At 35.4% G+C, this 72,089-nt stretch overlaps 1 protein-coding gene and 2 long non-coding RNA genes across 4 annotated transcripts; 2 read left to right on the top strand and 1 right to left on the bottom strand.

The window, feature by feature from the left end:
* Positions 1–23,204: 23,204 nt before the first annotated feature.
* LOC132618821 (uncharacterized) lies at positions 23,205–30,993 on the top strand. Of its 2 annotated transcripts, none has more exons than XR_009574332.1 (3): positions 23,205–23,291; positions 29,325–29,452; positions 29,646–30,993. It is a non-coding gene; the product is annotated as an uncharacterized LOC132618821 (long non-coding RNA). The 2 variants fall into 2 exon arrangements; XR_009574331.1 differs by lacking the exon at positions 23,205–23,291 and having other exon boundaries at positions 26,903–29,452; positions 29,646–29,783; positions 30,705–30,993.
* A 13,315-nt stretch (positions 30,994–44,308) lies between these two features.
* On the bottom strand, positions 44,309–48,247 carry LOC132617981 (2-methylpropanoate--CoA ligase CCL4-like). Its single transcript, XM_060333051.1, has 3 exons — positions 47,159–48,247; positions 45,972–46,341; positions 44,309–45,061 (listed from the first exon to the last, which is right to left on the bottom strand). The coding sequence occupies exons 1-3, from the start codon at positions 48,188–48,190 to the stop codon at positions 44,613–44,615; spliced, it is 1,851 nt and encodes a 616-aa protein (XP_060189034.1). The 5' UTR covers positions 48,191–48,247; the 3' UTR covers positions 44,309–44,612.
* Positions 48,248–55,085: 6,838 nt separating this feature from the next.
* LOC132619243 (uncharacterized) lies at positions 55,086–57,177 on the top strand. Its single transcript, XR_009574629.1, has 2 exons — positions 55,086–55,241; positions 56,737–57,177. It is a non-coding gene; the product is annotated as an uncharacterized LOC132619243 (long non-coding RNA).
* The last annotated feature ends 14,912 nt before the right edge of the window (positions 57,178–72,089 follow it).

The raw sequence follows: 72,089 nt of genomic DNA, 5'->3' as shown, positions 1-72,089 counted from the left end.
AGAAACGCAACCGCATCTCTAACTTTTTGAATAGAATCGTCAAAACGCACAAGACTATCTTTAACAATTAAGTTTAAAATGTGACAACTACATCTAACGTGAAAAATATTTCTTAGCGGAGGGTTTAGTTCTCTTTTTAAAAGACCAATCGCCTTTGTATTATTAGAAACATTATCTAAAGCAATACAAAGTGTTTTCTATAAATGTTAAAAAATCTCATAATAGTAGACATTGAATCTGCTAAAAAATTTTCATCGTGACGACCTTTTCCTCATCATATAAAAAAGCTATAATTCTTTTTTGCATAACCCAATTGTCATCAACCCAATGACATGTAATAGCAAAAAAATCTAACTTGTTAAGACTAAGACCCAAATCAGCGGTAAGAGAAACATTACAATTTAAAGAATTAAATACATGGCACAAATAAAATCTATATTTTTTATACAAATCTATAACATCCGCTCTACAAGTACTTCTAGGAATACCCTCAAATAACGGATTATAACAACGTTGAATGTAAGTAACAAACCCCAAACCCGAAGGAAAGGAAAATGGTAAACAATCATAAGCTACCATTTTAGCTATTTCTACTCGCTCTTTTTTCTTGTCATACTTAAAATTTTTACCGGTTCGTGGGTCTATCGTCATTTGAATACCTCCCACATTTGAACCCGTTTGCTCTCCCCAAACATCCATATGTTTCTTTCTCATATGACCATTTAGTGTACCCGTTCCACCATCCTTACTAGTTTCTTGCTTAAAAGTAAATACTTGTCCACATAGGGTACATTTAGCTGTTTGGCTTTCCCTATCCTTAGTCATAAATTTCCAAATTTTAGCGGTTGGCTTACGAGTTCTAGGCGGTTTGTCTTGTGTATGTGATTGTGCAGGACATGTATCTCCTATGGGATTTTCGGGGGGTTGTGTTTCTGTTACACCCCGCACTTTCAGAGCATGAGCATGCCACGTACATCACCGTAGTAATGGAGTATCGGAGACGTCCCATGATGTTTTGGAAGATACAAGCCATGGGAAGTATGTAACAATGAAGTAAATGATGAATTACGATCTCGTAAGTCGTAATCGGGAAAGACTATTTTGAAACATAAGAACATGACCATTATCAATTATAATAAATGATAAATATCATGTATGTAGAGTTTCGGAAGATTTCGAGATCAAGCAAATTGAAGAAAATAAGTTTGATCAAAATTTGAGAAATGTTGCCAGGATTTTGGGCAGATTTTTAGTCAACTTTGGAGGGGCATATCTCCTAGTATATTAGGAGTTTTAAGGTGTTTCAAAAAGCCTAAAATGAAGTTCGTCGAGTCTAGTTTTCAATGCAATAAACCGCTCATCGATACGACGTCGTAGTAGAGAATTATAGATGTTACAAGTTCGGCTGACAAAGCAGAAACGCGTACTACAGTACTGCTACAGTACCGACTTGCTACAGTACTGCTACAGTACCGACTTGCTACAGTACTGCAAAGAGAGTTTAGCCCCGGAGATCGAGTGTTGTTGTTCAATTCAAGGCTCCGGTTGTTTCCGGATAAATTAAAGTCCAAGTGGTCCGGGCCTTTTGAGGTAGCACAAGTGTTCCCATATGGAGCTATTGAGCTTATTGCCCCCGATGGAGAGCATTTCAAAGTGAATGGGCAAAGGTCAAGCATTAATTTGGCTTACCCAATGAAGCAAAGAAAATTAAGGTCACCTACCTCAATGAACCATGAAAAAGGGTAAAGTCATCATGCCGCGATGTTAACTCAAGCGCTTCTTGGAAGGCAACCCAAGTCTTTTGTTTAATGTTTGTTTACGTGTGTAGGATGCAAGGAAATGAAAGGGGAACCAGCTGCAAAAATGAACTCTGGGAAAAATTGGAAAAAGGAAACAAGAATCAAAGGCAGGGGTGAATTTGCAGCCATGATGTGGTACCGCATCTCTAAATGCGGTGAAAAGTTGCGGCCGCATCTTCAACCCACAAAAAGGAAGTGACAAAAAAAAAAAAGTTTGCGAGCAAGTTGCGGCTCCGCAACTTGAGTTTGCGGCCGCAACTTTGCTCGACCCTATCAGCCAGTGCCACGTCAGGTAAGTGGAGTTTGCGGAGAGAATGCGAGGTCGCAAACTAGATATGCGACCTCATTCCCTATGCAAACTCCAAAGGTATATAACGCGGGTTTGAAACTCTTCTTTCAATTTTCCCCCCTTTTATCTTAAAGCACGACTCTTCTTCCCATTTTTACCCCTAATCACAATTTCAAGCATACATCCCTCAAATCCGACCCAATCCCACCCCCATCTGCGTGTTTGGCACTTTAATTGGCTCGTAATCAACAATTTCATACTTGCCACTCTTTACTTTTGATCTATAAGGTATGTTATATGGCTTATGACTTTAACTCTTTCAAATCTTGCAATCTAAGTATGGTATTAGCCTATAACATTACCTCGTAGCATTAGTGTGATGCGCGAACCATTATCCCCATTTGTTTAACTTGATTTGCAATGGTTTTGTGGGATTTGAATGTTTATGTGTGGAATTTGTTAGATTAGGGGTAGGGAATGCTTGTTGGTAGCTTAATAGTGTTGGTCTTGCTTATTGTGATTGTGGGGTGGGAGATAATAGCCTGAAAATGGTTACAAATTGCAAGTGTGGCTTAGGTTTTAACTTTGGGGATGACGATGGAATTTACGACCTCAAACTGAGTTTACGACCGCAAATTTAGTTTGCGGGAGTCGCACCTCCATCTCATCTGTACTGAACTGACAGTGGCCTAGCCAAAATCACTGAGTTTGAGACTAAGATGCGGCTCCGCATCTTGAGTTTGCGGTCGCAACTTAGTAGTTGCGGCGCCGCTTTTACGACCGCTTACTCCTATTTTAAAGGTGTAATTTGGGCGCTTTCTTAAGGGGACTAAGCCTTGTAGGGTCAGGATGTGCGCATGACTTGTTTGGTATCATTACAGTTAGAATGTTACATGATATTGCATACCCCTCCAAAAATTTTGAGCTTTAATGAGAATTAATGATCATGACACACTTAGGCTTCACCTTGTTACTCTTGACTATTCAATTGGGTAAAGCATGAATTAATCTTGTCTTAAAAGCTATTGACTCATTTTGAACAATGTATGTGCCATGAGTGGTGACGTCTTGTACTAACTTATGTGATTGCTTGTGTCAACTAGAACTTGCTCGGTTTTTCTTTCTAAGCTAATCTTAAATGATCGGTTGAAGAAAGGATCTTAGACAATCTTTGAATTTCCAGGTGAAACACCTTGTAGATATATGTATCACTAGTCACCCCTTTTGAGCCTTTAGCCTTTTTCTTGTTGCCATATTACAAGCCGTACCACTTCATGTATCTCTTTTGAACCCATCCTTCCTTGAACTCTAAAATCTCAACATAGGTTGTTGGCCTAAGTTGGGGTGAGAGGTTATGTGAGTAAGGTTGACGAAAATAGAAAGTGGAATGGCGGTTGTTAGAAATGAAGAGGTTGCCCTTGCATGAAAAAAAAATGAAAGAAAAAAAAGAAGTTTTTTGTGTTTGCTAGAAAGGATTCTAATAAGTGCAAAAGGGGTAGTTAATAAAAAGGCAATAGAAAGATGTGACTAAGGAGAGAAAAGGTGGAAAGAAAATGAAATCGGGGTGAATCAAAGAAAAGGCCTCAACCAAGTCAAATGTAGTGCTCAAGGAAGAGATAGTCAATTTTGTATCCAAATTTGTATCCTACCCAACCCAAAGCCGTCATTACAACCCGAAAAGATCTTTGTGATCTACAATTGATTGTTTTTGGAACTAGTATGGAAAGAAAGTACGGGAAAGCATATGGTTTGATACTTGTGACACGTGAGATTATGTTTTAGTGCGAGTGTTCTCCTTTTATCCCTCTATATTGATTGATAGTTGTGTGAAAGGGACTTTCTTTCTTGTGAGGATACATGTATTGTAATAATAGATAAGCAATAAGACCATGCAAGCGAGTCAATAAAATGTGATTGCGAATTGAGTAATCTCTAGAAACTATGTGAAGCTTTGGAGTGTCATGAGGTCATTATTAGTGCATTTTTGAAATAACAAGAAGGGGCAGATATAGTAGAATGATTATACGTGTTTTCTAATTATTGATACCAACCGATAGTCATGTGCATCTCATGTAGGCCAGTTAGCAAGTCGTGAGTCGTGAGTCGTGAGTATCGAGTCGTTTGCTTGAGGACAAGCAAAAGGTTAAGTTGGGGGTGTTGATAAGTCGTGGATTTTAAGGCATTTTACATCCACTACTTATACTTTTTGAGTAGTATTTTCAAGTGTTTGTTTGTGTTTTCGTGTGTTTTCAGATTTTGTGAGTCGAGGACAAAATGGAACAAAAAGAGCAAAAGAGCATAAAGTTGCAGCAAATATGCGGCACACAAGTTGGACTTGCGGCCGCATCTATTGCCCAAAGAAATGACAGTAAGATGAGCAAAGTACCTCAACTTGTGATGAGAATGCGGTACCGCAACTTCGGAGATGCGGCCGCATTTTGGAGTCCCGAACATCCAGTGAGCCAAGCAACATGCATGAATATGCGAAGCATATGCAGCACCACAAACTCAATTTGCAGCCGCATCTTCAGAAGGACCGGGAAGGAATGTTGAGTGACTTGTGGTCGCAAACTCATTTTGAGACCGCAAACTTGGGCCGTAAGTCGTCAATTTGTCTGAAATTTGACCTTTTGTCCTCCCTCTATAAATACTTTTACCTAGTGCTCTGTGTACATTATTGAATATTCCTTACTTTTCAGTTTCAGTTGTCTTGTAGCACTAAAGAGAGCATTGATTACTATTGTTGTTGTGAAGCTTTTAGAGAAGATTATTCACCTTTTGTCATTTTCTCCTTTAACATTATTGTAAGCTTCCATGAATATTCTCTTTGCTACTACTTTTTTCTTAATGAGTATGAGTAGAAAATCATCTAGCTAAGGTTGTGAGACCAAATGCATTAGTTATGTGATTGGGTTTTTGTATTCAACTTCCATTTATGTGTTAAGATGTTTTTCTATTTACTCTTTGTTCTTTAATGCCATTTAATGGTGTACAACATTATTTGTGCCTATTGACTTTTCCTTTGCTTGAGAACGAAAGAAGAAGTTAGGAAAAGAGTAAATAGCAAGAATTTGAGGCTTCTAAACCTCATCTAATAACTTGAGTTAGAGATAGGAAAGTTACTAGAAATGAAATGGGTGTTCATTTATATTCTACATCCTAAGGCTTGAGAAAGAATACTCAGTTGCATTACTTTTCATTAGAACCACAACCTTATTGGCTTTAGTAATTGTTAATCAAAAATCAATCATTCTCTTACCAATGATCATGACAAACATTAAAACCAAACTTTATATACATTTCCATCTCTAGAAATATAGACTATTAGTCAAGCGTTACACTTAACGAGTATATTTTTTCATTGTATTCTCTGTGGGATTCGACCCAACCTCGTTGGGTTCTATATTTGACAATGACCACTTACTCCTATTTTAAAGGTGTAATTTGGGCGTATCAGTGGTCATGAACAACCTCATTATTTGTTAGCTATAAGAAGTAATCTTTTCTATTATCCAAATATTAAAAAAGATGTACAAATTCTTTTTAGCCTTTCAAATCTGAATAGATTGGATATCAAGTATGATTTGAACAGAAAGAGCAGAATTTCAAAAAAAAAAAAATTGTCTCTTTAATTATGTGCATTAGCGTAATAAAATCTTAAAACATGGTTTGTCATCTATAATATTACCGATTCCATAATTTTCCATCAAAGTTCTCCTCAAGTTTTTAATAAAACATGAGTAGGAAATACTATCACACACGGAAGAGAATGCAAAGATATCCTTTCTCTTGGATCAATGTGTCCTTACTCGTAGGTACAAGTCTACACGTGAAGCATCTACCACGCAAAAATAAAAGACAAAATGTCCATAGAATTGTTTGTGACATCTATTGTTATCTCTACCAAATTATAATAACTTTTTCAGTCTAGTATAAATAATTCACAAAGCGCAATTAGTGAATATATAGGAGAATTGGTCATTCTGAAATAAATTTATGCATCATTAGAATGGATTCGTCTTCCCTTAAAGCTCATCGTTTGGAAAACATGACGACCATATGTTGCTAAGAGAGAGAGCATATATCATCTTCTTTCCTTTTTTAGTGTTGCCATACTCATAATTAGCAAAACACTTTGTGCCTCCATCTTATTTAAGAATTTGATACACCTATGTTAGACTCTCCTTGTGGATGCAAACTTGTGTTCACTTTGAATAATTGTTGAACTGTTACAGGCATCTAACGTTGAGAGAAATCAATAACGAAGTGAATTATGTGTCAAAAGATGTAGATGAAAACACGTGAAGATGAAGCTGAACAAATAAGGAAGGAAAAAGTACTTCCACTCAACAGATAAATTACAAATTAGAGTATAATTTAACAGACATGAAAAGTAAATTATCACTTGACAGGTAAGACGGACATGCACAACGTAACATTAGCCTTACCAATTATGGTCTACTATTCCAACCAAAAGGAAAGTGTAGATTCTTTTTTTCTTCTCTTTGAACAAATTCATGAGATCACCCGCCACTGAATATCAGAGGGGAAATTGAGAAGCATCTGGAAGACACTGAATATCAGTGTTGCTTCTTGAAACGGAGCATCACGAAACGTGGTGGAATGTGTGGGAAAAAATAATTACCAGCATTAAATTAAGAGAGGTAAAAACAGAAAATTAAAGAGAAGGGAATGTGTAACAACCAATTAAAGGTGGTGATTTCCAAAATGTAAGAGAACGTATACAACCAATTAAATAAGGATAGAGGAAAAAAGGGTTCTGTTAAATTAAGAGAGGGAAAAAAAAGGGTTAGAGAGTTAAAGCTATATTTATGGGCCTTAAATACATAATTGATTGAAAAGAATGATCGTGGGCTTTATTGCAAACGTTATCTGCTCTTGACTACAATATTTGTGTGAAGCTTTTATTAATCCAAAGGGTGGCAGAAATAAACCAAAAATTGTAATAAAAAAATAACAAAACAATGTCAAAAAAGGAGAAAAAAGATAAATGCAAATGCTGGCTATAGAGAGGTGCCACATCACCTTGTCTATGCCTAGCTTTTTATTATATGTAGATTTTTGCTTGGAGTGAAATAAATATCCCTCTATCACGAGACAACCAAATTCAGTATTTATAGATGCAAGCACCATATTTTGTTACTTACTAGCTTTGGCCTTCTTCATCTTTCTTTCTCTGTTCGTTCATCAAAACTAGAAAGTATTTGTCTGCCGGGGAAGCAACTGATTACAAAATCACAACTCAAAACATCGTGTTGTATTTGAAAACGTAACTAAGTTTTTTCTCCTTCTCTACTTGACAATCTATATATAATATAAAGCTAGACATAGACAAGGTGATGTGGCACCTTTCTATGACCACCATTCCTATTTATCTTTTTTCTCATTTTTTTGACTTTTTATTCTATTTAACATATCTATTTAATTTCCTCTTTCCCAACATAAATAATACAACCGTTGTAACAATTGAACTAATGAAATTAAACATACGGTTACAGCCATTTAATTGACATGTGGCCATTACAGTTGCAAGGATTGAATTGAAATAATGGGCATTAAGCTGCAAGCGTGCCTTTTCGGTTGCAAACATTAAGCTGCAAATGTATTTCCTTATGCAAAAGACATTTAGAAAATGAAAGATCACAAAACTTCAGTCCTCTTCATCCTCTTTCCTAAAATTGTAACGATACAAAGTTATTATTTATCATGATTAGTTCTCAAAATTTATCTGATCAAATCAAATGACTTGATGGAGCAATTGATCTAGGGGGCTTAAGGCATGAGTAAAAGGTGAGATCTAAGGTAGTTCTTGAAAACCTTAAGAAGGCATTGAAGCGCCTTATTCTTACAACAACATCTTTCTGCTTACTTTGGTTTGCATTATCTTAGTGTCAAAGGTTGTGAAGTGAAAAAGAGATGGCTAAAAGTCTATTTTTCTTTGTTTTTTTTGACAAGATAAATACACAAAGATCCTTTCTACTTTTAGATAGTTCAATGGTTTGACGTCATGTTATAGGCTTTTGTCTAGAATTAAATTTATCAATGAGTAACTCTCTCTTACAAACATAAAAGTATTTTGTTAAGATCGTAGACAACGGAAAGGCCGGAGGTTTTTTACAATGTACTCTCTATCTATTCCTTTTTTGGGGTTCCTTTATGCTATTACTAATTTAATAGTTGGTCTACGTCGAAGGTTTGTTTGAGAGTAAAAGATTAATGTTTTTGGTGTGTAATTGGTGCAAAGAATGTGTTTTGTAATTTAACCATTTTATCTTATAAATTATTAATTCTCAATTTTCTTCGTTTTGCACAGGAAGTGACAAGGAAAGAAGAGGCTTTCGCAGGAGATTTTTTGCCACTACCAATGGTACGTTTTGTGAGGATTAATAAAGTCTATATCTTTATTTTACTTATCTACATCAATGTTTTTTTTTTTTGTATTCATTTTTCTTCCATTAAATTTATGGTTTTGTATTTATAAGGGAATTCTTTTTGGACCGCGCGAAGCGCGGATAAATATACTAGTGATGCATAAAGATAGAAACTTAACAACGATGTCGTTTATATTTTTTCAAAAAACCCTCAAGGTGTATGTTGTTCGCTTTCAACAAATAACCCACCCAATTAAATTGTACATCTACTTGGATGTTGAAATGTGTTATAGGATGTGGATAAAATTAAATGCTGATGGTGCGAGCATTAACTTGTCATTATTAGATGGTGATTTTAGCAAATAGCAATAACGTATTTGAATTTGCTTCTACAACATCCAAGTTTGCTACTTGACGTGAAAGAAAAGAAGTTTGTTTTAGCAAATAGCAATAACGTATTTGAATTTGCTTCTACAACATCCAAGTTTGCTACTTAACATGAAAGAAAAGAAGTTTGTTTTAGCAAATAGTTAACGCATTTGAATTTGCTTCTGCTTGTAATTTGTGTAGACTTTTAATCTTTTATGTATGAAGGCAGTATATATATGAACAAATGAAAACAAGAGAAAGCAAAAGAAAATTAGAGGAGCATTTTCTTATCGGTTAAATCGAAAACCGAACCATAAGGATCAAAAACTGATAAATCGAAACCAATAATGAATATCATATTGATTTGGTTATCGGTTTAGCATATTTAAAAATCGAAAATCAATAAACCGAACCGATAATACACAAAATCGAACCGACCGACCGATAAGCACCCCTAGTTATAATCTCACTCAAAGAAATGGTTTTGTTATACGTTTGGTGTTGTCGAATGATGATCAACTCTCTTTGCTCCAAGACGCTGCAATAGAAATTATTTTGTAACCATATATTAAAGTGTTTCAAAAGACTCATTATCAGAGGCGCATGGCATTAGAATTTCAACTTTACACATTATATTGTTGATATTACAATATTATTGTCAACTGATATAAAGAAACTAGCTCCATTGGTTTTGAATCACATGTGAAGTAGTTAAGCTGTGATGGGCCCAACATGAATAAATTATGTTTTTTTCATTTTGTATTAATATTACTGAAATTGCATTTATTTTTCCTTTTTTGAGGAATAAATTGCAGTTATTTGCTAGCAAAACATGTTGCATTGTCTTTTTTTCTTTCTTTCTAATTGAGTTTATTGTCGCTTTTTAAAAATATATCTTCACGAAAGGAAAACCCGATGATTGGCAAAAATAATTATGTTCCGTTAATACTTTGTTTGGAGTGCTTAATCGTGATTCTTTTTTTTTTTTTTTTTTTTTAAAGAAGAGTACTAAACTTGCTCTCTAAAAAAGGTTCAACTAAAGCTAAAAGAAAATTAAAGAGTTCCATATTGGAAATCATAATAAGAATGTGGGATTATCAAGTTTTATTGCTCCAATTTATCTGTCAAAGCTTCTCTTTTAAAATTAAAGATACAAATAAGAGTGTGAGAATTGAAAATTGGAAGTCAATGAAAAACTTTCAGATAATTGTCAAGAGTATACTAAAAAATAGTGATTGTGTTTTTTAGAAAAATAACAAATATTTTTGAAAAGTATTTTTCACAATGGATTTTATTCATATTAAAGGGTTGAAGTGGCACTTCTTAGACCAAAAGACATATTTATTATTTTCTATCTTTTTATTCTTTTGCCCATTAAAGCTCATCTAAATATGAATAATGATTAATGATAGACTCACATTTTTATGATAATTAATTTTATTCATGAAGAACTTTTTAACAAGACGTGAATAGGAACATCTTACTCATTTTTATCTCTATGCAAGAGTCCAAATATAATTACTAAAAAAAATTATAATTTAAAATAAGTAATATTTTTTTATGATCTTTATTTAAATAGTATGAGGACTTGGAAGTTGACATGACATGCATAAGCCCCAAATATCTATGTACAATTACTTAAAATACTATTGTACAAAAGTCTCTAAATATAATTAATAATAAATATTAATATTTACTATAACTGATAATATTGTTTCCAAAAACAACATATAAATACTAATAATTTTTTTCGCTGTACCGAATTTTTAATACAACTAATATCTTTTAACAATATTTATTTCTAAGACTGCGCGAAGTGCGGATACATTCACTATAATTCATATCACACGATCTAAATGATGAGGGTCAGTGTCGTCACTATCATTGGTTTAATAGTTTAGTAAATACTAAATACGTATCCATATCGATCAAGTATATATATATATATCAAATTATATCGAATTTACTAAGATTAAATTTAATAAGATGAGAATATAAAAATATTATCATTAATTATTCATAATTAAATGAATAATAATTTATTAGCAACATATATCATGCATCTATATGCTGTAATTAAAATACCATCGGATAAGAATATATTTTTACCTAATAGTTACAGGTACAAGGTCTCCATCGGTGTTACATGGAGCGTATATGTTCACTATCAGGTACGAAGGATACATTTATATAAGTTTCCCTAATTACATGTAGGTCTGCTAGCTATGCAAACAATAACAAAACAATATAGAAGAAGAGAATATTACTTTAGTGTAATTGATTATGTTTATATAGAGATCTGCACGATTGTACTAATAAAGAAATATATCTTGTAATTATTGACTGCAATTATTGTATTAGGAAGGAATACTATATTATATTACTCCAATTTTAGAATATTTCTTACCATATAATCGTTCTCATGATTATATATTTTTCTAGCAGAAAATGGCAACCTTCCTGATTTCTCCCAGCCTAGTGATCAAGCTGCTTCTATGCTTATTAGCTGATTTACTAAAATATTTCCTTTTTAGGCCATTACTTAGATTTTACTCTATTTTTAAAAGTTGTGTAAATATAGCTCATGAAGAAATTACTTTTTCATGGTCTACTATCTGCTCATATATTGTTCAATCTTATAAAAAAAATATTAGATTTCGTCTTCTAATATTCGCAATAACTTACAAAAATTTTGACCTTGATCTAAATGTTTTCGTAAGATTGTCAACTTGTCGAAACAGATTTCTAGACAATGGTGTCAAAGGTCCATCAATTATGCCATAAATAATTGAAACTTTACCTGGTCTATCAACTAGGGGTGCGCAAAAATCAGTTTAACCAATAAACCGAACCAATAAAAATGCTATTGATTCATTATTATGTTAACGATTTTTATGTTTTTTTATCAGGTTATCGGTTCGGTTTCAGTTTTAAGGATTTAATTAATGGTTAAACGGATAACCCAATAAGCTTATATTAAAATTATTTTTTTATCCCTAATTATATAATTGTGACTTTAAAATCTAATTATTTAAAACAAGTTTGTTTTAGCAAATAGCAATAATATATTTGAATTTTCATCTGCAACATCCAAGTTTGCTACTTAATGTGTAAGAAAAGAAGTTCGTTTTAGCAAATAGCAATAACATATTTGAATTTTCTTCTATAACATCCAAGTTTGCTACTGAACGGGAAAAGAAGTTTATTTTAGCAAATAACAATAAGGTATTTGAATTTGCTTCTGCTTGTAATTTGTGTAGACTTTTAATCTTTTATGTATGAAAGCAATGTATATATGAACAAATGAAAACAAGAGAAAGCAAAAAATATTAGAGGAGCATTTTCTTATCGATTATACCGAAACTGAACAGTTGAGGACCAAAAACCGATAAACCGAAACAATAATGTATATCTTATTGCTTTGGTTATCGGTTTAACATATTTAAAAATCGAAAATTAATTAACTGAACCGATAATACCCCAAACCGAACCGCATCAACCGATAAGCACCCCTACCAACATGTGTTTGAGTAGATTTCACCAATGGTCATTCAAGATAAAAAAAAAATTATGGAACAAAGTTACTTTACTTTCATTTTTATTAATTAAGGCACAAAATTTGTCTATTATATCTTAAAAAATCACTATAGCCGAATTATAAACTCGATTCGCTGAAAATTTCTATCGACATTTTAGATTCTGATTTATATTTCATGTGGGACCCAACTAGTAGCCTAGTAATAAAATTTACTAAAAATATTTACTTGGGGATCATTTTCAGTTCATCAAAATTAGAAAGTATTTGTCTGACGGGGAAGCAACTAATTAGAAAATCACAACTCAAAACATCGTGTTGTATTTGAAAAAGTAACTAAGTTTCTTCTCCTTCTCTACTTGACAATGATGTATAAAGATAGAAACTTAACGATGATGCCGCTGATATTTTTTCAAAAACCCCTCAAGGTGTATGTTGTTCGCTTTCAACAAATAACCCACCCAATTAAATTGTACATTTACTTGGATGTTGAAATGTGTTATAGGATGTGGATAAAATTAAATGCTGAAGGTACGAGCATTAACTTGTCATTATTAGATGGTGATTTTAGCAAATAGCAATAACATATTTGAATTTGCTTCTACAACATCCAAGTTTGCTACTTGACGTGAAAGAAAAGAAGTTTGTTTTAGTAAATAGCAATAACGTATTTGAATTTGCTTCTACAACATCCAAGTTTGCTACTTAACATGAAAGAAAAGAAGTTTGTATTAGCAAATAGCAATAACGTTTTTGAATTTGCTTTTGCTTGTAATTTGTGTAGACTTTTAATCTTTTATATATGAAGGCAGTGTATATATAAACAAATGAAAACAAGAGAAAGCAAAAAAAAATTAGAGGAGCATTTCTTATCGGTTAAATCGAAAACCGAACCGTAAGGATCGAAAACTGATAAACCGATACCAATAATGAATATCTTATTGATTTGGTTTTCAGTTTAGCATATTTAAAAATTGAAAATCAATAAACCGAACCGATAATACACAAAATCGAATCATATCGAACTGACCAATAATCACCCCTAGTTATAATCTCACTCAAAGAAATGGTTTTGTTATACATTTGGTGTTGTCGAATGATGATCAACTCTCTTTACTCCAAGACGCTGCAATAGAAATTATTTTGTAACCAGAGGCGCATGGCATTAGAATTTCTACTTTACACATTATATTGTTGATATTACAATATTATTGTCAACTGATATAAAGAAACTAGCTGCATTGGTTTTGAATCACATGTGAAGTAGTTAAGCTGTGATGGGCCCAACATGAATAAATTATGCTTTTTCATTTTTGTATTAATATTACTGAAATTGCATTTATTTTTCCTTTTTTGAGGAATAAACTGCAGTTATTTGCTAGCAAAACATGTTGCATTGTTTTTTTTTCTTTCTAATTGAGTTTATTATCACTTTTAAAAAAATATCTTGACGAAGGGAAAACCCAATGATTGGCAAAAATAATTACGTTCCGTTAATACTTTTTTTGGAGTGCTTAATCGTGATTCTTTTTTTTTTTTTTTTTTTAAAAAGAAGAGTACTAATCCTGCTCTCTAAAAAAGGTTCAACTAAAGCTAAATGCAAATTAAAGAGTCCCATATTGGAAATCATAATAAGAATGTGGGATCATCAAGTTTTATTGCTCCAATTTTCTCTGTCAAAGTTTCTCGTTTAAAATTAAAGATACAAACAAGGTTGTGAGAATTGAAAATTGGATGTCAATGAAAAACTTTCAGATAATTGTCAAGAGTATATTAAAAAATAGTGATTGTTTTTTTAGAAAAATAACAAATATTTTTTGAAAAGTATTTTTCACAATGGATTTTATTCATATTGAAGGGTTGAAGTGGCACTTCTTAGACCAAAAGACATATTCATTATTTTCTATCTTTTTATTCTTTTTCCCATTAAAGCTCATCTAAATATGAATAATGACTAATGATAGACTCACATTTTTAAAATATTTAATTTTATTCATGAAGAACTTTTTAACAAGAACTGAATAGGAACGTCTTACTCATTTTTATCTCTATGCAAAAGTCCAAATACAATTACTAAAAAAAAACTATAATTTAAAATAAGTAATATTTTTTGATGATCTTTATTTAAACAGTACGAGAACTGGGAAGTTGACACGGCGTGCATAAGCCCCAAATATTTATGTACAATTACTTAAAATACTATTGTACAAAATAATTAAAATCAGTAAATTTTTCATTATTAAATGTCAAAAGTGTGAAAATTGACACTGCTAGGATGGAGCTGAAAATTGTGCAGGAAACATTGGCAACCAATTGTACTGCTTCCATAGTCTCCAAGGAGAGAACTTTACTGTAGAATCTGGAGAAATGGGATATGATAGAAAAAAGTATTCGGAAACAAAAATCAAGGGCAAATTGGATTAAACTAGGGGACAGCAGCACTAAATATTTTTCAGCAGTAATGAAGGAGAGAACCCAGAGAAAACTTATTAATGAACTCAAGTCTTTGGCTGGACAGAGATTGTAGGACCCTAAGGACATTGAGATGGAGATCATTGCTTTCTACAAAAGCTTAATGGGATCATCAGAGTCCAACCTGACTGCTGTGGATAAGAGAATAATGCAACAAGGGTCTACCTTGTCTCTCCCTCAACAAGTGGCACTATGTGAAGATGTGACTTATCAGGAGCTGTGGGATGGACTAAATAGCATTGCAGATGATAAAGCTCCGGGTATAGATGGATATAATGCTCTATTCTTCAAAAGAGCTTGGGAGATAATTAAAGAGGATGTCTGTCAAGCTGTTAAGGAGTACTTCACCACTGGGAAAATGTACAAAGCTATTAACTGTACCACAATTACCTTAATTCCCAAGATACATAATCCAGAGACAATCAAGGACTTTAGGCCAATAGCATGTTGCAAAATCCTCTAAAAGATTATCTCCAAGATAATAATCTCTAGAAAGCAAAAGATTATGCCTTGTATTATCAGTGAGGCTCAGTCGGGCGTCATACCAGGGAGGAGGATATCTGATAACATCATTTTAGAACATGAAATAGTCAAAGCTTATACTCGGAAGCATACCTCAACCAGGTGTATGATAAAAAACGACCTTCAAAAAGCCTATGATTCTGTTGAATGGGTGTATCTGGAGCAACTGCTGGAGGAGCTGGGATTCCCTACCAAATTCAGAGGGTGGTTAATGCAATGTGTTACTACTGTTAACTATATTGTACTAGTTAATCGTACCACTACTGCACCATTTGATGCTGCTAAAGGTTGTAGATAGGGAGACCCAATCTCTCCTTTCTTATTTGCTATAGTTATGGAGTATCTTAGTAGGAGCCTCAACTGCTGAAAAACATACAAAGACTTTAAATTTCACCCTAGATGCTCAAAGCTAGGGATCACACACCTTTTCTTTGTTGATGATCTGTTACTATTCTCAAGGAGTGATATGCCATCAGTAGTTGCTATGCATAAGGCCTTTCTACTACTTTCACAAGCATCAGGATTACAAGAAAATTTGAACAAGAGCTCAATATACTTTGGGGGAGTACCACAAGTTGACCAAGACAAAATCCTCCAACACTTGGGCTACACTACTGGGGAATTACCTTTTAAGTTTTTAGGTATTCCCCTGTCTACCAAGAAACTAACCCTGATGAAATGGCAACCATTGATAGAAAAGATCACTAAGAGAGTTTCTTCTTGGACTGCCAAAAACTGCCATATGCAGGAAGGGTCCAATTGGTGCAAAGTGTTCTATTTGGTATTCAAGCCTACTGGGCTCAGCTGTTTGTGTTGCCTGTCAAGGTGGTTAAAGCTATTGAAGCATATTGCAGAAGTTATGTATGGTCTGGGGTTAACACTATCACAAAAAAAGCACTGGTATCACGAGACAAAGTCCGCACTCCCAAGGCATCTGGTGGACTGAACCTCACAAATTTACAAGTCTGGAATCAGGCTGCTATAACCAAACTGGGATGGGATTTAGCAAGCAAACAAGACAAGTTCTGGATAAAATGGGTACATACATACTATGTTAAAAGGCAAAAGGTCTTAAGTATGAATGTTTCTGGTCAAGCTAGCTGGATGGTGAGACAAATTATTGCTTCTAGAAGACACTTAGCACTAGTACAAAACAATATGCAGCCTTCAAAACCTTCATCAGAACTGTCTACTTACAGTTGCTAGGAGAACTGGAGAGGGTCAACTGGAAGTGCATGGTATTCAGCAATGATGCAAGACCAAAGGCAATGTTTACAATATGGTTGGGATTACATGGTAGGTTACTTACTGCTGATCGACTTATTCATTGGGGATTGAATATTGAACTGATTTGTGTGTTGTGACAGAGGTGGGATGAGAACAAGGACCACCTATTTGTCAGGTGCCCTTGTGCCATTCAAGTGTGGCATAGGTAATTGGCTTGGGTCTAACAACAGTTCATAGATGCTCAAACTTGGACGGGGCATTTGTCATGGGTACTTAAGTGTGGCAAAGGGAAAACGCAAAGGGCCAGAATATCCAGAATGTTATATGCTGAAGGAATCCATGCCATCTGGATAGAAAGAAACTAGAGGATATTTGAAAAGAGAATCCGAGATGGCAATAGCATAACGCGAGAAACTGCCTATGTTTGCAATGTTCGAGCTGGTCCAGCCGTAAAAGCATTACTGCAGAGATTCAAGTTTTAAGCTAGATATGTAGTGTCCCTTTCCTTGTAACTAAGCTAGAGTAAATTTGATGTGTTTTCTTATTAGATAGCTAGCTAAGTTGGCCAAACTATGGAGATGTAAAGTTTTCGCTGATGATTAATGGAAAATTGTTAGTTACCAAAAAAAAAAAAAAAGTCAAAAGTCTCTAGATATAATTAATAATAAATATTAATATTTATTATAACTAATAATATTTTTTCCGAACAACATATAAATACTAATAATTTTTTTCTTTGTCCCAAATTTTTAATACAACTAATATCTTTTAACAATATTTATTTCTAGGACCGCACGAAGCGTGTATACTGTCACGACCCAACCCCGTGGGCTGCGACTGGTATCCTAACTGGATACCCATACGTACCTACTTAACAGAATTTCGTACCATGCAGATTTTTTTTTTTTTTTTTTTTAAAATAGATGTTTACAGAATTAGGCCGATACAGATACGGCACGCGCGCGAACATATACATACCTGAACATACAGAAATTTACAGACAAGCCGATGAGGCTAACATACAGACGGAGTCACAAAATCGTTCGTACCTACCAAACAGATGAAACCCGTAACCCACACATCTATCTACAGGCCTCTAACAGACATACAGAATCATATGACGGGACAGGGCCCCGCCGTACCCAAAGTTTCCATACATACAGAGTATACAGCAGACAGAAGATATATACCAAAAGTATACGCTCCGGATCAAGGGAGCTCTCCAAAACAGCAGAATCAGAACCCTACACTGGCGGCGTATCACCTGGTGCGTCTGTACCTGCGGGCATGTAGCGCAGCCCCCGAAGAACCGGGGGTCAGTACGTAAAATGTACCGAGTATGCAAAGCAGAAACATAAAAAACATGATCATAGTATGAACCGGAAGCATATATATATATATATATATATATATATATATATATAGCGAACAGAACCATAAATCGAACGGACGGACGGAATCATAATCCCGACAGACGGACAGAATCATGGTTCAGACAGACCGATAGAATCGTATACCATACGGACATACGGAATCAGAATCCATACGGACATACAGAATCAGAATCCATACGGACATACAGAATCAGAATCCATACGGACATACAGAATCAGAATCCATACGGACATACAGACAAAATCGTAATCCAGACGGACGGACAGAAGTATGCCGGACAGAATTATGCATGCAGAGTCATACAGAGTCATACAGAGTCATACAGAATCATACAGAGGCATGTGCTTGTATAAATGCTGATGGCACATGCATACATACATACAGATCCCGGCCTTGTCTGGGGGCGCGGTAACAGAACCCGGCCCTCTTAGTACGGGACGCGGTGGACAGACAGAATCAGATCAGATCATATGTCATCCTGGCCGCCATCCCCATACACAGATCATAATATCATAATCATACAGATATAACAGATCCCGGCCCGCACGCCGAGGGACGCGGTGAACAATGCAGAGAAACATGCACGATAACAGAACCTGGCCCGGGACGCAGTGAAGGAATGCATTGAGACAGCCACAAACAGATTAATGAGAAACCACTTACATATAGACTCACATACAGACTCAATCAGACTGAAGGGTGCCAACGGCGAGCCAAATCAGAGTATCCACATAGTATGCATAGTACGCGCCTATATCCTACTTGGGAAGGCATGACAGATTATTATCAGAATCAGATTCTCAGATGTTCAGAAGTCATTTTGTAAGAATTGCATAAAAATAGTCATATCATAACCAAAATAATAATCCAGATGTTTTCTGAGAAAATCGGACAAAACGGAAGTATTTAAAGTTATACAGAAGATATCGGGCCTTGTGGGCCCGCCTCGGACCAACTCGAGGCAACATATGTAAATTACTGATAATAGACCTTATGAGGTCATCCATAATCGTTTGGAAGTGTTCCGACTTCGTTTTAGGGAAGTTTCGTACAAAAATTCACTTTAAAGGCAATTTGTAAGAAAATGGTTTCAATTGTACTGAAGGAATTGGAGCGGTTTTCCGTCTCGAATTCCGAGGAACGGAGTCGTACTTAAGGCTCGCGGCCGAGCCTATCACATCCAGAACATGCCTAAGAATAAAGGGAAATGCTTCACATACCTCGATAGCGCCTTACGCTCGCTTGGCGTCGACTCCAATTTCGTCCAAAATCTAGAAATGGTCAAGTTTACCATTTGTTAGTTTCAAACTCTTCGATAGTCCAACTTAACACATACTTGCCTACCGAAATTTCGGCAGCATTTCCTCTGTATATAAGACATCCCCGAGACTTAGCTCGGCTCGATTCATTAACACAACAACCCAGAAACAACATCAAAACAACAACAGACATTAAAACACACACTATGGCATCACTAGCCATCGTTTCGGCATAGCGAAACATCTTTCGTTTCAATCTTACGTTTCCAAACCAAACTTGTTATTTTGATATTCATCACCCATCAAAGTCGTTACAACATACGTCGGAGGCATATCATACCATTTTCACAAGATATATATAAGATATGCAAAACATACAAACTTTCCATCAAAGCCACTACTTATTCAATTCTCTTAACCTTCAACATACAAGTTCATTATACATTTCCATCTTCCAAATTCATCAACATTAATCATAATTTGCCTCTTGATACTTTCATTTCCATTTTTACATAAACCATAACAAAGTTGCATATTTTCCTACAACAACTTAATAACCACTTTTCCATGACAATAAAGATTGTTATCTTTCCATTCACTTCACCATAACACACTTAACACACTAACAAGAGTAAATTCATATTCCACCACCAATACAATACCACACGGCCACATACAATATTCTCCAACTTCCATTAATTCATTCCACTTTCATTTCTAATACAATTTCCACCATACTACAACTAAATTACAACATGAATTCAAATCATCAAAGACATGTAATATAAGCATACTCACGGCCCAAACACAAGCACTTCCAACACACAAAATTTTCATACTTTTCATTCATTTCCACACACCACAACATATATACATATATTTCATGGCATGAAAATGGTAAAATCCTTACCTTTTCTTCAAGTTTTCCACTTGCTACAAAGTTGTCCTCTTGCCAAACTAATTGTACCAAGTTGTAGAGGACTTTGCACTTAGTAATATTCCCACAAGAATTTGATTTTTAAACCAAGGATTAGGCTCCAAAATTTTTCTTTCTTTTCTTTCTTTTCTCCTCTCTTACCCGAACTCCCCTCTTTCTTTTTCTTTGTTCTTGCTTTGTGTTTTTCTTGAATGTTCTTTGGATATGGATCATTATATAATATTACTTAATTAACTTATGGACTTGGGCCATTTTTCATGACATGGCCGGTTGGGCTCCCTTATTGGGCCTCATTTTATCATCATTTTTTGAGTCCAAATTGTTGGCTACATATTGTAATCCATAAGGCAAATTTTCAAAATTTCAATTTTGCCCTTGGCCTCCTTTCGTAATTCCACACCATCATATTCATAGCCTACACATTCATACCAAGTAAGGTCCAATTGTGACCTTATTCATCACAAGTCAATTTATCTTGAATTTTCGAATAAGCAAAAACGTCGGATGTAACATATACATTCACCAGTTTAATTCATATCACACGATCTAAATGATGAGGGTCAGTGTCGTCACTATTATTGGTTTAATAGTTTAGTAAATACTAAATACTTATCCGTATCGATCAAGTATATATATATATATCAAATTATATCGAATTTACTAAGATTAAATTTAATAAGATGAGAATATATAAATATTATCGTTAATTATTCATAATTAAATGAATAATAATTTATTAGCAACATATATCATGCATCTATATGCTGTAATTAAAATACTATCGGATAAGAAAATATTTTTACCTAATAGTTACAGGTACGAGGTCTCCATCGGTGTTATATGGAGCGTATATGTTCACTATCATGTACGAAGGATACATTTATATAAGTTTCCCTAATTACATGTAGGTCTGCTAGCTATGCAAACAATAACAAAACAATATAGAAGAAGAGAATATTACTTTAGTGTAATTGATTATGTTTATATAGAGATCTGCACGATTGTACTAATAAAGAAATATATCTTGTAATTATTGACTGCAATTATTGTATTAGGAAGGAATACTATATTATATTACTCCAATTTTAGAATATTTCTTACCAATAATCGTTCTCATGATTATATATTTTTCCAGCTGAAAATGGCAACCTTCCTGATTTCTCCCAGCCCAGTGATCAAGTTGCTTCTTTGCTTAGCTGATTTACAAAAATATTTCCTTTTTAGGCCATTACTTAGATTTTCCTCTATTTTTAAAAGTTCTGTAAATATAGCTCATGAAGAAATTACTTTTTCATGGTCTACTATCTGCTCATGTATTGCTCAATCTTATAAAAAAATATATTAGATTTCGTCTTCTAATAATCTCAATAACTTACAAAATTTTAGACTTTGATCTAAATTTTTTCGTAAGATTTTCAATTTGTCGAAATAGATTTCTAGACAATGGTCTAAAAGATCCATCAATTATGCCATAAATAATTGAAACTTTACCTGGTCTATCAACTAGGGGTGTGCAAAAATCGGTTTAACCGATAAACCGAACCAATAAAAACGCTATTGATTTATCATTATGTTAACGGTTTGTAAAAAAAATTATCGGGTTATTAGTTCGGTTTCCGATTTTAAGGATTTAGTTAATGGTTAAACCGATAACCCAATAAGCTTTTATTAAAATTATTTTTTATCCCTAATTATATAATAGGGACTTTAAATTCTAATTATTTTAAACAATGTTTTTTAGCAAATAGCAATAACGTATTTGAATTTACATCTACAACATCCAAGTTTGCTACTTAATGTGAAAGAAAAGAAGTTTGTTTTAGCAAATAGCAATAACATATTTGAATTTGCTTCTACAACATCCAAGTTTGCTACTTAACGCGAAAGAAAAGAAGTTTGTTTTAGTAAATAGCAATAACGTATTTAAATTTGCTTCTGCTTGTATTGTGTAGACTTTTAATCTTTTATTTATGAAGGCAGTGTATATATGAACAAATGAAAACAAGAGAAAGCATAAAATATTAGAGGAGCATTTTCTTATCGATTATACCGAAACCTAACCGTTAAGGACCAAAAACCGATAAACTGAAACCAATAACGTATATCTTATTGATTTGGTTATCGGTTTAGCATATTTAAAAATCTAAAATCAATAAACTGAACCGATAATATACAAAACCGAACCGAACAGACCGATAAGCACCCCTACCAACATGTAAACGAGTAGATTTCACAAGTGGTCATTCAAGATAAAAAAAAATATGGAACAAAGTTACTTTACTTTCATTTTTATTAATTAAGGCACACAATTTGTGTATTATATCTTAAAAAATCACTATAGCCGAATTATAAACTCGATTCGCCGAAAATTTCTATTGACATTTTAGATTCTAATTTATATTTCATGTGGGACCCAACTAGTAGCCTAGTAATAAAATTTACTGAAAATATTAACTTGGGGATCATGTTCAGTTCATCAAAACTAGAAGTATTTGTCTGCCGGGGAAGCAACAAATTAGAAATCACAACTCAAAACATTATGTTGTATTTGAAGACGTACGTAACAAAGTTTTTTCTCTTTCTCTACTTGACAATGACGTATAAAGATAGAAACTTTATGACGATGTTGCTTATATTTTTTCAACTTTAATTAGTCAAACTTTTTGGATAGCAAACAGAGTAAAATAACTATTCAGTAAAAACAAAAATACTTCTTAAAATATCTTTTGATGATATTTCGCCATTTTCTATTAAAATATTCTAATATTTATTATGTATATTCTACGGGTAACTTTAAGTATAAATTAAATCAATTTTATCAATTCGAAAACCAATTTGCATAAAAACAAGGGCTTTAATTAAATACACTTTATAATTGTTAATTTAAAGTCATTTTCACTATGTTACATCAACATCAAGAAACTTAGCTAATTAATTGGATTGTTAATTCATCTTAATTTGGTTTATATTTAAAGATTGATTTTGATTTAAAAAGAATTGATCTCAATTTAAAGCCGAGTTCTCGAAGCATCGGAATAAGTTTAAATATTTTTACTTTCTCAATAGTCGTAGTTGTGGTCGTTGGTGAAAGAAAGGTTCTTTAAGCTCTCGTCGCCCCCGTTGCTGCTCGGCAAAAAGATAATTTTTTTTCTTGTCTTAGTATTTCTTCAGTTTCTCGGTTTTATTTAGTTTTTCGTGTAGACAAGTAATCATTTTCCTTATCTTAGTTTTATTGTTCCTTCTATGTTGTTTTATTAGCTTATGTTAGCTATCTGCTCTCTGTGTAAGATTTATGAAAGCATGATTATATCCTGATAGACATTTGAACCACCTCTTTGTGTTTCAAAATAAAAAATAAAAAATCATAGTAGGTTGTACTCAACAAAGGTTTTATTCCTTTTTCTTAAAAGAAAAAAAAAAAAAAACAGAAAGATGATATATGCTGAAATTCAACATGTTCTTTTATATTTTGAAGTTTATGGAATATGAGATGAGCAAAGTAAATGAGAGCTGCGTTTGGATCTTTAGGAGAATATTAATGTGATCAAAGGGCATCTGGGAAACTAGTATAAATGCATGTCATGCTCTTCAACTTGGGTTCTATGAATAAAATCAATGTCTACGGAATTTGCTCTCACTTTGATTTCTTTAGATGGCATATTTCCTTGTTTAAATGGATGTTCTTGATGGGTAAAAAAACAAAAAAGTACTTTGGTGTAGGCTGCTTGTTCATTTCATCCCTGGTCATTTATAAAGTATTACCTTACTTAACCTAGTCATTGCGTAAAGAGGGAAATCTCAAAAATACCGTCTCCAGCCATTTTTACGGCAGTGTACTTCTAATACATTGTTCTTAGAGAAGCATGCTTTTAAGTTCTATTTTCCTGTCAATAGTCTAGTGGTAGCGTTATGTGTATGTGTTGGGCTAAAACAGTCCAAAGATACTCTTAACATGATGTAATATTATCCGTTTTGGGCCAAGGCCGCACAGTTTTCCCCAAAAGGTCTCACATCATTAAGAGTATCCAACTCAGTAACTCCTTTTTCTTTTCAGCTATCAATGTGTTACTTTGTTCGCACACCCAACAATCTCCCCATCGAATTAAGTTCCACATGGCTCATTTCCTTAACCCATGGGTCAGAGACTCAACATGTCTGTGTGTCACCCACATCGTCAGAGTATTTACAGTCACCGAAGCCCAAGACTGTGTATGCGTCTTCAAAACTATGGGTAAAGGTCCTAAACCGGCCCATAGACGGGCAAAGCGCTAAGGCGGGCCCCTCGCCACATTCCGTCATCTTCATACCCGTCCCCCAAACCATTGGCTCTGATACCAGTTGTTGGGCTGTGCACACCAAAGATTGTCTTAACATGATGTAAAATTGTCCGCTTTGGGCCTAGCCCGCACGGTTTTCCCCAAAAGACCTCACATCATTAAGAGTATCCAATTCCTTATAAGTAACTCTTTTTTCTTTTCAGCTACCAATGTGGTACTTTGTTCGCACACCCAACAGTAAGAATACGCCGCGTTTTTCTTGTTCAGAAACTTGTATTTTTTTGGGTTAAAAATCATGCTCTGTATTTTGAAATTATGTCCATAGCGGAAAAGATAATTGCTTCTTAATTATCTCCATTTCGTGTTAAAAGAGGAGTTTGAAAAAATCTGATTTTTCCAATGCCTTATCTCATTATCTAAAACATTCTGCATTTCAGTTTTAACGCCCCAATTTGTCATGAATTGAAGTTATGATAATACATGTCTCCTATTATAAATTCACTACTGTACATCATGCATCAGTTACTTGTTTCATGGATATATGACAAGTAACTATTAATGTACTTCTCCATATTTCTTATTTAAAGTTTTCTGTGAAGTTTCTTTTGCGAACTATCTCCATATTTTGGTCCCCAAAAGTTTTCTGCTACCGTTACGAGTCAGTTTTTCTTGAAATTAATCACTGTTCAATCTGCTCTTTCAAATGTTTTTTTTTTTTTTTTAAAGATTCGGGGTCCGTCTTCGCAGCTGAATAATAAGTTTGTTTACTCTATGTGTGAGCTCTCGGTGTTTTTTTTTTTTAAAAAAAGAACCACTTCTCCATGTCTTGCTGGTCTTTGATACATTTCGAGTCGTTAGAAAGCTATGTCAAAAAGTGAATACATGAATTTCCTGTTAAGCGTTTGTGCATGCATTTTCATGTCAAGCTTCAAAGGATTTGGAGTTCCTTTACTAGATGTATTAGTTCGAATCATTTTATAGTGTACTGGTTGGTTGTTCATAATAATTATGCTCTTCATTATTTGAGTATTATCTCATCTCGCATGACCCCATACTAATTCTTTCCTCATCCTCTTTTGTGCATGAACCCAACCCCCTTTGCATAATCTCGTTGGGCTCAAGCCCAACATAGGAGTAGATCGAGTCAGCCCCCATTTCCACCAAGACTTGTGAGCAGAAAATGAACTGGGCTTAAGCCCAAAGCAAAAGTCAAGAGCCCATAAGCATCACCAGATTAGAAACATAGGCAGCCACGGATAGAAGGCCCAATCATGTGTGAAAATGGTTAACTAGTGGGCTTGGTACGCCGACCAGTCCTTTACGTCCTTTATTTTGTTCATGTGCTTTATGTATGTTGCTGTAATGAACACTTGTGTAACTATTGAAACCCATTTTGGTTGGAACCTAGATGAAATTAGGCAAACGATGTATATATCGTTTAGAACGGATAGAAACCCAACACATTTTTAAACTCGGACCCAACAAAAGATAAAGATTACTTTTTCTTTCAAAAAATGACAAAGGAATAATTTTTCTCCTTTTTATGGAATAACTAAAGCTGGAGTAATGGAGCATATTATTTGAAAGGGTTAATTCTTCTTAACTTGTAATTTCAGGAAAAAACTGAAAATAGTGGACATTTTTGAAGAAAGAATTCAACTTTCCTTCTTTAAACTTAAGAATTCCTTTATAACAAAAGATAACAAATGATCTCATTTCAGAATGACTATGATTGAAAGGGGCTTCAAATGATTTCAAGCCATCTTTAAGAATTTTTTTTCAAAACGCTTTGGGCCAAGCCCACTTTAATAGAAATAAAACGGGCAAAATACATATATGTACATAGTAAGAGGGTATATTTACAGAATATGACGATATTTTTCAGTGTACAAAATATATCAATAGATTTATTACAAAATCTATACGAATCAGGTAAATTAAAAATAAGTAAATAAAACACATTAAATAAACTATTTTCTTTATTTTATTCACTTTTCTCTCTCCATTCAAAATTAAGAGATATTATTCCCTGATTTTTTCCAACTTTTGCTCTTTTATTTCATCCACTTTTCTTTCCCCATTCAAATTAAGAGATATTGTTCTCTAATTTTCTCCAACTTTTACTCAAAAAGTAAATTCTAATCGGTAATTTTTATGTACAAAGTTCATACACCAGAAAACATATATGTATAATTTTTGTATATAATATGTATAACTGTATAAATTTGTTATAATTTTTATATATGAGACATTATAATTTTTATATATGAAACATGTACAAAAATCATATGTGTATTTTGATTATGATAAAGTACATTTAAATTGTATAAAATATAATCAAAGTATGTATAAATTTTGAGAAATTATGTATAATAAATTTGTAATTGATACAAACCAGATTTCATACAAAGTTCATACAACAGAAAATAAATATGTATAAATTTTTGTATGCAATATGTATAACTGTATAAATTTGTTATAGTTTTTATGTATGAAATATGTGTAAAAGTTGTATGTATATTTTGATTATGATAAAGTACATATAGATTGTATAAAATCTAATCAAAGTATGTATAGATTATGAGAAAGTATATATGTATAATAAGTTTTCTAATTGATACTAACCAGATTCCATACACATTTCATACATTAATTCATATCAAATTTATTCGCATTTCATACTCATTGTACCGCATATATCTAAATGATATATAGCAGATTTCATACACATTTCATACATATATTAGTTTTCAACGTTTTTGAAAACTACTGTTTATGTAATATATAAAGGTTTCAAACACACAATGATCACACATATCTCAAAACGATACAAATCAATTTTTATATACAATTAATACATAGGTCAGTAATAAAAAATATTTTGTAATATTGATTTGAAAATTTATTCTAGGAGAGAAGATGAATTTTAGGTCTGGAAATGGTGTCTATCATAGAAGGAGAGGGAGAGAGAGATAAATCTTTTAAAAAAGAAGAAGAAGTTGATTGGTAACTATCCTAAAATTAAGCCCACATTTAAAATCAGATTTTTTTCCTTAAAAAAAGCCTAAAATCGTGGGATCCCATTAAACTCAAATCTGGTATACTTTGTAATTTCGTTGGTATGTTTTGTAAATAAGGAAAAGTATCCTTATGTTTTGTAATATAGAGTCTTAATTAGTATTATTAAGTCATTTTCCCTAAAACAAAAGGAAATATACTTGGACTTTAGTTTGGGAATGAGATGACTTTGGGGTGAATATGGTTGACCAAATGAGCTAAAAATGAAATAAAATAAGTGAAGTTCTCTTATATATCTATATAAAATAGGAGAGGCAAAAATATTGTGTCATCACTAAAAAATTTCTAATTTAAAAACTCCAAGCCTACAAAAAATAAATTGCCAATTCACAAAATGGGACAGTTATAATTGTCGTAAACACAAAATTCAGTTTCACGGTGGAACTACTATATTTCCACAATTGACAACTCTAATCACAAAAATTCTAATCACAAATGCTCTTGGTTTTGCTCAATTCAACTAATACTCTATATTTCCACAATTGACAACTCTAATCACAAAAATTCTAATCACAAATACTCTTGGTTTTGCTCAATTCAACTAATACTCTATATTTCCACAATTGACAACTCTAATCACAAAAATTCTAATCACAAATACTCTTGGTTTTGCTCAATCCAACTAATACTCTCGCCGGCAAAGCACGTCATCATCGTTTCTCTCAGGAAAAATCGCACAATGGATTTCGATGAGTACGAATATATCGAGAAAACCGTTGAAGAAATATCACAGAAGAGATAGAGATGAAGTCGATGACTACGATGATGACTACAATTGTCATCATCTTTTTTTTTTTTTTTTTTTTTTTTTGTTCTGTTTATTAAAATGTGATATGCTGTGGTGAATTTAGAATAACAAAGCCTATGCTTTTTTAGTTTTGTGCTAGCAAGTAGTATAGATAATTTGTAGAAAACAGAACATTAAAAATGAGGGCAAAATATACATTTAAATAAACGTACTAAAATTTTGTAGCATTGGCTGCTCAAATGAAGTGAACCAAAATATACATCACTGTACTAGATTTTTTTTTTTTTCAAGGAGGTAGAAAAAATATAAGCTCCTTATTGCAATGTCAAGATACATGAATTCTTTCTTCGTTTCTTCAATTTCAGAGAGATAGAGGATGATGTTATAGAGGTTTATGCATAAATAGACAGACTTATTGTTATTGGTTATGAGTATGTGATTATAGTTTTTCATATGCTTATATCTTAATGTATAAAATTTGTGGGAGTTGAAGAACAGGAGATTCAAGAGAATAGTCTGAAAGCCTCGCTTGTTGGGGAGGACTGGGTACAATGGACATAAATTTAGTGTCACGAGTCAAAATTTTAAGTACTAGAACCATTGAGACAAGTTCTAAAATTTGTTTATAGTGCATTTTGTTAATTCGACTAGACTCTAAATTTTACAGGTAATTACGAACAAAGAATATTCATCGGTAGGTTTGAGAGTTCACCTACTACAAGCCAATATCCCTTTTTGCTCAGGGATATGTAGAATACACCGTAACAGATGTTGAAGATTAATATTGGAAGTTTAGGTGATGCGAAGCATGACTTTGATTAATCAACTTCAAATACAGCTCCGCGCATGATAAACAGGCCTTGCCTGCTACTCTTTGTATTTTTTCTCCTATAAATATTTCTTAACTCCTGTTTTGTTAACTTTAGCAAAATACATTATTTTGTGTTAACTATTTTAGAACACGTTACAAAGGATTATCTAAATTGGATTAAAAGCATTCTAAATAGTAAATTGTGTAAACTCAGATCTTTTGGAGTTATTTCATGGAGATAATGATGACCAACAATTTCAAACGAAGTTGGCCTGGAAAGCTCTTCAACATGTCCTTATGGTTCTGCAGTTCCAGAGTGGCTGCCGAAGCAGAGTGTAGGAGGTATTCCCTTCCAAAATTCATACAAAAACTCTCTCTTAAGCTAGGAAATTTAGAACTCTTTCAGTTAAATTGTGTTGGAACCTTTTAGCAAGAGAGAAATCTTTTGCTAATGTCTTGCGCATGTGTTGATTTCTCTGGAGGTATCCTATTTCCTTCAGCTATGCATATAATGGTTCCTGCTGAAAATGTGCAGTTGTTGCATATTGGTTACTACTGAAAAAGCTGTTGATTGATCTACTACAATATTTATTGCGCCATGCACTCTCGGTGTGCCTAAGGAGTGGAATAAAATCTGCGAGAAGCATACCAGCTATGTTAAACTTCAAGTTTTGTAAGTATTTTATAATTTTGATGAATATCAATTTATTGACAGATATGTTTTGCGTTTCCGAAAAGATGAAACATGTTCAACAAATTCATACAATAACAGAAAAGTTCGCATTTCTTAATTTTTGTCTGTTTTTATGAGGAAAAATTAGCTATTTATGCTGTTGTTTACATCCTTTTCTCTCCTCAAGTTATATAAAGATTCTGAAGGTGTATATACCTCAAATGGGTCAAGATTTTCTAGAGCTTCGATTATCAGATCTGCAACAATAACTGGTGACTTGTCATTAAGTAGTCTTTCCAGCCGAGAACCGATTGAATCTGTCCAAGGAAATTGATGTGAACAACTAAAATCATAACTCACAATGCAAACTTTCGCCAATCTAATATTGTGCTAAATAAAAGTTATCTGATTTTGTTTTCTGATACAAGACAGGTTTTGTTTACTCATGTTTATGATTTTTTTAACATATTTTGTTCCTAGGAAATTTCTTATGGTTATAAGAAAATATGCTACTTATAATATCTGGGTTTCAGGTATGGATAACTTTTGGGATAGATCTCTAATTTTATATCTTACCTATACATATTTCATTAAACTGGTGCCTCGATGATATTTTGAAGCATATTATACCTTATTTCTGTTAAACGGATAACATACTATCAACTTGAAACTGAGGATGTTGGCTGAATAGAAGTGAGAAACATGTTGGTCTCTAAAAACAATTATGGAGTAATCAAATTGACAATGGTCTTTATTGAATTGGATATTACCAAACCAATTTGCACGATTACTGTACAGAAAACTTATAATATGGCTGTCTAATTATCGGATTTACAATGATCTAGATTGAACTGGGAATACACATGTAAAATTGCAAGTTCAGTGCCTTCAAATAATTCATTTGTCATATTTTTTGGATAGAGATGAGCAGGATTAACATACATTTTCAGAGAAAAGGTCCCACAACAGCATTGTCCAAATTATCAATCAGAGAAAGCAAAAGAGCTGAATTTGTGAAGATAGAGGACTATAATGAACTTACCATATTCCCATTTTTTTTTATTATTCTATGCATCTTTCTTCTCTTTAGACTTCTTTTACGTTTCTTCTACGGTTCAAGCCTTATTATTTCAATTGGCATGCCCTTCGGCCTTCATAGCATCAGTTGCTTCACTTAGTTTTTCAACAGCTTCATGAAGTTGGAGGTGGAATATTGTGTATTATATATATATATAAATTTATTTATTTTCTAATAATGTGATTTTTGTTTCTGTTGCGGTGCATTCGTTGGCATAATTCATCAACTTTGTGAGAATTGATTTTTCTTTCTATGGCAATACATTGATGTTAAATTGAAAGTTGCGACTAATCCCTGACGTCGTAACGGGTGAGTAATGTAATTGATTATTCTAAGTTGAGAACTGTCCAGCCTAACTTCAGACCTAAATTTCTAGGGACGAATTTTGGGACTGAATTTCTTTTTTTGTTTAGTTAGCTAAGTAAGATCGACAATCATGCATCTTTTTCATAGTAGCTTATGCTTTCTAACTAGAGATTGAGTTAATCAGAACTGGAGTAAACTGTGATTTTACTTGACTTGCAGCATTGTCTTTTGATAGCATAGCTTCCGCTAACACTGTTGAGCAATTACTCCAGAATAATATGAAGATTTATGTTTATTTTTCTTAATATAATATTTTTCTATTATATTTTGATTAATTGAAGTAACATGATATCTCTCTCTTCTTTAAACACGCCTTTAATCCCTGCCCCTAAATATCAATCCTTATATGAATCAAAGTAAGTGATCTTTTCAGTTTCAAATTCTCAAATATTAGTGCTCAAGTCCTAAATATCAGCGGCGGAATCGACCATTTAAGCGTAATTAAACTGAAAAAAGGGTCTTAAAATAAACCTCCTAAACCTAAAAGGAGTAATTGAGAGTCATTTTTCCTTTTTTATTTTTGTTGATCTAAATTATTGGATTCTATAAATGGAATCTCAAATTGACATTAGTTGACTTCAAAATACTAAAAATATTAGTTCATTATGATTTTGTAGTTTTTTTACAGTTCAAAGTTCTAAACATAAGGAGAATATAAATATATTTAAATGACTATTTTGTCTTGTGTGAAATATATTTTTAAAGGGTAAAAGAGACGAAAAGGCATTTAAATATATTTATATTCTCCTAACGTTTAGAACTTTGAACTGTAAAAAAACTACAAAATCATAATGAACTAATATTTTTAGTATTTTGAAGTCAACTAAAATATGTCAATTTGAGATTCCATTTATAGAATCCAATAATTTAGATCAACAAAAATAAAAAGGAAAAATGACTCTCAATTACTCCTTTTAGGTTTAGGAGGTTTATTTTAAACATTAGGAGAATATAAATATATTTAAATGCCTTTTCGTCTTTTTTACCCTTTAAAAATATATTTCACACAAGACAAAATATTAGGAGAATATAAATATATTTAAATGACTATTTTGTCTTGTGTTAAATATATTTTTAAAGGGTAAAAAAGACGAAAAGGCATTTCACTAAGGGATATCGTGCTTTTAAAGTATAAAACAAAATGAAAGTAACAATTTATTAGAATTCAAAATAATAATTTTGTAGTAAATTATTTTGGCCGTCCGAGGATTTACTACATATTAGTTCATTAAAAATTTATAGAGCATAAATCTTACCCCCTGTTTGGATGGTGGTTTCCCGTGGTTCATTAATGTATGGTTTTCTATGAAACCATATTTGTTTCCATTGTTCTTAAAATTATGTGGTATGGTGTTGTAAACCCATGGTTCATTCCATGGTTATATAACCATGAAAAGTCCCAATTTTTGTAACCACGGATTTGATGGTTTTTCCGTGGTTACATATTTCATTTCTCCATTATACCCCACCCCTCCCCCATCCTACCACTCACCCCCACCCCACCCCTGCCCCACCTTCCACTATGGTCCATCCCATCCCACCCCTGCCCTACCCTTCACCATCCATCCCATACCACCCCACCCTACTACTCACCCCCACCCCACCTTTGCCCTACCATCCACCCCCACCCCCAACTACCCCACTTCTCTGCCACCCACCCCAACCACCACCCACTACCCCTCACCACCGCCCAAATCCACCCCACAACAACTCACCCCCACCTTACCACCCATTTACCCCACCCTCATCCTACAACCACCCACCCCTCCACCACCCCCACCTACTACCCATCACCACCACCCAACCCCACCCCCACCCTACCACTCACCCCCACCCTCATCCCACAACCACCCACCCCTCCACCACCCCCACCCAATACCTACTTATTTTTTAAAGTTCCTACTGTATTCTTTACCTGAGTTTTATTAATATATATAAACTAATTTCTAATTAAGAGTTAAGGGTATTTTAGTAAACTTACAAGTTATTATACAATACCATACAATCAAACCAAACAATACAAATGTTATTAAACCATAACAAACGACACAGTCTATCCAAACATGGTGTTCATTAATACAGTACAATACAATACAACACCATACTGTACCATATCATACTGTACATTAATGAACAACGGGAAACAACCATTCAAATAGAGGGTTAATTGGACATACATGTACAATGGGCCAAAAAAAGTCAATGCTAACGGTTTTAAATCTTATGATTAACACATTACTGGGGTTCAAATAATAATAGCATTAAATAAGATAGATGGAACATCAATCTCTTAATAGTTTACATGTCTAATACGTATAATTTTTGGTCTATATATGGTAAAACTTTTTATTTTAATATCTAAATAGTTGTAGTTTAAATAAGTAGGAAAGGATTTTAAAGTCCTGCATACAAGGCAAATAATAAATAATAATTTTGTATATTGTAGAATCTTTTAATGATGATGGACAAAAAATTCAATCAACATTTTTAAGGTTGTTAATGCTTTTATGAATCCAAATCCAAATCTAACATGTAAACCTACATATACCGGAAGTTAAAGTTGGTGGCCTCCAACCTAATAGTATATTAGTATGAGTATCTTCTTTTTTATTGGCTATGAATTATTTTTACTTTGAAGAAATAATTATTTAACTATACCACATATATTTAATCATTAGTTTTTAACTATTTATTCTTTATATGCAACAACTATGACACATATACTGTAATTAGTCTGAGTTTTCCTGAGGCCTCATCTTGATAAAGAATGGGGTGCTCTTTAGCTGTATTCTTTTGGTTGTTATAGTATTATTTCACAGTTATTGTCAATACTATAACACATATTTTTATTATTAGTTTTTAACTATTTGTTCTTGTATGCGGTACATAGTATCACATGATTCTGTATGTTGGTAGTACTAGACATTCATTATTTTCAAGAACTTCCACTTTTTTTCTTTTATATTTATTATATAACTCAAATATATTATTTAATAATATTTATGTAATTTTTAAAAATTGTATTCAATGGTAATACACCGCAATAATTTTTTCTTTTTATATACGTTTTTACCGATGAACGTGATACACAGGTGCAACGCATGTACCCTAAACTAGTAATTTAAAATGTTTAAAAGTCATATAAAAAATTACGGTCAAAGAACAACTCGTTTGACTCACAAGATGTGAAAAGTGTCAAAACAAATTGAGACGGAGGTCGGAGGGAGTATTCAGAATCCTTATCCTTATCGTTAAAGATAATCTATACAATACAATGATAAATTGATAAATTCCAAGTAAACTCCTACTCTTATATCTCTCGTCCCATAAATTCAACATATAGTCCATATAGTTGGGAGTCCTCCATAGTATCCTCCACATAATCATCAAAATGCCTTCATCACTGAGCTCTCTTTCTCTAACCTCAAACCCATATCTCCATACCGTTGAAAAATGAACTTTGTGTTTGGGAAAAGAAACGTATTTTTTTGATACATGAATTATCTTAGTTTATGTATAGGAAATTAATTATGATACATGTATTTTTCTAGTTTGTTCATAAACTAGGGAAGATGAAAGTTGTCCATGGACTAGTGATATCTAGAATTAAATTAGATACATGTACAAGACTAGGTACATGCTATAAGAAAATCTATAAATACCTATATAGTTTATCTATTTTATTTAATTCAAGTTGAGTGGAACAAAGAGGGATCGTTACCTCACTGCCTTCAACCGAGAATTTGAATTATTTGAGTGTCCTATCCTCCCCGATTTTCTAACACATACCATTTTGGAGGCATGCCGTCCTTTCCTTCGTGGAGAACTCGAACCAATCGACAAAGATCTTCCCTCCCTTATCGAAGCCTTGCGCTCTGTCGGCGCTGGCGAGTGCTGACACAGACGGCAGCTTTCTCGACCACCTCATCGATATCTACAAGATACTCAAAATCTGGAAAGCACCAAATTCCGTTTGCCATGTGCGAATAAAAAGTTCCTACATTGATAGTAAAGGAAGTTACATACTATCAGATATAAGCTACTTTTAATAAGGTGCGGTCTTTTAGAACAAATCGTGTAAGTTTTGGCCTAACATGAAAAATATTACACTATATTAAAAAGAGAAATTTACTTAAATAGCCGTCCACTAAAATAATAGCCACCAAATGTATTTTTTTTTAAAATTATGTCTAATATGCAAAATAATATACATTTGTCATATAAAATGGTATATATTTTTTATATATTTGATTAGCTAATGTAATTATTTTTGACCGACTAGTCGAATGTGTAACTTGGCCTACTAAAAATATTTTGGGCTCGTTGTGAGCCCAACAGAGAAAAATGCCAGATAAATTTGGGCTCAAACGATGTTCAATTTAGGGAAAGTCACACAAATACAATTTTTTCAAATGGTAATTAAAAAATTACAACTACTTTTAAAAAATTACATAAGTTAATTTATTCAAAATTTGAACTTCTGAATTACGAAAATAGAACTTCTTACCTTCCTAATATATCTATAATACTTAATTTTAGGAGTTACTATCATTAATACATATCCACTTTTTACTTTCTCTTTCTTTCAAATCACCCCCCCCCCCCCCCCCCCCCCCAAAAAAAAAATCTATGAAAAGGGCATGAGAGATAATGTAATTTTCCATATTCTATCTACCGTGATTAAAAGATTTTTTTTCTCTTTTGTTTCCTCCTCTTTATTTTATTTTTTTATTTTCACTTGATGACTGTTGCAATTTTTTTTTTTTGTGACTAAAAGAAATTATTTGAATATATTAATATTAATATTAAGAAAACTACACGAAAATACATGGTACATTGTATAACAAAAGTACATGAAAATATACCTAAAAGTATATGGTATATTCAAATTGCCAATTTAACTGAAAATATGATAACAAAATATCTGTGAATATAATAGTTGAAATTAGTATAACTAAGTATGTGTATTATATACCTAATATTGAATATATTACTCTACGTGCCAAGCAATTGTACTCTATAATAACATATATGGTAACAATATACGATATATAGATAGAATAATATATATAACAGATACTATACTTGTTCATTAATTAAATTTATTTTTTTAGGTTAAAATTCATGAATTAGCTTGCTAGTAGATTGTGCTGGATCTTTTTTAGGTAAGCATTTATTGTGTTTTTATATGTATTTAATTATGTTATCACTAATATAGGGAATCTTCTTATTTTAGATTTTTATTTATAGCAATAATCTTCTTATTTTTAGCTTTAAGTTGCACAATTTGTAACATCTAAATTAGTTGTAAATTATATAATTAACTCTTATATGTCTTGTATTTATGAAAGTTCCCCTTGAATTTAAACGTGGCTCAGATAAGGAGGGCTTGAAGGCTCAATGAATTTGATAGGGCAATTTGCACGATTGCCCTTCATACGGACTGGTCTTTAATTTTTATCTCTGAATTCGCTGGTCTTTAATTTTTGCCCTTCGCTTAAAAAGGTGGCCGAAAATATCCCGAGGTTCTGTGTTCGAAACCCAGCAGAGTAAAAAATAATAATAATTTCGCAAGGCATAGGTTATTCGAGCGAAGTTACATAGAATCTATGCCGGAGATGACAGACTTTGCCTTAAGGCCTAACTAAAGTCTGCCGGAGACGGCAGACTTTTTACAAAAGCCTAGCTTTGTGATTTTTTATTTTCTTTTTACTGAGGCGGGGTTCGAATTCAAAATCTCAAAATATTTCCGGTCACCTTTTTAAGTGAAGGATAAAAATTAAAGACCAGTAATTTGAGGGACAAAAATTAAAGACCACCACAAAAGAAGGACAATCCGCGCAAAAAATGAATTTGATATGAAGAGACGTACTAAAGACAAGTCATTCCAAGCCAAGAGGAATTCTTTTTTTTTTGGAGTCACAACTATTGCCACAGCTATATTTTAGAGTGACCTATGTGCAAAAGTTAATTTTTTTTATAACTTGTTTGCGACAGATATACCCACTATTTTCTTTGGAGTTTTCATTCACAGAAAGTCAACCACCTAGATAAAAAGTAGGGGTGTTCATGGTTCGGTTTGGGTCGGTTATTGATTAAAATCATAACCAAATCAATTTAGTCGGTTTTTAAATGTCTAAAACCATAATCAAACCAAATAAAATAATAACCACCGGTTTGGTTATTGTCGGTTTGGTTGGATTTTTCGGTTTATGACTAGCAGCCATGAGACTTATCAGTAAAACATTAAAAAGTTGAAAAAGACATGTCTTTTTTTTTGTTCAAACGATAACTTTTATTTATCGTTTAAGGTGGAACATACATCATAGAAATATTTTCACTATTAGTGATAGTGTCATACTCAAGTTACCCAAAGTTGCTAAACTATTACATATAGAGCTAAAAACTAACTAAGTAGTGGCTGCACCATTTTTGTCATCTTAATACACATACCTGGAAATAAAGTAGAGCATAGGAGCTTTTAGTTGTTGTTACAAACATACATAATAATTAAACATAAAGACTACCTAAAATTAAAATGAAAATATATGAAATAAAAAAACTTTGGGGCAATACTTGCATTTTGTCCTCAATTCTCCCATTTTATTAAAAACACTTTGTGTAATGATCCCAAACTTCAGATGTTTTTCTATCATTATCCCCAGGGCTAGGGTCTCTACTACAAAGAGTTGTTCTTTTATGCCTTTTAGGAGGATTACCCACGGAAGAAGTATTAGGGCATTACCATGTGCTTGAGTTGCAGCAAATGCTGATGTTACTGAAGTATCTTCTATAGAAACCTCTAAATCTATAACCTCTGACCTTTTCATATGAAAAATATTAGAAGTTTAGGACTCATTCAGACAAGAAAAAAGAAAGGTATAAATTCGGGAAAAAAAGAAGAAACAACCTAAAATCAAATGGCTGACAAAGAAAGGCTAAAAATTTAAGTTAAAGACATTAGATTCTAACATGAGTTTCTGTTAGTAGGTTTACACTTAACACTTAAAGAATTAAAAGACTTAAAGACATGGGCTTGGACATATTCTTAAAAACATGGGCCTTAAACATTCATGTGAAATAAGTAGACCAAAAATCAAATTAATGATTAAAAGGTATAAAATATTTATAATTATTTATGAAAAACTAATATTATACATATAAATAATTATAAAATTTATGTATATAATTTATCGGTTTGGTTCGGTTATTTATTCGGTTATTTTTTAATATAACCATAACCAAACCAAATGTCGGTTTTTTTATTCGGTTTGGTTAAATTTTCGGTTTGGTTTTGGTTTTAACCAAAACCGTGAACAGCCCTAATAAAAAGTAAGTACTCTGTAGTCTGTTCTAGCTATTCAGCTATACTTTTTCATGGGAAAATTTAGGGCAAGTTGTCGGCCGATAATTACATTCGCCAACTAAATATATAAAAGTATAAATTTTATGTATATTATACATTAATACACAAATAATTTCATTTATTGCCTATTATTTTGATGGGCGGTTATTTATATCAATTTTTCAAAAATTCACATGCACATGATGCTTTTTGTGTCACATTTTTATGTTGTGTTTATCTATTAAACATTTTGTAAATGCTGATTATATTTCAAAAAATAGTCTTAAAAGTGACTTTATTTCAAAATCACCCTCACTAGGATCTGAAGTTTGCTTTCTTATATTATCGGCTTCTCCCACGTTTTGACGACATGAAATTTGCTTAGTATATTACATAATATCAACATTTCTTTTATAAATGCTTGTTATTTCTACCTTCAACTTAAATTAGAAAAATTGAAGTTGAAATATTATTTGAGGGATATTGATTTCAAGTAACATGATGGTTTTCACTCTAAAAAATTATTTTTTTAAAGTAAAATATATATTCAAACACAAATTCTAACTTTTTTTTTTTCAATGTTTACGTTAACTTCAACCAAATATCATTAAAACGGGTAAAACGTTGCAAGCTACAAACACATAAAACAGAAATATGTGGGCCAACTTAATTAAGACAAAAAAATCACGATGATATTAAAGATTAAGGAAAAAAAGATCTTTTTCCTAAATTCCCTTTCCTTCACCTAGCTTAAATAGCTATGTGTGTGTGTGAAGTTGAGAAGATATTCAAGTCAATTCCTACTCAAAAGCGGAAAGAAATAAAAGGAAACCTTTTTCTTTATTGGTTTTCGAGTGTTATTGGGATTTAGATCCTTTCTAGAAAAGCATTAGACCTAGTAGTATAAATACATGCTAGGTAGGATTTATTAAGTAGGACAGAACATAGAACCTAGAGTATTCAATCTTGTAACTTACTTTCTCCCTTGATATTAATAAAAGTGTCGGCCGTTCTCCGTGGACTAGGATCACATCGATCCGAACCACGTTAATTACTGTGTTTTTATCGTTCCCGCACTAACAATTGGTATCAGAGGCTTACAGGCCATGAGATCTAGGAGATGAGGAGACTATGGCATCTATGAAGTTTGAGGTAGCGAATTTTGATGGGCAAAGTAATCACTTCAACATCTGGAAGATCAAGATCATGGTGTTGTTACAGAGAGAAGGATCAGTTTATGCTTTGGACGACTCGTATCCCGAAAATACGAGAGAGGCCGAGAAGTAGAAGATTGAGATGGATGTGTTTAGTGCAATTCAATTATCCTTATCAGACAGCGTGTTATTTGAAGTCAGTACCGAGAAAACAGCTGCAAGTTTATGGAAGAAACTTAAAGATCTCTACCAGAAGAAATCAGTAACAACTAGAATATTGTTAAGGCAGCGTTTACACACCTTCAAGATGAACACAGATACAACTTTACAGGATCATCTTGATGCTTTTAATAAATTGGCTATGGATCTTATTCATGCTGATATTAATGTGGGAGATGAAGAACTGGTGTGCACTCTATTGTTTTCATTATCACCGGCGTACAAAGACGTAGTTAATTCAATGATGTACAGTAAATAGGTGGTCACGTTACATATGGTAAAACATGCATTGAATTCGGATGAATTAAGAAACCATAGCAACAATGGTGAGAAAGAGGACCTTGGTGAGGGTTTGATGGTTAGAGGTCACTCGAGCCAAACAGGGAGAGGCAAATCAGTAGCTAGGTCAAAGTGTAGGAAAAGGGTGAGTAGGAAGGATGCTGAATGTTGGGGTTGTCATCAAAAGGGTCACTTTGAGAGGGATTACCCGAATAAGAAGATTGATAAAACAACAGCCAGTGCATCTACAGTTCAGGTAGCTCAGACATCTGGAGAAGATTATGTGCTAACTGCTTCAACAGATGACATTCAGACACACAAATGGATTTTAGATTCAGCCTGTACCTTTTACATGTGCTTCAGAAAAGATTGATTTCTAGCTACGAGCAGACGAGTGGTACTGTACTTATGGGTAACAATGCAGTATGTGAAATAGCAAGCATTGGTTCAGCCCGTATAGGGTGTCATTACGGCATCATAAGAACATTGTCTAATGTTCAACATGTTCCTGATATGAAGAAGAATCTGAGCTCTTTTGGTACTCTTGATAAGCTTGGATATAAGCATGCGAGTGAAGGTAGATTTGCAAGGTGACCAAGGGTTCTCTGGTCATGTTAAAGGCCAAACTAGAGGGTGGTCTTTATGTACTTATGGGCAGCACTATTCTAGGTACTACGAATGCAGCAACCTCACAGTTATCAGATCATGACAAAGCTAAGAAGTGGCATATGAGATTAGGTCACATGATCGAGAGGGGATTGGCAATTTTGAGCAACCGAAACCTTTTGAAAGGTGAGAAGATTAGTACACTTGATTTTTGTAAGCATGTGTCCTTGGAAAGTAGAAACGGGTCAGCGTTAGCATGGGCAAGCATAAAACCGAAGAGGTACTTGACTACATTCATTCAGATTTATAGGGTCCATCTCAGGTTCCATCCAAGGGTGGAAAGAGGCATCTTTTTACTTTCATTGATGATTTTTCACACAAGATTTGGGTATACTTCTTAAAGGCTAAAAGTGATGTCTTTAAGAACTTGAAACATACTAAAGTATGATTTCGGATATAAGGTGGATCGACTAGTCTCCTAATTGTATAAGGAAAGATTTTGAAGCTGATGGATAATTACCTAAAAAGGATGCTTGGACTCCGTTGCCTTATCTGAAAAAAAAAAAAAAAAAAAAAGAAGGTATGCTTGAACTACTTTGAAAGTCACCTGATATTAATGTCATCCTGTGTAGATATGATGCTGGGATCGGATTTCATGTCATTGGAGCTCATACAGATTAAGAGGAGCTGTTAGACCGAGTAGGGGTTCATATTTATCTCTTCGAAAGGGTTGAGCACTGTGAAGTCCACCGTTTTAGCCTAAAGGAAATTTTAAGAAACTTTGTGATGAATTAACAAATGGCAAGACTGAGTGAGAAACTTCTAAAAGTGGTAGCAATGGTTAAGAAGAGCCGTCAAACTGATCATTTACCCACACTGAAAGCAATTAATAAAATAAAAAGGAGCCTGTTCATTGTTGCCTATATAGAAGCTAGCACGATGTCCATATTCTTCGGTAACTTGGGTTCTTGATTATGTTCGAGGGAAACTCGGAATTGAATATGTCATCCAACAATTGTTGGAAATACAATTTATGAGATATTCTTTGTACTTTTGCAGTAATAGTTCTGGTGCTCTAAGGAGGAGTGCCTTTCTGTGCTTGCATTTACTTCTTTATGAAAATGTAAAAGACTCAGATTTTACCTTTTGAATTTTTTTAGATTTTAAAATAATGTTATATACTATTGATATGCAGGACTTCGTTCATATGGTGATGGATACAATACTGAAGGGGATTGACATTTTCGAAAATCTGAAGATCGATGGGAGAATGTATCACCTGCTAACCGTACAAGATCCATAACAGAGTCTTTTGTTCTAAAACATTGTAGATAATATTTAACCATTAGCATGTGCGAATTTCCTTTTCAATCTACCTCGTGTTTGAGAGAAATGCGCCTGACTCGATTAGTGCCACTATAACTTGAACATGCTATGCAAAATTATGCCTAATAATATGTTAAAGCTGTGTTGTTAGCTGATGTTCCCGACGTACAACTTACTGATGCATTCACAGCGTACAACTTACTGATTAGCACGGGTCATACACCCCTAGTCAGGGGCGGAGCCACATAGGGCCGAGGGGGTTCACCCCCTTCGACGGAAAAAAAGCACTGTTTATACATGGTTAAAATTATTTTTTATGTGTATATAGTAAATATTGAACCCCTTTGGCTTTTTCGTATGTTTACTTTTTTATATTTTGAACCCCTTTAGTGAATATCCTAGCTCCGCCACTGCCCCTAGTATATAGCTAAGATGATGGTATTCTCCCTCCTCCTGTTTTCTTGGATTAAGGATAGCATATTCTAACAGTTTTAAGCTATAGTGCATCATAAGTTTAAGGAATATAGATATGTAAAGATTACAAACATGGCCACTCTTTTCGTTTTAATAATGTGACGTAATATGAAAGGGTACATAATTTTGATTGATTTTTTTTTTTTTTTTTAAGAACTTGTGATCTTCAATATATCATAATAATATATATGTGAATATTATTGGGGGGAGTGCGAACAAGCTCCATACTGCATTGGTAGCTAAAAAGAAAACGAAACTACATTTAAGATGTAGTGACGCTCTTCTGGTGTGGGGCTTCTAGGAAAATCGTGTTGACTTAGCCCAAAGCAGACAATATCACACCATGTTAAGAGTATTTTTAAGCTACTTTAACTCAAGGTATCAAAATCAATGGTTCAACGAGACAAATATGAACATGACGAAGTGATGGCGTATGCCCGCCTTAGTGTCTTTGCCCGTCTATGGGCCGATTTACTATCTTTACCCGTAGCTTTTAAGACATATAGGAAAAAAAAAGTGAGTTTTTTGGTGACCATAAATACTCAGTTGATGTGGGTGATATACAATTAATCTTCATATAAACACATGAGGTGATGGGTGTGAACTTAGTTCGAGGGTAGATCATTGGTGTACGAACAAAGTTTACATTGGTAGCTGAAAAGAATAAAAAAGCTACATATAATGCATATGACACTCGTAATGGTACAAGATCTTTTGTGAAATCCGTGAGGATTTGGTCAAAGCAGACAAGATTATATCATGTTAAGAATATCTCGGAACTGCTTTATCCCACATATACATATAAACATATGTAAAAAAGAAAAAGTAAAATGACAATTGATATTGCAGATTAGACACTCGAGAATATTAACCGGATATGTATAATGAGTATTTATTAAATTATTTTTAAATTATACAAATATCATTCGTTTGTAATGAATTAATAAAGAAAAAATGTCACGAAAAGCTAAAGAAGGAGTAACAAAAACTAAATATTAGAAAACTCCTCCTAGATAGAGTCTTGAGAATATGCGTTGAATGTTTCAAAATCTTTCACATTCTTGTATTTGGACAATTTCCTCTTCAGTATGAGTCACTCCAAATACTGTGACCAACCGCAAAATCTTTATTGCGTGTGATTCAAATTGAATTGAATTAGGTAAAATACTTTTTATGTGTTAAAGCAAGATAATTGATGACATTATCACGATATATATGCAGGGACCATGAATATCACGCTGGAAAGTTACATGCCAAACTTGCACAAACTTGGTCATGTTCGTAGAATTAATGTGGTTGCATTGTTTACCGATTTTTATCCCATCACAACACAGATTCAGAATTTGAAATTAATGAATTTCTGCAGGGACCTCGAATTAATACTACAATAATAACTGAGTTTACAATCAAATATTTATAGATTTCATACAGGATCCGGGCAGAAACTTCTATGTTCACAAAAACTTATAATCGGGCTTCTAAATCCGCGTCTATGTATAATTTTACAATTAAAAATATAGATATTTCAATATGTCAAACTTGCAGATTTGGGAAGAACAAATCAAGTATAGAAAGAAAACAAGACAAAGAAAAAAGTACTTAAAAACACAAGATAGACATGATCTAGAACCCTCAACTTTAGTGTAGAGGTGCACCGACTAACTATTGCGCTGTAGGATTAGTTGACCAAGCACACATATTTATTTCAGTAGTTTTGAAGAGATACAACATTATTATACATGATCTAACGTAGAGAATTAACATGGGTGCATGTAACTCCACCTTCGGATATGCCTCAATCTCCCAGTTTATTTATACATGATACATACAAATATATTGAAACACACATTAATTAACAATATTTATTTTAATATTTAAATTCTTAGCCACGTTTGAACTCGTGGCTAAGAATTGAACGTCGAAACTCTTTCTAACCATCCGTTATTCAAGACCAACTGAACTCGATTAATTTGGATTCCTGCCTACATCAGTGACTTGGCTTTGTCTCTGAGTAAATACTTTTGAATCTTTCCGGTAGCAGTCTTTGGAAGCTCTTCTTCGATAACAACCGTTCTTGGCACCATGTAAAGCGGCAAATTCTCTTTGCAAAACTCCCTCAATTCCTTCTCTGTCACCTTCTGTGCATCAATTTTCAAGCTGACAAACGCACAAGGTGTCTCGCCCCAAAAAGTGTCCGGACGTGCCACTACCGCAGCCTCGTTCACCAGCGGGTGCTTGTACAAAATTGACTCAACTTCCACACTGCTTATGTTCTCCCCACCACAAATTATGACATCTTTCAATCTGTCCTTCACTTCTAAGTATCCATCTGAGTGCATTACTCCAACATCTCCTGTGTAGAACCATCCATCATTCTTCATGCATTTTGAGGTTCCTTCAGGGTCTTTAAGGTACCCTAGCATCACACTACCTGTTGGAAATAAACTTTAGATGAAAATTCACTACTAAAAAATCAGGAATTAGTCGACAGACAAATTCTGTAGCTAAGTAGCAAAATTCGTCGCTAATCCTATTTACTGATAGAATAACAAAAAAGTTTGCTAGTTACGAACAATTTAGCGACAGACTGGCTATGAAGTTCGTACCTAATTCTAGTTTTCTGCAGTGATTATCAAGAAACAGGACCCTGAAGCATATCTGAATTTATGAGATTGAATGAAATTTTCAGTGTTGCTGCTATTGATTTTCCGCTTTATGAAGTGTCTTTAGTCTACTTAATCTTGAACTTTAGTGGACCGCTTCTAATTAATTCGGACCAAACATTTTATGATAACAAATAGTCAAATACTCCATCCCTTTGAATATACGTGACCCTATTTTTGTCCCCTACAAATGTTTTTCTTTTTTGTTAAATTTGGAGACAATTTATATTAAACTTTTTCATTTTACCCTTATTCAATAACAAGCTTTTAATTATAGTCACATAAGCAGGGGCGAAGCTAGACGCTTAGTTATACGTTCAGCAGAACCCATTAATTTTGGCCCAAATTATCCGTATATTTATATATTGAAAATTTACTAAACCCATATATATATATATATATATTATACTAGCACTTGGGGTAACTATCCTAGAATTTAGAAACCATATGATTCAACTCCTAACCCGCCTTTATTGACAAATATTAGTGTATGTTTCAAGTATGCTATTAAATGTTTAATACTATAAGTTTCAAAAGATTTTCTTTCTTAAACTTCATTCTCAATCAAATAAGATCACATAAAATGAAACAGATGTAACAACACTCAATTATCAATATAATTGATTCTGATCTCCACCTTAACGACAAAAAATAAGACTGATCATATTCGTTGCGTACCTCCTCTCAAAACGATTTCTCCAATAGCCATTCCATTTCTCTCCACGCCGATGCCAGTTTCAGGGTCTACTACATCAACTTCAGTGAATCCAACCATCCTAACACCTTGTCTTGACTTGAGTGTTGCTTTTTCTGAATTTGTCAAATGATTCCATTCTTGTTTCCATGCACATGTCACTGCTGGCCCTCCTGTCTCTGTCAATCCATAACCATGACTTACTACAAACCCCAAAGATTCTGTCCGGCCGAGGACGGCGGCTGGTGGCGGTGCTCCGGCGGTTAGTAGGTAGACAGGGGAATCAAGGGGTTTCCTTTTTGGATAGGTTGATAACATGTTGAGCACTACTGGTGCACCACACATGTGAGTTACCTGTTGACAGAATCAATCAAATTACTTAAAAGATAATTACGGATAACCCTATCTAATGTTATTAGTTGATAATTTGGAATAAATGGGAAGTAACTTGATATAACATACTAAATTACACCGATCCTGTAAAAATCATTATAATATATTGCTATATATAACTTAAGTCTAATGTTTAATAACGTATTGAAGAAAGAAATGAAAACTTTTGAAATTTGGGATTTATAATTTTGAAAATAATAGGGATTATTGCTACAACGGGTAAATATGACCCATGATGTAAAAATATGTACAATGTTGATGGATATAACTTAAATATCAAGCCTCTTTCCTATTTTTGCCATATTTTTAAAAAAATTCTGAAGACACTAGTTTCCTTTTAGTCCGTCCTAAAAAGAATAACATTTTTTTTATAATTTCCTTTTTACCCTTAATAAAATGATTTGTAGCCATAAAAATGTTTATATATGTCATGTTTAGACTACATATTTTAAAAGTTTTTCCTTAATTTTTTTTTTTTGAATTTCATGTCCGGTCAAATATTTTCACATAAATTGCATGTAACGGCATTTTTTAAAATGAATTAAGCTGGTAAACCAGATGGTCACATCATTCACCATTATATCATCTCAGACAAATATATTTTATTCGAGTCTCATTCTCACCACCCGCAATATATAAAAAAAGATTCCATACTTGACCCACAAAAGAAGCAAGCACACGAGAAGGAAGGCAGATTGAAGACATAATAAGTGATTAAAACTTAAAAGTGTATTTTGCTCTAACATCTTAAACTTTTATATAAACTGATCAACGTTACCTTGCGTTGGTGAATAGCTTCATATATTGTAGCAGCATCATGACTACGACGAAGACACACATTTGTTCCACCAACAGCAGCCATAGCCCAACAAAATCCCCAACCATTAGCATGAAACATCGGCAACGTCCACAAGTACACCGGTTGCTTCGGCACACACCAATCAATTAACCCCATGATGCTCATAATAAACGCACTTCTGTGACTGTGTAGTACGCCCTTAGGGGCGTACGTAGTCCCAGAAGTGTAGTTCAGTGTCATGGGGTCCCACTCGCTCTCAGGAGCAACCCATTGGAAAAATTCATCTCCTTTTTCAACAACGTTCTCGTAACAATTAATAAACTCATTTTTCATATTCAAAGATATATGACTATTATTTTCTTCTATGAGGATTAATTTCGGACGTTGTATATTAGGTGGAAAGAGAGAAATCGCCTCGAGGACTAACGAACTCGCTTGGTAGTCCACAAATATGAGCTTTGATTCGCCATGCCTGAGCAAAATAGAGAGGGTACGTGGATCGAGGCGAAAATTTATGTTGTTGAGGATGGCGCCCGACATTGGCACGGCGAATTGAAGCTCGTACATTGCTGGAATATTGGGGGCTAAAACGGAAACAACGTCACCTTTTTTTATACCAAGTGATGAAATTGAAGAGGCCAATTTTTTGCACCTAGTGTAAGTTTGTGACCATGTGTAACTTGTCTCATTGTACACAATTGACGTGCAATTTCCATAAACTACGGAAGCTCTTTCCAAAAATTCCAAAGGGGAAAACGGGCACGAATTTGCCGGTCCTTTGGATTTTTTCTTGGTGGTGCTCCCGTTTTCTTTGAAAATTTCTGGAGGAATGACAGGATTCAAGGTTAGCGAAGATCGGATGGTACATTTCTTTAATTTATTTACTTCAAAAGGAGTTCTTGATTTAGAGAGGTGAAATTCTGAAGGGTTGGAATGTATGCTAAGGGATGATAAGTTGCAAAAACGAAGACATGGTTTTTCTACTGTGCAAATTGGTTTTAACATAGCCATAATGTGATGTGGTTTGGTTTTTCTTTCTTTCTTCGTATGGGATATATATCTAACAAGTGATGGAGAAGTTGAGCATATATACTAAAATTAAATGCTGAAGGTACTAGCATTAATTTGTCTTTATTAGACGGTCCAACATGTCTTAAAGTTTTCTACACACTCCTCAGAGAAGTTTTTTTTGTACTAGTTTTATCCTCTATTTTTGCTTGGAGTGAAATAAATATCCCTCTATCAGGAGACAATCAAATTCAGTTTTTGTAGATGTAAGCACCATATTTTATTACTTACTAGCTTTGGCCTTCTTCATCTTTCTTTCTCTGTTCGTTCTTCTCGAGTTAATGGTCAAAATCACACCAGAAGTATCACTTTTTCGTGAGTTTCTTATCCGAACTATCAGAGCTGTGAGTTTTCTACCTGAACTATTACCAACTGTTTGTCAAAATACACCTCAACTATTAGTCGTTCACTTTCCCTACCTATATCGTTCAGGTAAGAAAGGTGAAAAACTAATAGTTTATTACGTATACATAATTAGTGAATTTTTCGTGTATTTACCTTTTAAATTTTTTGAACCCCTAGACGAAAATTCTGGCTCTGTCACTGTCCCAAACCCGTAACTTATTTATGTTACTGAGTTAACAGTTTATTACATATACATAATTAGTGAATTTGTCAACATATATACCGTATACGTAATGTAAGCCAACGTTATTGAATTTTATCGCACTCGTACCATATGCACTGCGTCAGCCCGTGTCTTGACCAAGTACCCTCATATTTACCTTTTCAACAAATATTCACATAACCCAACAAGAAAACAGAACAATGTCCACAAAAATAATTCTACCACCAGACACCTCTTAACTCTTCACTCACTGACAAAAAAAAAAAAAAAAAACTTCTTGTTTCTTATTTTCACTCTTAAATTTGTCCAAGGCAGAATCAAAGAGAGGAAGACTGAACCTTGATATATCTCTGGACAATATATTTTTATTACCACGAGATATATTAGCAGGTGCCGATCATGTGATTGGGCTGAAATTTGGAATGGGTGCAAAATGCATATTGTCGTTTAAAATTTAATCTCTTTGCGTTCAATTTCAAAGGTTCTTAATATTATATTCACTATATTTCTAGAATTATAGATGCCAACCTACTATTTATGAGTACTACTTTATTGACTTTTATTTTTTAATAATTTATGTTCCGTGTTAAAAATATTGAATTATGATGAATTGTATATCGCAATGCAACCCTCATTGCGCGTGAATGGATTAGCTCGAGGAGTTATTAGAAGGATAAAAGTCACGAGACCAATATCAACATGAATTGACTAATCGATCATGCATTTCGTTTTCTTTTACTCCTTTAAATCTTTATTTGTCTTAATTAAATGAACATTGCATATTTAAATGAATTTAATTTATGTGCTCTCATATGAAGGTTGAGAATTTCTTTTCAAGGTTTCATGAACACTCAGATTAGTTTATTGTTTGCGTGCCTTACAGATAGAAAGAGAAGAAATATATAAGACCCTACTTCACTTGTCAACTTTCGAATAGTTCGAAATTTTAAAATAAGAATATTTTTTAAAATATGGTCTAAAATAACCTATGAGTATTTGAGTGATTATAAATTATCCTATTAAAGACAAATTAGGTACTTATTAATAGCAAGATATCAATCTTTTTAGATGGCTAGAAAATAAATAGTGTTACATAATTTTTGTAACTTTTTTGTGTTTCTATTCAACTTTCCATGTGCGGTATGGGTGGATAATAAAATTAAAGTGTGTAAGTAACTTCTCGATATAAATTTAGGAGGCAAAATATGTACTTCCTAATTTAGCGGTTGTATGACATTGAGTTCTAATTTCGCACTCAACTATTTATCACTTCGAAAAAACTTTTCAAATTTGTCCATTCACTATTCGTAATTGCTTAAATTTTCCACCTTTTATACTTTCTTAATTTAATAAACTATCTAATATTTGCCCTAATCATTAAGATAGCTCCAATATGAAATACGTGAATTCCACGTGTTCAAACTTTTCAATTCATATTTATCCTTAACTTTGATTGATATTTAAAATTGTAATAATTTGTTTGGAGTCCTCTTAGGGAGCAAGGGGAAAATCAAGATTTTTGCCTAATGACGAGGGTAAGATTAGATCAAAACCTAAATGGAAGAAATGCTTTTTAATTTCGAATAGTAGATGATAAACAAATTCAATTTTAGTTCTTATAATTTCTTTGCAAGGGTTTAAGTTACATATATATTGACGGCGTAATGGGTTTATTATACTATTAGCATGAACTTGTCTGTCAGATTAGTTATTATTTATTTTAAGTTATCAGTCAACACTAAATTAAATAAACTTATTTGTGTAATATCTTTCACATAACCTGATTGTATATACATGTTTACACTGTACATGCATAAAGCTTAAAATTCTTCAAGTTCATTTGGTTGGTTGGTTAAGGGATTCCCAAGATAAAATTATCGGATTATTTTGTCTCGTATTTTATATAATTTTTTATTTCCGATTTGTTATACTAGCTCCTCCTCCTTCTATTTCTACATCCAAAATTCTGCTTGTATTGCTCATACGGTCATACCAATAGGAATTCAGCCATTATGGCGTAAAAATGTTGATTCATAGGGATAAAAAGAGGCAAAAAATTGAAGAAAAAAAAATCATTGGATTCATCGATCGGCAAAAAAGGAAATAAGAAAGGTTTCGTAGTTACTATAAATGAAAATTTAGGAACTACTGAAGGAGTAAATAACCCAAAACAATACCTACCAATTCACCAACTAAGATATTTTTTAAATAATAAAAGGACACCATAATTTATTTATTTTCATAATTTTAAGAAAAATAAGGTTAAAATAAAAATTAAAAGTTTGTTTATGTCAATTTATTCATTTCCTATTTTACATTATATCCCGTATATTTTATTTTTAATCCAATAAATCATTTCCTATTTTACATTGTAATGTTGCAATTTTTGTCTCTTTTGTATTTTTTTTGTATACAATCATAGGGATCAACAAGGAGGACTGTATATATATATACTATTTCGTGGAAATTTTTTTAAGTTGTAATTAAGATAGAGGAACAAGTAATTGGTCCCACTTCAATTTGTTACTCCAAATATATGTCCATTAAACTCATAAATTTTGTGGAGGCGAAAATTCAATCATTCAGTGATTATTAAAGTGGTCACGGGTTTGGAAATGTAATAATTATCACTTTTTTATATTTTTATTCTCACATTTCTAAAATATCACAAACAATATAATTTTAATAGCATTGACAAATATATTTCTTGATTTACTGTTTTATAAATTACATCAAAAAACGTTAATATTGAATATTGTAACTCCCACTTCACTAATGATAAATTTATACTCATGCTATCCTCATTTTCAGGGGCTCTAATCTTTCCAAAAGAAGAATTCATTTATTCTCTCTGTCTTCTAGTATCCTAATCAATGCAGAGGTGGGTATGGGTATGCTGCCGAATCTATGTCAGATAGCTGGCTGATATAATTAATTTCATTAATTATTATCGAAATAAATTCTACAACTACTTGATGGTCACCAGGTCAATGGTCCTAACTCCAAGTGGGTGGCTTCATTTAATTTACAGTTTGTAGGAGGGTACCCTCCAATTTTTGCAGGCATTAGGATTTTTATACTCTTTTTTCCTTTTTATTATTCATTAGGTGTGCGGTACACGCATTAGTGTCCGACTATATTTGAATTGCGTGTTGCAGTGGTCATTTTAGAGGTAACGCTCCCAGTAGGAGTTTTTTCATTCCCAGAACTCGAACCCGAGAGCTATGATTAAGAGTGGAGGAACCCAACCATCTCATCACCCATGTTGGTATACTCTCATTCATATAGTTCAAGTTTATAATTAAAACAAGTTCTGTTTTTAAGACCTTACCTAAATTGGCCCTATAATATATAATTCGAAAGTTAGGTCACTATCTCGATTTCTCTTCTTCAACTCATCTGCTTCTTGATTGTTAGTTAACAAATTCGATATTTTGTTGTTGTCATATCTGTAGCTTAAATTATGGTTAAAGTACTGATGTTGTTAGATTTTTGTGGGGAAAATCATATCAGGAAGGTAATCCAGCTAGCACTGTGAACAAGCTTGAATAAGTGAGTTTTATTGTTAGTTGGAAAACTCGATTTGTTGTTGTGTTTGGAGCTAAGATTGTGGTTAGAGTACTGATTTTGTGAGATTTGTATGGTGAAAGTCATATTTGAAAGGTAATCCATCATTGCTGAACGAGTTTGAAAAAGTGAGTTTGAACTTCGAATATAATTTTTGTGAGAAGTTTTGAGTGATTGTTGTATAGGCTTGTTGCAAATAGGCTTGTTGAGGTTGTCTACAAAATTTAAAATCCTTTGGTGAAGACTTGAGATGGCTTTGAACAAGAATTGCAACTGAAAATCACAGTAAAAATTCATCTTTATAGCTGGTAACATGTTATACAATTTAATACAATGAAGATATATTTTATACATTTCTCTATAAAGTAGTACACTGTTTATATAGGATAAATATTGCATAATAATGTATAAAGTTTATATTACGATAAACTCATATATACTACCATAATTATTCATTATTTATTCAGTAAGCATACAACAAATGAATTATAAAATTTAATATAATATATGTAATATTAAATTAACTTTATTATTGAACACAAATTCTTCTATGTTGATATTAAAAATATTTATACCTGAAATATGTCATTATTATGCAAAGCTTAAAAAAATATCCGTTTATCTATGGTGTATCTGTAAATGTTTATGCTATAAACTTAATTACAGTAATATATGTTTGACATATACTATTATTAAAAATTTAAATTCTCAAACATTAAAAACATCATAAACCACAAAAATTATTTTTAGGGCATAAATTTGGAAAGATTAGTAGTTAGTGTTAGGCTAGATTTTAGGCGATAAATTTTGGAAAAGATCATTATTTAGTGTTAGGCAAGATTTTAGGCACATAACGGGTTCAGTTTTTATACTCGCATCATTTATTAGGCTTATAGTAGGGTTTTGCTAATATGGTAATTACTACGCTAGCTATAATTGTTATAATCATCTTTATGCTAAAAATCTGCAAAATATATATTTAATATTGCTAAGTTAGGTAATAGTTAGTGTTAGGCAAGACTTTAGGCTAGCTATAATTGTTATAATCATCTTTATGCTAAAAAACTGCAAAATATATATTTAATATTGCTAAGTTAGGTAATTACTACGCTAGCTATAATAGTTAGTGTTAGGCAAGATTTTAGGCACATAACGGGTTCAGTTTTTATACTCGCATCATTTATTAGGCTTATAGTAGGGTTTTGCTAATATGGTAATTACTACGCTAGCTATAATTGTTATAATCATCTTAATGCTAAAAATCTGCAAAATATATATTTAATATAGCTAAGTAGGTTGTATACGGTAAAAATCGGATATATGTTAGACCGGTGAGATCGGTGAGGGAAAAGATCAACACGGGTATGGAGATTTACTTTCTAGATCGGAGGAGTGCTTGAACCGAGGAAAGGGAAGAACATCGATTGGTCCGACTTTCCCATAGCTGAGTTGATCATGGTCGTTCCTCCGTTTGATCGTGGTCGTTAGTCCGTTTGATCGTGGCCGTTGGTCCGGTAAGGTCCGTTGCGCGATTGTCACGCGTCGATAACGTCCTGTCATGTTCAACTGCCAGTCGTACGGGTGTCAGACCGTACGGCCAACCTAACCCAACCTAATCCATTTCAAAGTTCTTTTTTCTTTATTTTTTAGTTTTCTCATGTTGTATGAAGCTCATGGGGCAATGCTATAAATAGGGCTCTTTGCTCTACTTTGAGGGGGTTGGCTCATTCACATCAAGAACATTTTGTACTAGAAAATATATACAAATCTCTCTCTATAACGTATTTTGATCCGAATTCGTGGTGTTCATCTCTTAACTTGTATGATCAAGTGATGCTCGTATATTAGTAGACATATAAGTCTATAGCTAATCTCCGATCCTTATTGCTTCCTTCATATCATATCCATATATATAACTTTGTTCCACCAAATAGATTGAGACTTGACCACATATCTTATACCCTCTCACAAATTCAATTGATTATCCAAATTCGGGGTAAACAGTTTGGCGCCCACCGTGGGGCTAGGATAATAGTGGTCTTTGATCTTGATCTCTATCTTACCCGTCAAATTCAAAAATATCTTCTGTTCGTCTCTGAAAAACGGACCAAATGGCTGACAGTGGACAATTTGGTCACGTCAACAACAAACGAGATCGTGGCCGAAAATGAAGGCAGCGGGCTACGAGGATTACCAAACCCCATTGACCCGAACCCCGTTAATTCGAGAGAGGGCCTCAACCGGCAAAACACCGTGGACCAGGAGAATGCCGCCCAACCGGCCACTGATCCTCTAAATACTCACAATTCTATTATGTTATACCCCGTATTTTTATACGTCGAGTTATTCGCAAAAAGAATCGACTCAAGTTAAAGACGAGATCATTTTTGGACACGAAATAGAAATCTTTAATTTTCTTTTAATTAAAACATAAATTGTTTATAAATTTTATTCAGAGTAAAAAATATTATTATTGGAAATTAGGAATTAATTAATTGTGATTAGATTATTAAGTGGAAATTAGTAATTAATTAATTAATTAAAATTAATTAAATAAGTGGGCCCCACCCGATTTAAAATAAAAAATAAAAAAAAATAACAAATCATCTAATGAGAGGACACCTTAGGGTGCACGTGTAGACACCAAGAGAAACATATATATATGGTGGATGATTCACAAATTCACATTTTGCACAATTGAATCAAGAACAACTAAAAAAAAAAAGGAAAGAAAGGCTCTCGGCCAAATTAATTTGAGCCGAGAATTGAGAAGTTGAAGAAGAAAATTGGAGATTTCAAATTGTTGTATACATTTAAGGGTTCCAACGTGAATTGATTCTCGGAGTCGAGTTGATTAAGGTAAGATTTGACCTCTTTTTATACACATTTTGGAGGCAATTTAAACTTGTATAAATTTGTAGATATGTGATGAATATAAGAAGTTGTAGATGTTGGTGTTGAAAAATAAATTGAGCCGTGTAGGGGGATGTTTTAATTAGGCGTGGTAAATTAATTTTAAGTCGCGTTATAGTCGTTGTTGTTGTCGTGGATTATATGGTGAAGAAATGAAAAGAATTAGGAAGTTAAGGTTGAGGTTGTGTTGATATAAACATGTTGTTATTCTTGTTGAATTGAAAGAATTGAAGATATGATTGTATCCACCTGTTGTTGTTGGTATTTCTGTGTCAACAGGAGAGCAATTGGAAATTTGGGATAGGCGAATATATAGGGGAAGTGCTGCCGGATTTTTGCTAAATTTTTTTAGATAATAGGAAACCCTAAACGAGAATATATAAATTGAAATATAGGTCCTATAAAAGAATAGGCTATAGATTTGTGAACTTAAGTGTAGTTACTAACGATAACGTTACTCTTATATTAAATAGGCTAAAAGAGCGACGAGACGAACGGGTTACGAATAGCTGCTAACAGTTATGTAAAACTGTCCCTTCTTTCTTTTGGCATGTCTTAGACTTAAGTGATGAATGATATGAACTTTGGGGTAATTCTATTCATAAGTCCTGAGTGTGATTCATGATTCTTATTCACTTCTTGATGCTAGAACTCTTAAGTGATTGAGTTTCCCTCGAGTCCTCTATACGTTGGATAGTAGTTGATGTGTAAAAGTTCCTATTCTTAAAGACTATATAATGATTAATGTCCTTGACTTCCAATAGCTATTTCGCATTATCTTGATACATGACATATGATTCCTGAGGCTCTATTTGATATAGTTCTTATTGACATTCAAAGAGTACTTAACATGACTATTGCCTTGATATTCGAGTGTTAGTCAGTCTACTTATTCTGTTGAGTCTCAGATGATGATTTAGTTGCATATGGTTGCTCATGATATTCTACTCGTGCTTACTGTTATTGTATCATTCACCGAGTCCCGGGCCGGGTATGTTATCGTGCACATTTTCACTGCATTGTTCACCGAGTCCCTCACTAGAGGGCCGGGTACGTTATATGATGATATGATGATGTGATGATATGATTATGGCACCGAGTCCCATGATGGGCCGGGTATGGTATACGTGTACACGACTTTATTCACCGAGTCCCTCACTAGAGGGCCGGGTACAGTATATGTATATGATGATATGATGGTATGATGATATGATTTTATTCACCGAGTCCCATAATGGGCCGGGTACGGTATATGATAATGATATGCATGATTTTGTTTCGTAAGGCACAGGTACAGTGATTTCTTGATTATCATACTTGTCTCCTAGAATCTCTACTTCAGTTATGATCTTCCTTATTGTATTTCATGCTTTATATACTCAGTACATATTCCGTACTGACCCCCTTTCTTCGGGGGGGGGGCTGCGTTTCATGCCCGCAGGTACAGATAGTCGGTTTGGCGACCCCTCAGCATAGGACTACTACTCAGCTATTTTGGAGAGCTCCGTTGTTCCGGAGTCTAGACTTTTAGTACAGATCTTATGATATATATATATATATATATATATATATATATATATATATATATATATATATATATGTTATCCAGGGGTACGACGGGGCCCTGTCCCGTCATATTTCGCTATTCGTACTCTTAGAGGTCTGTAGACATATGTGTGAGTTGTGTATGGGTTCTGTTCAGCTATGTCTATACGATTTGCTGTGGTATGATGTTCGTCTATAGTGGCAGCCTTGTTGGCTTGCATATGATATTGATATGTGATGGCAGCCTTGTCGGCTTGCGTATTATTTCATGATATGATCAGTTGTGACTCCTCAGGAGACAGTGTATCTGAATATACATATATGATGACGCTAAGAACCTTCAGAGTTCTTTTGTAAAGTTCCATATTGTTCGTAGTTTCAGCTTGACTATATCTGATAGGTATGTATACGGGTGTCCAGGTCGGGCACCAGTCACGGCCCACGGGGTTGGGTCGTGACAAGTTTGTCCCGAACATAGGGCTGGAAAGAACCGGATACACCGAATGACAATATTGACTTACGTCTTATTTTTGAAATGTTGCAGGAACAGAGAGCAGCGATTGCCGAACAAGGAATCGCAATTGCCCCAGTTGCAAACCAGAAGGGACACAACGACCCCGGAGAAGACGAGCGATGTTGCTGAACCCAGAAGGGATGAGGCACGGGTTGTTGAGAGTAATGGATCCGGAGCTGGTTCCTCCATTGAGGTTCTAAAAATGCTCAAAACTTTGGCAAAGCGGGTAGACTCGGTCGAAAATAGGGTCGAAACGTATAACTCTAGGGTAGGTCAAATCCTGGAGGCCTTGCCTTTGCTGAAAGGGCCGGACTCGAAAAGGTACATCCAAAGGCCTTTTCCTCCGAGTGCAGCTCCGAAATTGATCCCGAAGAGGTTCAAAATGCCGGATATCCAGAAATATGATGGCACAACGGATCCACACGAACACGTGACCTCATACACCTGCGCTATAAAAGGCAATAACATGGAGGAAGACGAAATTGAATCGGTATTGCTGAAAAAGTTCGGGGAAACTCTGTCAAAAGGAGCATTGACGTGGTACGACCATTTGCCCGAGCATTCGATCACTTGTTTCGAAATGCTCGCCGATGCCTTCATAAAAGCTCACGCTGGCGCCAAGAAGGTGCAGGTCCGTAAGGTAGATATTTTCCGTATAGCCCAGAGAGACGATGAATTACTGCGTGAGTTTGTCAACCGATTCCAAAGGGAACGGATGGAGCTCCCCTCGGTTCCGGAGGAGTGGGCTGCCCAAGCTTTCACAAAGGGGCTCAATGTTCGGAGCTCAACGGCTTCGTTCAAATTAAAGGAAATCTTGCTGGAGTACGAGGCTGTCACGTGGGCTGATGTCCATAACCGATACGAGTCGAAGATTCGGGTGGAGGATGACCAACTCGAGCTTCCCCCGGGGCCAATAAATATGAACAAAAGTTTTGAGAGACCACGGAAAAATTATGATCCGGATGCCAGATCGTCGAAGGAAAGGTATCGGCCATATTCTCATTCGAAGAAACCAAGTTTTAGGTCCGAGAAATCCAGGGTTGGCCTGAGCCATTTCTCCGGTCGGGGTGATAAACGGGTCGAGCGCCCATCGAATAGTCGGGGTCTCTCATTCAAGAGCGATGCCGGAAGCTCTTCTGGCAACAAGGATTTTCCTAAAATAACGGAGTACAACTTCAATGTCAGCACCTCGGGCCTCGTCTCTCTATTGGCCGTATATCGGATGTAAGATGGCCAAGACCTCTAAGGTCGGATCCGGGCCAACGGGACCCGAGCATGGTGTGTGAATACCATGGAACCCATGGTCATAGAACCGAGGATTGTCGCCAGCTAAGAGAGGAGGTAGCCCGGATGCTGAAGAATGGTCATCTCCGAGAATTGCTGAGTGAACGAGCCAAAAGTCACTACAAGGAAAGAGAGACTCATAAAAGGGCAGAGCCAGTAGAACCCCAGCATATAATCAACATGATAGTTGGGGGTACCGATGCCCCTCGAGGGCCGGTGATGAAACAGGCTAAGTTTTCTGTTGTTCGCGAAAACGCAGCCGGGATTATTTACCTGGGGGTTCTATCTCTTTCAGCAACCTCATAATGATGCATTGGTAATTTCTATACTCATCTTTAAAATTCAGGTTAACCGTATTTTGATTGACCCAGTTAGCTCGGCCAACATTATCCGGTGGAGGGTGGTCGAACAGCTGGGGCTGCTCGATCAGATCGTGCCGGTAGCCAGGGTACAGATCAGCGAGTTCAACATGGTGAGCGAAACCACAAAGGAGGAGATCTCATTGCCGGTGAACATCGATGGCACTATCCAACAAACAGTGTTCTATGTGATCGAAGGGGACATGAAGTATAACGCACTGCTGGGTAGGCCTTGGATACATAGCATGAGGGCCGTGCCCTCAACATTGCATCAGCTTCTGAAATTCCCAACCCCGGAGGGGATAAAAACCATCCGAGGTGAGCAACCCGCTGCAAGGGAGATATTCGCGGTCGAGGAGGCGATACCTCAACCCAAAAAATCGGATCACAAGGAAGAAGATCCAACCGGAGGACCAGACGCCAAATAGCAATCAAAGCACACGGGTCTAGACCCGGGGTACGAAGAGGATGATTTTGATGTACCCAGGTCGTTCGTTATGCCAGATGACTCGGATGCGACTAAGTCAACAGTAGAGGAGCTGGAGCAGATCATCTTGTTCGAATATCTACCGGACAGAAAGGTATACCTGGGCACGGGGTTAACCCCGGGGCTCAGGAACAAGTTGATTGAATTTCTTTGAGTTAATGCAGATTACTTCGCATGGTCCCATATAGATATGACAGGTATACCACCGGAAGTAGCAACTCACAAGCTCAGCTTAGACGGGAAGTTTCCCCCGGTGAAGCAGAAGAGAAGGCCCATAGCGGAAGCAAAACACGCCTTCGTAAAAGACGAGGTAACAAAGCTTTTGAAAATAGGTTATATCCGGGAGGTAAAGTACCCAGACTGGCTAACTAACGTAGTAGTGGTGCCAAAGAAAGGTACTAAATTTTGAATGTGTGTTGATTACAAGGATTTAAACAAAGCATGCCCGAAGGTCTCATTTCCGTTGCCTCACATCGATAGAATGATCGATGCGAAGGCCGGACATGAGATGTTAAGTTTTCTCGATGCCTACTCCGAGTATAACCAAATTCGGATGCACCCGGAGGATCAAGAGAAAACATCCTTCATTACCCGATATGGGACTTACTGTTATAATGTCATGCCTTTTGGACTAAAAAATGCCGGTGCAACTCACCAACGCCTAGTTAATGGAATGTTCGAAGAACAAATAGGGAAAACAATAGAAGTTTATATTGACGACATGGTTGTTAAGTCCCTGGAAATAGAGGACCATTTAAAGCATTTGCAGGAAACCTACAATGTGCTCCGTAAGTACAACATGAAGCTCAACCCGGAAAAATGCGCCTTCGGCGTCTGGTCCGGTAAATTTTTGGGTTTCATGGTGTCAAACCGGGATATTAAATTCAACCCGGACAAGATCAAGGCCATCGAGGATATCGAGGTAGTGAATAACGTCAAAGGAGTGCAGAGGCTCACCGGAAGAATAGCGGCGCTAAGTCGTTTCATATGGAGGTCCTCGGACAAGAGTCACCGCTTCTTCTCCTTATTGAGGAAGAATAACGACTTCGTTTGGACGCCGGAGTGTCAAAGAGCTTTACAAGAATTAAAAAGATACTTGTCCAGCCCACCGCTGCTGCACACACCAAAAGCGGACGAGCGGCTTTTTCTCTACCTTGCTGTGTCCGAGATAGCGGTAAGTGGCGTTTTGGTCCGGAAAGAATCAGGTACGCAATTCCCTATCTATTATGTAAGTAGAACTTTGGGGGATGCGGAGACCCGTTATCCCCACTTGGAAAAATTGGCATTGGCATTGGTAAGTGCTTCTATAAAACTCAATCCCTACTTTCAATGCCATCCGATATGTGTAGTGACTACTTACCCCCTCAGAAACATCATGCATAAACCGGAATTATCGGGTAGGCTAACCAAATGGGCCGTAGAAATTAGCGGATATGATATCGAATACAAACCTCGAACGGCCATCAAGTCCCAGATCTTGGCCGATTTTGTGGCAGATTTCGCCCCGGCTATGGTCTCCGAGATTGAGAATGAACTTCTGATAACCTCGGGGAAAGCCTCGGGCATTTGGTCGCTACATACGGATGGAGGCTCGAACCTCAAAGGTTCCGGGCTAGGAATCGTCCTTAGAACACTGGCCGGGGAGGCCGTTCGACAATCTATCAGAAATTTTAAATTGACTAACAATGAAGTCGAGTATGAGGCTATGATTGCAGGTTTGGAATTATCCCGGAGTATGGGGGCCAAAATAATCGAGGCAAAGTGCAATTCGCTCTTAGTCGTAAACCAGGTGAACGGCGTCTTCGAGGTCAAGGACGAACGGATGCTAACGTATCTGGAAAGAAATCCAAGTGATATTACACCGGTTTAAAGAATGGACCATGCGGCATATACCGAGGGAGCAGAACAGCAAAGCCGATGCATTGGCGAATTTGGGATCTTTGGTCGAAAGGGAAGAAATCAACCCCGGGACTACGGTGCACTTGTTGAACACGGCGATAGAAAACAGACATGCCGAAATAAACACAATGGGTTTAACTATTGGCGCAACAAGTACATCGACTACTTGCGTGATGGAAAGCTCCCGAATGACCCAAAACAATCACGGTCATTAAGGACCAAAGCTGCGCGTTTCTGCTTGGTAGATGGCCAATTGTATCGGCGGTCTTTCTTCGGACCCTTGGCTTAGTGTTTGGGCCCCGGAGAGACGGAGTATCTGATGAGAGAGGTGCACAAAAGAACCTGAGGCAACCACTCCGGTGCTGAAGCTCTGGTCCGAAAGATCATCAGGGCCGATTATTACTGGAACCGGATGGACGAAGATTCAAAAAATTTTATCCGAAAATGTGACGGGTGCCAGAGACAAGCTCCGATGATTCACCAGCCCGGGGAGTTGTTGCATTCAGTGGTTTCACCTTGGCCTTTCATGAAGCGGGGAATGGACATTGTCGGTCCATTACCACAGGCACCAGGTAAAGCCCATTTTATTCTGTTTATGACTGATTATATCTCTAAGTGGGTTGAAGCGCGAGCCTTTGAAAAAATTAGAGAGAAGGAAGTCATTGACTTCATATGGGACAGCATCATCTGTCACTTCGGCATCCCTGCTGAGATAACTTGTGATAACGGACCCCAGTTCGTGGGTGGCAAAGTCAACGATTTGCTCGAGGGGTTGAAGATCAAGAAAATTGTGTCAACTCCATATCATCTGTGTGCGAACGGACAGGCAGAATCCACGAACAGGACTATAATCCAAAATCTGAGGAAAAGACTTGAAGCGTCAAAACATCACTGGAGGGAAATCTTACCAGAGGTGTTGTCGGCTTACAGAACCACATCGAAATCAAGCACGGGAGAAACTCCTTTCTCGTTGGTCTACGGGGCTGAAGCCCTTATTCCCATAGAAGTTGGTGAACCCACCCTCCGGTTCAGCTATACTACCAAGGAGTCAAACGAGGAGGCCATGGACGTAAAATTCGACCTCGCGGATGAACTTCGCGAAAGCGCCTTAGTTCGTATTGCAGCCCAGAAACAAGGAATAGAAAGGTACTACAATCGAAGAGCATATTTTCAGCATTTCCAAGTTGGGGACTTGGCGCTTCGAAAAGTTACTTTGAACACCAAGAATCCCAACGAAGGAAAACTGGGTCCGAACTGGGAAGGTCCGTATAAGATAATCGGGATAACGGGCAAAGAATCGTACCAGTTGGAATCCGTGGATGGGCAACGGTTGCGCAATAACTGGAACGTGGCTCATCTGAAAATATACTACTGCTAAGGTATGGACTCCCCGTGTTTTTCTATTTTTCCTTTCTCTTTTGCAGGAAATCGAGAGCCGGATAAAGTTAGAGTTTAGGCCTGAAAACACGTGTTGCACTTTTTTCCTTAGTGCGTTTTTGTCCCAAAATGGGTTTTCCGACAAGGTTTTTAATGAGGCAACAAGTACAATGTGTTATTCGATGAAGATAGGGGACAAATGCCCGGAAAATTGGGGTCACACCCTACGAGTGGGGACTTGATAGCACTCACCCGACCTTGCAGCTCGGATAAGCTCTAGGGAACTGTTATGCCCACATCAAACTTTACCCCAATCAAAGGAAAACGGAGAAACTCAATATTTGCTACAACAAAAAGAAGGTCGGACCTTCCGCGTTAGGTTTCAACGTAAGGACCAAACGATCAGAATGAATCGTGTCCCCCCAGTATTTGCTACGGCAAAACCAAGACCGGGCCTTCGGCGATAGGCTTCGATGTAAGGACCAAACGATCAAAACGAATCGTGTCCATTTAGTATTTGCTACGGCAAAAGCAGAATGAAACGGAATTCTCATGTACAAACACTTGCAGTACAAATATTATTGAAAGTTCGGACAACGATACCTCGGATGTCTTCTTGTTAAAACATACAACCACGATGATTATCACCGTATTCCGGCATTGTTTCATCCATATACCCTATTCCGGGTACCACGGTCGAAATTCAACAAAGGCAACGAGGTCACAAAGAACCGAGCCGAACCGAACCGAACCGAACCGAAATTTTTTAACTTCCCCGAATGGGGACTGACATCAAATTTTGCGAAGACTGGCATTCCGATGCCCGGAAAATATCGGCCTAAAAATATAGCCGAAAAATACCAGCCCAAGTATATTACCGAAAAACACCGGCCCTAAGGATATGCCTATCGTGATTCGGGGACGTCTGAATTCACAAAGCATCGAATAAGTCCCACGTGCAGTAAATCCCTCGGATAGTGAAACAATGACTACGAGTCTGCTGGTCCATGAAACGGACCAACAATTCGGGCAAAAATAATAGCGAACATTCAATCACGGAAACAAGAAAAGTGCATTTCCCATTTACACAAAGGTGGTTTTAAATCAAAACCAAAGTCCAAACAAGGAAAATATATATATAAAAAATAATAAAAAGCCAAGTACGGGCCCATTTTATCCAGTATGACTGGATCCGGAGTGTTCGGACACTATGCGCTCTGAGTCGTCGGAATCATCCCCGAGGGCACCCTTAGCCTCTTCCTCGATTCTTTTAGCCTCAAGTATCAGGGCCGGAAGATCCGCAAAACCATGCTCGGCCTGCTCAAGGGTGACCCTCCGAGACTTTCACTTTTCATACTCAGCAGTAATGGCAGTCTGAGCCTCGGCGGCCTCCATGCTCTTTAGAGCTTCTTCCAAATCGGCCTCGGCCTGGCCTAGCCTTGCCGCCAAAACATCCCGAGCCTCTTCGAGGACATGTTGCATTTGAGTGGCCGACTCGAGCTCGGCCTTGAGAGCGTCATTAGCATCGGTCGTCTCCTTAAGCTCGGTTTTCAGATCATCACACATCTAGGCCCTCTTCTACGCCTTCTCCTCGAACACACTCATACGCTCTTTGTACCGGGCACTCTCAGATTAGAGCAGCCGATTCCTCTCGGCCAAGCTCGCAGCATCAGACTTCACCAAATCTAGCTCCCCCCGGAGTTGAGAGAGGGTGGTTTCGAGACGCCGGTTATACTCGACCATGTCGGCCAGCTCACCCTTTAATTGACGATTTTCGGCCTTTGCGGCATCCATCTAGGGCCGGAGGTTGGAAAGAGTAACTGCTTGGTTTAACTCATCCTCCTTCACCCGCAGTAGGAACAGATATTTCTCCGTTTCACGGCTTTGAGCATCTAGTTGGCCCTCGAGATCATCCACCTCTTGCTAAGCACGGACAAAGGCTTCATTGATAAGCACCACGCTCTGCGAAAGAAGTCAAAAACTTGAGCAAATGAGATTAAAATTCTTAAAGAAATTATGCAAAGATGGTTGATAAACTTACCCGATTGCCCGCGTCATATCCTCGTTGATGAGGCACTGCCAAGAAACTCCGTTCATCTTTCGTTTATCCGAGTCCGAGACAAGGGGCCTCAGATAGCTTGCCACACCCACTGGGCGAGAGAGAAAGCTGCAATCCTCGGGAACGGTGATCACAGCCGACCTTGTCCTCCTCGGCTCCACACTTGGGGCCGAAAAGGTGCGGACCAAGCTATCCCTAGCACGGGACTCGACGGTCCGAATGGCTGCTCTCGTGGCTCGAGGGATCGGGAGATGTCCGAAACCTGCAGTTTCGCCGGTTGCGGGAAGAGTGTCCGAGAACATGTCTTCGAATTCATCCGATCTTGAGGGCTGAATTGGGGGACTCGGAAGGGCCTCAGCAGCTTTGGTAAGGGCAGGGGTTCCGAGGTTGCAGCAGGCTCGTGCTCGAGCATCGGATGAATGTCAATGGGGACTTCGGTCTCCGGGATCAGCTCAGTCCTTTGACCGGCTTCGGCAGCGGCTGCCTCCCCGGATCTTCTTGTCCTTTGCAGAGGGGTCTCCTCGGAAGAAGCGTCGCCTGAAATAACGATGAATTCAATCGACCTTAGAGGAGTTGGGTAATGAATATCTTTCTCACCTGTGTATAATGCGGGAGCCGAGGGTCCTTCCCCAGCTAAAGGAAGGGGTGAAACAATGACATCCTCCTCCGGAATAGGGGCCACGGAAGGGGCCTCACTGATCCTCCGAACGAGGAGCTCGGGCTGTGCTTCATCCCTTAAAGTCCTAACAACGCTCCTCGCCCGTTTTTTTTGTTTCTGCCCTTTGTCCGAGGGCCTTTTTCTCTTGGCAACAGCAGCAGCTAGGATACGAGATGCACCCGCTGAATCGAACTCGGGTGCCGATGTTGTGGGTTCGGCTACACACTCCTGCCTGGGATCCACCGAACCCTTGGGTAAACCTGAAAATCGAATACGCAATGAATACGGATAGTAGAAGATGCAGTGAATACAGGTAGAAACAAAGAATTACCGTGGTTCTAGGCGACCCATCGACCGCGTGACAGGTGGCCCCACGTCCGATCGTCGTGGGTATGCTGGCTGAGGAGTGTAGTAACCCATTCGTTCAGGTTCCGGACGACCGGAGGAATCCATCCAGTGGCTAATATAAAAAAGAAAAGCAGTGAGAAAGTGGAACCGAAGTTTGACAAAACATACAAAGGCAATTACTTAAAGAGTTCAGGCTTACGCTTGTTGTTCCACGTTTCCGGAAAAGGCATGAAATTGTCCGGAATGATATCCGAGGTCCGCACCCGGACGTATCGCTTCAACCAGCCCCGGTCTCTATCTTTATCCATTTTTGAAAAAATTGGATTCCGGCTACGCTTTGCGAGTTTTATTACACCACCCCGGAAAAATCTCTGGGAGTATAGCCGTATTAAGTGGGCCAGCGTGAATTCCTTTCCGGCATTATTGGCCAACAGCCGAAGGCAGGCCACGACCCTCCAGACAATCGGACCAATCTGTGTCAGGGTTACGTCGTAAGTCCGGCACATATCTAAGATTACCGGATCGATCGGGGGATCGAGCTTGAGGGTGAAAGGGTAAGTATAAACGTACAAGAAGCCCTCCCGATGGTCGGTGACTGATTCGTCTGGCCCGGGGGAAAATACTTGGACTGAACTGTTGTCCCATCCATAATCAGCTCGGACTAGGTCAAGCTTATCCTCGATAATGGACGAGGGGTATCGTCTCACATCATACCCTCTGTCGAATACCGAGGAAGGTTTTTCAACCTCAAAATCTTTGTTGAAATTTGGTTTGGCCGGTACGATGTCCGATGCGGTGGGTTCGAAGGTGACTTTCCCCTTGGCTGGAGAAGTTGGCTCGGTTCCTTGAGAAGAAACCGAGGGGACATTATGAGAAGTGGTTTCGGTATTGGCAGACATTTGAAAATATGAAAAAGAGAAGTTGAGTGGGTTCGGAAAGGAAGTTAAAAAGGAGTAAGGGAACAGTCAGTTCAAGAAATGACTGAATGAGAAGCAGCAACACTCAAACAAGAGCAGCTAATGAAGATGTTGGAAAAGTTGTTTCCTTTCACGTGATATAGACGGTGAATCAGAAATGGCGAACGGATGAATTAGCAACAAACTTGATATAGAGGATAATGAGACGTGGTGAAGATGAAGAAATGCAGTGGGAGAGTGAAAATGAAGAGAAATGAGTCGTAAAAATGAGAGAAGTGGAGAATTGAAAGCAGAGAGGAAGTGAGTTGAAGAGTTGAAAGTGTTCAAATGGAGAGGTGAAGGGCCTTATATAGGCATGAGATCAAGACAGTTATCGATCCCAGCCAACCGGGGAGAGCCACGTGTCCCATAATTAATGAGGAATGACTTGAAACGACGTGCGTTACGGCGGTTGTCAGAGCTGTCCGTCCGGAATAAGACACGTGGCCGATGAAAGGGGGACGTGACGCAACTGTTCCCGCCGAAATGAAAAGATGACAACGGACAAACGGAGCCGCCGATTTCTTGATTCGTCCACTTCCCGTCACTCCGATAAAATTTCGGTCCGGAAAGTGTGGGGACTATCTGTATACGGTAAAAACCGGATATATGTTAGACCGGTGAGATCGGTGAGGGAAAAGATCAACACGGGTATGGAGATTTACTTTCTGGATCGGAGGAGTGCTTGAACCGAGGAAAGGGAAGAACATCGATTGGTCCGACTTTCCCATAGCCGAGTTAATCATGGCTGTTCCTCCGTTTGATCGTGGTCGTTAGTCCGTTTGATCGTGGCCGTTGGTCCGGTAAGGCCCGTTGCGCGATTGCCACGCGTCGATAACGTCCTGCCATGTTCAACTGCCAGCCGTACGGGTGTCAGACCGTACGGCCAACCTAACCCAACCTAATCCATTTCAGAGTTTTTTTTTCTTTATTTTTTAGTTTTCTCATGTTGTATGAAGCCCATGGGGAAATGCTATAAATAGGGTTCATTGCTCTACTTTAAGGGGGTTGGCTCATTCATATCAAGAACATTTTGTACTAGAAAATATATACAAATCTCTCTCTATAACGTATTTTGATCCGAATTTGTGGTGTTCATCTCTTAACTTGTATGATCAAGTGATGCTCGTATATTAGTAGACATATAAGTCTATAGCTAATCTTCTATCCTTATTGCTTCCTTCATATCATATCCATATATATAACTTTGTTCCACCAAATAGATTGAGACTTGACCACATATCCTATACCCTCTCACAAATTCAATTGATTATCCAAATTCGGGATAAACATAGATAATGTTCTCTTTTTTCTTTGCTGATTCTAGAAAGTTTTTCTGAAAAGTAAAATGTATTTTATGAGCCTTTATTTGCACTATTTCAAAATCTATCCATATCTTCATGTATAAAAATTTAATTCTGGTTAATAATGTGATGACATGCAACACCTCTTAAAAAACAGGAAGCATTATCATTTACTTCATTTAATAAGTCTATTTAATGACCCATTACACTCAGCTCATGCGCGTATCCACCCTAAAATTCTAATCTTTTGTACTTTCTCCATTTTCTCTCAAGCTTTTACACGGATTTCCCTTCAAATGCACTTGCCTTAAAATTTTGGCCTTCATATTTGTGGTCTTTAATTTATTTATTTTTTCATATTACTTATTTAATAAAAATATTTAGACCTGCTTCGCTCAGCATAATCTTTGTAACATTTTACCTTCAGAAACTGAACTTTTGCCTCGCTCAGCATAAACTCTGTAGGAATTAAGTTATGCAGCATAAGTTATGTAATATTTTTCAGATTATGTTAAGTTTTGAAAGTTTTGCCTTGTCCGACATAATTTGTGTGGATGCTATGATACATATGCCGAAGTTAAACGTAAAATATGTCAAGCGAAATCTAAATTATATCGTTTTTTCAGATTATGTTAAGTGTTGAAAGTTTTGCCTTGTCCAACATAATTTGTGTGGATGCTATGATACATATGCCGAAGTTAAACGTAAAATATGTCAAGCGAAATCTAAATTATATCGTTTTTTCAGATTATGTTAAGTGTTGAAAGTTTTGCCTTGTCCGACATAATTTGTGTGGAACTTATATGAGATACATATGCTGAAGTTAAACATAAAATATGCCGAGCAAAATCTAAATTATGCCGCATCAAAAGTGATGAAGGCTAAAACTAAAGACCACAAATTTAAGGGGCAAAAATTAAAGACCACCCCGTAATATGGGCATTTGTGCGAATGACCCATTTTCTTTTACTAGTTCAATATCTATGCTTTGAAATTTTAATTTGACTACAAGGGTCATTTGGTAGCTGGTTAGAGTTATTAGTATTAGTATTGCAAGAATTAGTTATGAAAGAATCTATGTATTATTTTATGCAGGGGTTAGTTATGAAGAGTTTAGTGATTCATGTATTAGTTATTTCACATTTCATCCTGCATAAAATAATACATAGATTTCCTCATAACTTGTATATGTATTAGTTATGCGGATTTCTAAATTGCAAACCAAATGTTGTGTTAATTTTATATATGAATAACCTACCTCCTAACCAGCTACCAAACCTAATATTACTTATGCAGAATTCAATATCTGCATAATTCACCTCCAAACTAGCTACCAAACGACCCCTAATAATTTAAAAATACTTAATAATAAGATTTTTTTTAAAAAAAAAAAAAAGCCTTTCTTGACTTGTTAAAATGAACAAATAAAATGGAAGACGGATAACGCTTGCCATTCGAAGAAAGCGACTATAATGGGAGATGAAGACGATATGGGCTTGAAATTTATATTCAATGTATTGGACTAATAAAAAGAACATGAGGAGTGTATTTTTTTTTAATATTTATCATTATATATCAATCCCAAACCTAATATGTGGCCAAATTCTCATAAGTATATCGAGTCCACAGTGTTGATAGTCAAAGAGTTCAATCCAACCAATTTCAGTTTTCAGTTGTGCATTGAATGATGAATTAAAGAAGGTCCAACTAACACCATGTGAATTGGAGATTCTTCTTCGTTGTAGGAGAAAATACGAGCAAAGAAAAATAAAATTGGGAAGTTTGAGAAATGGATAGAGCTCCCGTTTGTGACGAGGCAAATGAGAAGAAAACACTTTATGAATTATTTAATACCCATATTATTATTTATATTCCTTCCGTTTCAAATTATTTATTGTTTTTTATTTTACACGTCCATTAAGAAATATTAAGTAGGAGGGATATTCAACTAACTTTACCTTTATTTATGTCCAACTTATAATCTCTCTCCAATAAATATTTACTCTTATCATCTCTATTAATGACAAAATTCTACTAAGAGTAAAATAGAAAAAATAACTAATTGTGCCTTGAACTTGAGAAAAGGACATAAATGGTCTCTTAACTATGAGAGTACTTAACTATGCACTTAACGACTTTGGTCCGTTAAATTTGGCAAATGTTAACAGAAATGGTCCCTTAACCACGAAGGTTGGTTAAAAATAGTCCCTTAAGTATGCACTTAACAGTTTTTGTCCTTTAAGTTCGCCAAAAGTTAACACCTCCAACAAAATATTCATCGAACTCTGTTTTTAGATTTGATGACAAATATGAAGGAAAAAACTTTAGCGATTAGAGGTACACATTATTAAAGAAACGGCCAAATACCTTGAGACAAAACCGACGGACGTCAGTCGGTTATCGGGAAAAACCTGCAGATTTGATAATGTCATAAAATATTGTCTCGGAAGACAAAGACCGATGGACTCTGTCGATTAAAACCGAGGGAGTCCATCACCTAAGTAAAATACACCAGACTTTAGAAATAAATTAGAAATAGCAGAAACTCCCTCGGTTTTAATCTCAGAGTCCGTCGGTCTTTATGTTTCGAGACACTATTCTTTGACATTATCAAGTCTGTTGATTTTTCCTCTGTTTTTCCCTACAACGGACTAATGTCCGTCGGTTTTGTCCCGAGATATTTGATCTTTTCTTTAGTAATGTGTACATCTAAATGTGAGTACTCGCTAACTTTTTTTTTTTCACGGTTCTCTTCAAATCTAACAAACAAAGTTCGATGAATATTTTGTCGAAGACCAAAAGTGTTAACTTTTGACGAACTTAAAGGATCAAAATTGTTAAGTGCATACTTAAGGGACTATTTTTAACCAGCCCTCATAGTTAAGGGACCATTGTTGTTAACTTATGGCAAACTTAAAGGACCAAAGCTGCTAAGTGCATAGTTAAGGGACAATTTTGAACCTACGGTCATAGTTAAGGGACCATTTATGTCCCTTTCTCCCTTAAACTTCTAAAACGATAAATAATTTGCGACAACTAATTTTAATAATCATGACAAATAATTTGAGACGGAGGGAGTGCATTATAATCCACGTATAATTTGTTGACAAACCAAACAACCCCTTGATGAGACAACTTTGGGAAACAGATAAATAGGTTCGTTTATCTCTCAACATATATTTTAAGGGGATAAATTAATAAGAGGAAGGTGCAAATAAATTAATAAGAGCCTGTTTGGCCTTCTTTTCTTGCTAAGCATATGGCTATGCCATTGAACTGATTTCTTGAAAAAAAAATTGAAGATGAATTTCAAGCTCGAAAAATGATTTTCTTTCACTTATTACTTTTTTAAAAAAAAAAATTAAGCAAGTATTATTCACTATAAACGCAATAAAGGTGACTTTGGATAGAACCTTTTGTGTGATGAATTTAATAGGATTACACGCATTAGGACTTTTGGATCAGCTTCCATACTGAATGTGACACATATAAAAATGTATTACAATAATTTGTTTAAACCCAAAAAAGGGAAATCATAAAGATAATGACTGAAAACGATCCTTATAAATCTCTTTCCAATTAATGATCTTTAATATAATCTTGTATGCCAATCAATTAAGAAACGCCTATCACTATATATCTAGATATAAGATGACAAGGAAAAGGAAATAAAAATCGACATTATCCAGAGGGTTTAAGGGGTTGTTTGGTTTGACAACAAATTATACGTCTCCCCCTTATTAGGTTGTTTTTCAACTTAAGTTTAGTTTCGGTTAGACAAAATAAAATAATAAAAAAATTGGGATGGTATAAAATTTATAAAATAACCGATCGAATCATACCATTGACACCCCTACATGAGACCATCCTTCACAATAAATAATTGGAAGGCTATGATTTCCGGACAAGAACTTATATGTACTCGATATTTATATTAAATTATTATGATTAAAGTATAATTTGAGGTAAAATATCTATTAATTAACTATAATTTATTTATCACA

Source organism: Lycium barbarum, chromosome 11 (genome assembly GCF_019175385.1).
Source record: "Lycium barbarum isolate Lr01 chromosome 11, ASM1917538v2, whole genome shotgun sequence".
NCBI lineage: Eukaryota > Viridiplantae > Streptophyta > Magnoliopsida > Solanales > Solanaceae > Lycium > Lycium barbarum.
This window is presented reverse-complemented; position numbering and strand designations above follow the sequence as displayed.

What these genes read in the sequence shown, in the direction of transcription:
- LOC132617981 (XM_060333051.1), bottom strand. Translation starts at nt 48,190, where the DNA reads ATGGCTATGTTAAAACCAATTTGCACAGTAGAAAAACCATGTCTTCGT. An exon ending in AAGCTATTCACCAACGCAAG is followed by an intron (nt 46,342 to 47,158) that starts GTAACGTTGATC and finishes TTCTGTCAACAG; the next exon opens with GTAACTCACATGTGTGGTGC. An exon ending in AGAAATCGTTTTGAGAGGAG is followed by an intron (nt 45,062 to 45,971) that starts GTACGCAACGAA and finishes TATTTCCAACAG; the next exon opens with GTAGTGTGATGCTAGGGTAC.